The sequence below is a fragment of the Bemisia tabaci genome, chromosome 4, assembly GCF_918797505.1.
Source record: "Bemisia tabaci chromosome 4, PGI_BMITA_v3".
Taxonomy (NCBI): Eukaryota; Metazoa; Arthropoda; class Insecta; order Hemiptera; family Aleyrodidae; genus Bemisia; species Bemisia tabaci.
Genome location: NC_092796.1, coordinates 26,601,367 through 26,673,455, shown reverse-complemented (window position 1 = coordinate 26,673,455; position 72,089 = coordinate 26,601,367). Strand labels below are relative to the sequence as shown.

Genomic DNA, 72,089 nt, shown 5'->3' with positions numbered 1-72,089 from the left:
AAATTTCCACAAACTTTAAAAACGAAATGATCTCTGAGGCCCAATTCACGCTATCAAACTTTTCATCCGACATAATTGAACGAAAAGTTGGATGGAAAGTTGGAAGCAAAAAAGTTTGATTCAACTGTGATATCGTCATCGGCCTGCGGTTTGCGAAGATGCAGCTTCGGCTCATGTCCGTCGGAAGATTTCGCTCCTACTTTTCGCTCAATTTTTCATCAAATTGTCGTTTTCTCTCGTCAGTATCACACTATCCAACTTTTCATTCGACAAGTTGCATCCAAGAGTTTGGTGAAAAGTTTGATAGTGTGGATTGGGCTTAAGCAGTAGAAAAAGAAATTCCCGGTTTTTGGAATAAAACTTCCTGCTTTTTCCCTTACATTTTTCATTCCATAGCGAGTCTTGGTTATCCCGGTCCTAGACACCATGTATAAAATTTTGCATACCTGCTGCAAAGTCCTGGTCGCTGGCGCAAGAGTAGGTAGTCGAGCAGTCCGACTGGTTCGAATCCTCGTCGTAGAGGAGCAGGTCCATGCTGCTGCAGCTGCTACCGCTCCCGATGAAGCTGTGCGACTCGTATAAAAGGTGTCGTGTGTCCCCGTCCATCGTGTCCACGCAGTTGGAGGAGTACATCTCCGCTAGTCCTGCTACCATTCGACGAAAGGGATCACTCCCAAGAAAAGAAAATCACCGAAGGAGTAAACCGCAAGTCTGTTCTCCAAGTTCGGAATCGAGGACTCACCAATTTTATTCCTCGAATCGATCCTAAAATTGAATCTAACTTGGATGAGATGCTCAGCTTAGATCTGATCGAAGAGGTCTGTAAGAGGATTTTTGTCACCTTGTCTCAATCAAATCGGTTTCATCGGACATTCTAGTCGGGTGGTATCAACTTCAAATATGCTCCTGTAATCTTTGGATTTTCAAGGCCAAAAATGCTGAGCGAGAAATAATTGTGACACCGCAAATGTAATTTGGCTGAACGGGAAAATTAATACGGGTCAAATTTGTGTAACCTATATTGTCAGTTGTTCGTCACAAGAAAATTTTTTTTCTGGTCTTCGTACGGATGTTTTTTCTGCCTCGTACTTCTCTTTCATTTACATCGAAGGGTTTTGCAGGAAATTTGGAGATTTATCTCGGACACTTCATTTGCATGGATGAGAAATTATACTTCAAAATGCGAATACGCGAGCTAAAAATTTATATTTTCATCACGTTTTAAAACGAAGGCAAGATCCTTCGGTAGCTCAAAACAGATTTACTTTCTCAGAATTCATGGTGCAGTCGCGAAAGGGCATCCAAAGGGTTGGCAATCGTGAATAAACACGAGATTAACACTTAACACTTTGTTAAGTGGCCTTACACACTTCCGCCACACGTGTCCGGCCCGTAGCTATGATTGGTGACACGTGTCGTACACGCGACTCCATCGCCGCACGTGATCACACTAACAGAGGCATCATTTCAAAATGTTATTGTAGAGATTTGTGCACGCCCGGAGGTGTGCTTAAAAATCAGATTTTTTTTCAAACCTCTGAAAAATATCAGAGCCTGACTTAGATAAATTCCTGTTTTTCAGGTTTTTCCACGAGACGAAGTGTTATGCATTCACGATAGCACACGCGATTTTCCAGAAATGAATTAAGAGGTTCACATCCAATGGCACATATCTGATAAATTCCTTCACTGTGGTTGTTGACACGATTCTGAGTTTTCAGAACCATGAAATAAATTTACGAACGAGGCACACTATTTGGATTCACGTAAAGGCGGTCTCTGACACTGACTTGATATTTTTATCGAGAAACGGTCGTTAAAAATTCTTAATTTTTGTTGTACACTTGTTGATAAACTGTGCGATTGGCTCGGAGACAATTTTAACGGATGAATCGTTTCAGTTAGCACAATTGAGTACCCACGATGTTGATGTTACTCATAAAATCACATGGCACTGATTCGGACAGTTTTAAAAAAAATTCAAGATATTTTTTGGAAAAACGGGGGCTCAAATAATAAAATTAAATTTAATTAAAAGTCATAAAAATTAGCGTAGAAAATGTGAACTACGCATGAATTTCTGCACCGAAATTCATCTTAGATTGCACACAAGATTCAACGTCCGTTTAGCACCGGATGCTGCATATTCGCACGAAAATACACTTTTCCTCTGAGAATTTGGTAACTTAAATGCTCATGCTATAAATGGTTGCACGGTTATATTTGTGACGGTGTCTTCAATTATTCATCTGAAAATTCAGCGTTTTCACGGTATCGATGGACACTACCACGATTGCAACGAGGGTAAAAGTTGGACTGAGCTTTATTTAGGAGGGCTTGGGCTCCTATCGCTCGGCAACCCACCCTCGAGGGGCGGCGCCCGAACGGGAGGGCGGTGCCTCAGAGAACTCTCATTGGTTCGTTCCGTGGGGATTACTTTGCCTCACCTCCTTCGAGCTTCCATTTTGTGGGATGGCTCGATACTTGTTTTGTTTTTAAAAGTTTAATTTGTTATTTTCACGGTGAAGGATAGAAACGTTGAAAGTGCGAAAAAAGTTTCTGGCTCCCGTTTTAGCAACATAGTTTTGTAGTGATGCACAATATACACTGGAAAAAAACACATTGGATCTAGAGTCCAGACTATTAAAAACATCGACAAGCAAAATTACTCTTGATTCAATCAGATTTAAGCTCAAATCAAGAACCAAGCCTCTTAATTTGAACGGATTTCCTTTCGATTTAAGCTTAAATCTGATTGAATCAACAGTATTTTTTCTTGTCAATGTTGTCAAGAGTCTGGACTCTAGATCCAATGTGTTTTTTTCTCTCCAGTGTAAACAAGGTATTGAGCCCACTTGCAGCGTTGCTCGTAAGAAGTAGCGAACGAGAAACTACATTTAGACAAGATTTCAGAAAGTTGGGGGAAATGACATCATCCAGCCGACACTATGAATAATTCCGTAGACCCTCCTATGCGTCAAAATTCAGCGCCGGGCCGATCCGTGCGCGGGTGGTAACGGCTTGACCGTTCCGGTCCTCCGATGGCGGGAAAAATATAGAGATCGGACGCAGTGGCGTGGCGTGAATTGTGATGTATAGATTGTTCTGCCATTCAAACCTATGGTAAAGAATCGCTTATTAAGGTGTTCGCTGCGAACACCCTGTTTATCGATCCTTTTCCATGAGTTCAAACAGCATAACAATCGATAAATCGCAAAGCACGCCAAGCCACTGATCGGACGGCGGACTCGGCCCCCCTTGTGCCCTTGGAAAGATCGGTTATCCCGATAGTCTCGCCGGGAGATGTGCGGTTTCTCGTCATTTTCGGGCGCTTTTTTCCGGTTAGCTGGTAGTTCGGCTGCCCGAGGTGGTTATTTGCATGGAAATCGCCGCATGGGTGATGGATTTTCGGTGGAAGAGTACCTCAAAATTGTACGTGAATAAACCATATTTGCACAATAGCAAGTTCAGAGATCAACTTTGAACGAGATATGAACAAAGCGATGATCAAAGTGCGAAGCCACGGATCTCCTTTTGCGACGTTGCAGAAGCAGACTCCTGGCACACTCAACGCAATTTATTTATATTATCATAATTTTTCTTCTCCTCCGGCAGAATATTCTGTATATATTTCAAGCAATAAAGTTAGCTTCTTTCTCGTTTAAAAAAATTGAAAAAAATGAGTAAATAGAAGGCTGGAAAATATCTGCAATCCTTCGATCCCAAGATTGCAGGCTCGCGGTGTGAACACCAGTAGGCAACGAGGATATCTAACCCTACATTAACTCCTAACCGTGGTAATAACGTCTTTTACGAATAAATTCAACATTTCTGCTAATGGAAGAGAGAATAATTGGACTGCATTTTGCAATTTGGAACTATAAGTTCAGGCTCATTTGAAAAAACACTTATATGTGCATACGGAAACTAACGGCAAATACGTTGTTTTAAATCGGGCCAGACTTTATAGTTCCAAATTGCAAAATGCAGTCCAATTTACAAGGGTTAAATTGCACGCCAAATGTTACCATGACAGTCTCAGTAATATGAAAATATGGCAACATCAATCTTGACGCTAAGCTCAAGCTGTACACACTTTGAATTCAGTTCCCGAAACCAATGGACAATAAAAACATTAATAGCTAAGCTAGAAGTTGATTTCAGTAGTTTTCGTTGCGCGAGTCATGTTCTGCATGAAATGCTGTTGAAGAATCATGTATCAGAGTGCTCAAATTCTTAACTTGTTTAATGGTCCATTCAATCTAAAAAAGCGAACATAGAAAATTTGTCTAACTTTTCTCAGAAAAAATGTTTTATCGGGAGAAACGAGGCAACGTTGGACTGCTCATATGGCATCGAAACACAACATGGGCCTTTAAAGGCCTACTTTCGATGCCGCGATTATCCTTACGCGAGTTCGAATTATCGCGCCGAACACGGTGCGGTCGGTATCAAACTCATATCAGCGCCTGCAAGACTGTAAGAATACTTTACGCATTGCGCCAGACCGGTCGGCGGCACGCATATTAGCGCCTACAAGACTGCATGAATGCTTCTCGCATTGCACCAAACACGATGCGAGAGTTATTTGCGATAGCTACTCGACCGACCGTGCGCCATGAAATTGAGCTGAACAATCGATAGTTCCATATTGTATTGAATGACATGGATATCAAATCAGTCTGTTAGTGTTACATCTATATTGTTGTTTCAACTAAAATAGTACTGAGCATTTTATTGCGTATTTTTAATTAACGAAATCTTTTCTCTTATTCTGCAGGTATCTAATCCTCTTCAGTTATGGCAGGGGCAAGCTCTGATATGCGCTTAAGTCAAGAGGAAAACTCAAGTGGATCAGAGGAAGGTGATGTGCAGACTGATAGTGAATCTGATGACAACGCTACCATACAAATTGAAACAGAAGAAAGTGATAGTGTTCAAAATTAAAGCACGGATGAATCTGACCCCGGTGCATCACCTAAACACAGGAGGAGGAGAGGTAAACGGAATAAAAGTTCTAAGAAAAGGATAAGTTCTAGGGGGAAAAACTCTCACGAGAAATCTAAGAAAACAAATGCTGTCAAGTCCAATAGGCACAGGCAGGGCCGGATTTACCTATGGTGCATCGGTGCAGCTGCACAGGGCACCAGATTTTGGGTTTTTTTCCCCAAACTCTGCAAAAAATTGAGAATTGCGTCGAAAGTTCAGGAACTCTGATTCTTGATTGATTGTATAAAGGCAATGGAGACACAGAAAAGAACGGCGAGACAAGGTTGCGAGGCGGCTTGTCCCGTGTCGCGACGATTACATCTGGATTTTTAGTTTCCAACAAACGCGGAGGAATCTATCCTAACGTCTTTATAGCTCTTAAAATTTACTTGTGCGCACCCGTGTCCAACTGCACAGCGGAGCGGTCATTTTCTGCCCTGGACGCGTGCTGAATTACTTGCGCACATCACAGGAGCAAGACAGGATGGTTAATTTGGCCATCATGGTCATAGAAGCAGACATCACCATTTGTTTGAATTTCGAGGACGTTATAGAGGAATTTGCCCGGGTTAAGGCAAGGAAGAAAAAGTTCTAGCCTTCTCTTCTCCAAAGCCTCGGTGAACAATCTAGAAGGTTTCTTTTCTTTCGAACTCCACGAATTTGCTTTGTCTATTACTGTCTGACTATCTCGTAAGTTATTAACTAAACAACATTAACAATGTAAATATTGCATGTTATTACTCCATATGTGCCTGTGCATGCATATGAAATGCCTATTTTTGTCCCACCAGAATTTTCTTCTGCAAAATTACATCAGAGAACCATTAATTTATTGCGTTCCATCTTTTAAATGACCTGACCCTAGACTTTAAGGGTCAAACTTTCTCTTAGTTTCGTAGTTAACAGTAACAGGAACAGGTACCTGGTTTTGGTTTCTGCCCCAGAATCATTCACTCACTCGAAAAATTCGTATTTAGTTAGACTTAGCACGCAGTAACCAAAGAAAACCGTCGGGTTGGGAAATGCGCGGGCGGGGGGGGGGGGGGGGGGGGGGCGCGCCTCGAAAATTTCTGCACAGGGCGCCAAAAACGTAAATCCGGCCCTGGGCACAGGTATCCAATTTCGTGGGAAACCAAAAGCTGGGTTAAAATAAGTTCCAAAGGCCAAGCTTACTTTTACTGCACGGCGTGCAAACAAGATTATTCCTGTCAAGGTGGCTCCAGTATTTTAGATAGGCATGTTCTAAGTAAGAAGCACATACTAAATATTGGTGCGATTCAAAACCAACGGTCTATTTTTGAAATGCGGCAAGTAGCCCAGCAAACTTCGCAAGAAGTAGCTAGGAAAAGAGCTAAGATTGTGATTGCATTATTTATGGCAGAACATAATATGCCCTTCAATTCTGCTGATCACCTTGTCATAGCCTTACAAAAGCTGTCGCTCCAGTTGCTGAAAGCATCTCTTCTAAACCGAACTAAATGTACTAAAATGTTAACAAATGTTGTCTCCAAAGATGTAAATGAGACTCTAATTAAAATTCTCCAGGCCCAAGAATTTACCCTTTTATTACATGAATCCACAGATAGGTCAGCTGACAAGCACTTATCTCTTGTCGTTAGGTACTGTACAGAAAACCTTGATGTCATTACCCTACTGAGATGAGAGATACCTCCCATTTTTTCTATTTATTTCTATGGCACAGTTTGTTTTGGAATCTTTTGCAGCTATTTACGTACGATATTAGGAAACGAATTAAAGTGATTTGGTTGTCTTAAAATGTTTCAAACCCTGGTAAAAATTGGCGATAGGAGTTGCGTTTCAAAATACCATAGGAGTTCTTAAAGCCGACTAAAGAAGGCTATTGAAAATCATATAGCTGGCTGTAGAAAGCGGAGCAAATCATATAGCCGGGCTATACGAAGCTATAAAAAAGTATATCAGTCGGGCTATAGTTCCTATCGCCGGGCTTTACACTTTATCGGCATTGGCTATGAAAGCCCACATAAGAAATTGTGTAGAAATTCGTGTGCTTTGGAACTCAATAAGTTTGATACGGAACTACCTTAAGATTTACAAAACGCACATTATATTTTCCTTTAAAACATATTTTTATTCATCAATTAAAATGAGAATAATCCATACAGAGTGTGCAAACATTTCAAAATCATGAGTTGAAAAACGCTGACTCCGCGAGATTAAATAATAGAGCCTAACACAAAGCGGAGCAGCGACGCACTGGCGCCTACAAACCTAACAGGGATACTTCACGCATTGCGCAATGCGTGAAGTATCTCTGTTAGGTTTGTAGGCGCCAATGCGCGTTTCGCGCTCTCTGCCCGCCCGCCGCAGCGTGCCACGGCGTCTGAAGCAACTATTTCACACCAGATGTATTGCACAGTATAATAAGAAATTGAAGGCGCTCCAACATATTAAGAATTACAGGCATCCTTCAAAAGTACGGAACTTTCCTCGCAAAATAAATCAAGATACTACGGCACAAAAAGAGAGCGGTAGTCCAAAAACTAACTAAGTCCTAGTATCCGTATTTAGTAACGTTTAGCATAAACTTTATCGTCTGGCTGTTGCTTAATCGCCATCGGCTATAAAAGGCTATAAAAATTGTACAGCCAGCTACAGAAGCTATTGGAAATCTTACAGCCGGCTTTAGGTCACTTAAGTGAGCTGTCGAAGGTTTTGATGATCATTCAATTGAAAATGGCAGTGGTTTCATCGAATCTAATTGTGTCCCATGAAGAGCAGGTTTTTGAAACTTTGTATTTCAGGATTCCCTTATTCTACTTCCCTGAGGGAACCCGGTCTACTTCAATGTTGCTGAGATTGTTTTAGTTTTTTTCTCGCCGCGATAGAAGCTGGAAAGGTCAATCTATTCCTCTTGTTATGTCAAGAATATTTTTTCCTTAGGGAAAAGCAGACACTCCATATAGGTTATGCTACTCCAGGATAAATAAAACTTGAGAGAATGAAAGGAGAATGTATATTTTTTATCCAACCTTCCTTGACGTGTCAAATCTTTTATACTTTCAGCCCCCTGAAACGAAGAAACAAACCATCAAAGGGCAATGCTTCAGTGTCTGAAATTTTATTCGGCTGAAAGCAAAGACTCAAGTGTACTGTTTACTTTTCCTGACTAATTTTGTGCACCTCTTCATGTTGCAAAACTAATTTTGTTGTTTTCCTGTTGTGTTTCCAGACTCGCAGCCCCAAGCCCGACGCTACCAACCCAGCATCCACAAGCACACCCATTTTCGCAAGGAATGTAACCCAATTTAGAGCTCCTCAACTAAGGAATATTTCTACCGAGCTAGAAGAAATCAAGCCCTTTTGGGAGTTGAAGCCCGTTTGCCGTTGAAAAAACCAAAAAAAAAGCGTGCCCTTCACAATTAATAAAATCATAGTGTTAGATCAAAAGAATCGCGATAAACTACTTGAACCGGATGAAATTCAAGAACATAGAAGAGTTTTTCTTGTTAAGGATTTTGTCGTTTGGAACAAGGCAGACTCTGCGGAGCAGGTGCGAGAAAATTTATTGAAAGAGCTACCGGTTTTAGCAACATGTGACTATAACTGTTATACACTGTTATGAGGATAGAAGGCGGCAAAGTTGTTGAACCAAATCTTCCGCAAGATAGTGAAGTAGATGGAACAGTAATCCATGGATTGGTGTACCGATCAACTTTATTATATTCGACCACATCAAGATCTAGATAAAGTACGTAAAGTACGTAAAACAATTTTTCCCATCAGCTCTGATGACGAAGGAGACTTTGATAAGCCTGGCAGTCTGACAACACTGATGATAATTATGCATTGCAGGTGACACTAGTGATCAGTTTTATATTGAAGAAGAGCCCACATCGTCTATCTTGGAAAACCATGCGCAAAGCATGTCCAGCACAGTCAACTCTTCATGCAGAGGCTCAATTGAAACCCGTCCACGAACTAAAAACCTTTGTTTAAACCTGTGCTTTAAACTCACAGATGAAAGATATCGAATCGCATGATACGTTCAACCTTAAAAGTCGTCTTTGCACCCCTTAGAATCTCCAAAAGTACGGAAACACACAGCATGCGCGCTTTGTGTGTTTTAAATTCACAAGTGGAAAATCTCGAATCGCAAGATGCGTTAGACCTAATAGTTTTACTTGTGAGTTTAAAACTCACGATGCGCGCATGATGTGCGTGTACGTGCTTTTGGAGATTCTAAAGGGTGCAAACACGACTTTTAAGGTCGAACGCACCATACAATTCGCGATCTATTACCTGTGAGTTTAAAACACACAAAGCACGAAAGATGTGCGCTTACGTGCTCGTGGAGATTCTTAGGGGTGGAAACACGGCTATTCGGTCGAACGCAACATACGATTCGGGATCATTTACCTGTGCATTTAAAACTCACACAGCGCGAAAGATGAGCGTTTACGGGCTTCTATGCATTCCTGGGTGTGCAAACACGACTAATAGGTCGAGCGCATCTTGCGATTCGAGATTATCCACTTTTACGCATGATGCACGTTCGACTTAATAGTCGTGTTTGCACCCCCAGGAATCTAAAAGCCCGTAAACGCACATCTGCCGCGCTTTGTGCGTTTTAAACTTACAGGTGAAAGATCTCGAATCTCATGATGCGTTCGACCTTTAAAGTCGTGTTTGCACCCTAAGAATCTCCAAAAGCACGTAAACGCAACATCAGGCGCGCTTCGTGAGATTTAAGCTCACATGTGGAAGATCTCGAATCGCATGATGCGTTTGACCTTAAATGTCGTGTTTGCACCCTAAGAATCCCAAAAGCACGTAAACGCACATCTTCCGCCCTTTGTGAGTTTTAAAATCATAAATGAAAGATTTCCAATCGCATGATGCGTTCGACCTACACTGGAAAAAAAACTCCGGCCGTGGGAGCTGCAATTACGGGCTATATAGACATACCGTCCGTTCTGGACTCAAAGGCCGAAAATTCCGGCTGCTGGAGCCGTAGCTTCGGCCTCTGAACCCGGAGCAATTGAAGCTACGCCTCCAGCATCCGGAATTTTCGGCCTTTGAGCCGGACGGACGGTATGTCTATATAGCCGTAATTGCGGCTCCACGCCGGAGTTTTTTTTTTTCAGTGTAATTGCCGTGTTTACCTACACCCCTAGGATTCTCGCAAAAGCATGTATAAGTGCAAATCTTCCGTCCTTGGTGAGTTTTAATCTTACAAATGAAAGATTTCGAGTCGCCTGATGCGGTCGACCTAATAGTTCAGTTTGCACCCCTAAGAATTTCCAAAAGCATGTAAGCGCACATTTTCCGCGCTTTGTGAGTTTGAATTAGACAGGTGAAAGATTTCGAATGGCACGATGCGTTCGAACCTACTAGCGAGTTCACCCCAAGGAATCTATCACAAGCACGTAAACGCACATCTTCCGCGCTTTGTGAGTTTTAAACTCACATTTGAACTACGTCACAGAAATTATCAACGAGGAATCCAGAAAAGTCCCAGAAGCGCAGGCAGGTAAGAGAGTGAAAATTTTTGTTAATTCCTCTTTGAAAACAAATCTGATGAAACAATCTTCACGGATATGGATTTCTGGAGGAGGTCTGCAGGAATTTCTAGGAGAGGTCGGGTCCGCAGTGAAAGAGTGCGTCAGATAATGGGAGTCGCAAATGACATCATATTCGACGTCATGACCAGACAGCTTGTCTGGTATGGTCATGTCAGTAGAATGACGGACGAGTGCCTGCGAATGAAGTTTTTTAATCGGGTTCTTCCTGGGAGGAGACGAAGTGGATGCGCAGTGAAAGGGTGGCGACAGGGGGTTTTAGAAGAAATGAGGGTTGCCAACTCCCTGAAGGGCTTTGGAAAGATAAGGAACTTCGGCGGCTAGGGGTCGCAGAGCGCCAGAGAGCGCTATAAAAGCGGCTTTATACATACGTACAAAACAAATCTATTTGTTGCTAAAAAAAAAATAGATACATGAAAATATTGTCAGAAATATTTCATCTTTTTCACTAATTTTGACCTCCCAATCATATGAAATTAAAACAATTTTCGTTTCCGTGTGCTGATATGAAAGCTGCTACGTCAGCAAGCTGATGAAAAAGAAAGAAAAAAATATTCCGTCTACTTTAAGTGAAAACTGAAAAGCAGCTTGATCTTCTCCAATGTATAATTAATAATCGAAGTCACAAGTCTTGATCATTTAGCATTAAATGCTCTTTTATCATTATTTTACAGTATTTTTGTTTACATACTTTTCTGGCCAGTAGTATGAGCTAACAATTGGTGACTGCCTGAGGTGTATTTTAACTATTAACCATTTTGTCTTTCTTGCTATCAGGGGTCTCACAAGAAGAAGATCAAGCGAGCACAAATCAACCACAAAAAAAAAGCCTACACCAGCATATTGGAAGCGTTTTGATGAAAAACTGAAAACAAAGGTCTAACCAACGCGCAACGTGAAGTCTTTAGCAATTCTGGAGGTGCAACGCTACTTGGCAGAACCAATAATGAATAGAGATGACCCTGAAAGCGACCCTTGTCGTTGGTGCCGAGCGACACAAATGTTTGTAGCCGGCATTAAATATTTGCAAAGAGCTTAGATTTCCAGATTTTACTGGTTGTGACCCTACTGTTAGGTTTGTTAAGTTATTTAATAATCCATTTGATATTTTTAATTCTAAATGTATTAAGCAGAGAAATTTTAAGAAACCTCTCAATAAATCAAATTATGAGGAGGTCAAACAATTCTGCGACGAGGTAATTAAATATATAAACGGTTTGAAGACCCTAGATGGAACCCCTTTGTTGCAGACAGGATACAAGACAAGCTTCAAGGCTTCGTCATTTTAATTACTGATTTATTTGAGCTGTGCAATGATTTATGTGTTAAATCACCTAATCCTCTAAATTATGTATGCACGTATAAGTACTCTCAGGATCATATTGAACTTCTTTTTGCACTGATATGAATGAGAGGTGGTTTTAATGCTAACCCAAGTTGTCGGCAGTTCACTGGTGCTTTTAAAAAAATGTTTGTGCACTTAGAACAGAAGCCCTCTGGCCAAGGAAATTGCATACCTCTACAAGGAAATTCTCGCCTTGCTGTTTCAAATAAACCCCATATCGCGATTAATATTTCAACTAATACTCGAGATGAATATGATAACCCCAATAGTTTCAAGGATGACCTGATATTTGATGAAGCAGACCTCAAAAATACCTTAGATTTCAACAGTTTATCTCTAATCAAGAAAACTGTTAACACGTACATGGATGGTTTTATTGTTAGGTTTCTCTCCAAATCTTTGAAATGTTTTGAGTGCTTGTTCACGTTAAAGGACTACCCTGCCACCCAAAACTGTGCATTAATTCAAAAGAAGGACAAAGGTAGCTCGATTATTTCATCCTTGCATGTTGTAAAACTCATAAAGGATGCGGAGGTTGTATTTCAACAGTGTGTCACAACTCATTCTGGAAAAATTATTACCAAGCTTCACTCCTGAAAAATTGGTGGCAGAGATGCTCCAACAAATCATTGAAAATGGCATTTACAGTACGTGGGCTGTTTCCATCAGTTGATGACCACATTCATGATATTGAAACCATTATTGATCATAAATATTTACTATGTAAAGTAATAGCATTGAAAAACCCGCAATGCAGGGTCAAACATTTTTGTAAGCAAATAGTTGATAAATCGAATACCTAATTCCAGCAGTAGGCTACACTGGTTGGCTATTTTTAAAGGCTTCTAATTGGATTTTGCTTATTTTTTATCATGCCTCTAATCGAAAGATGGACAGTTATCATTTCAGCTTCTTTTTGCTATTATTTTACTTAAACCAAAGATTGTGCCTTTTTTTCTGCAGAAGGAAGCATTATGTGTTCACTTCTAACGTTCTCATGGTGTCCTCCGTGACGGGCAATGGGTGCCCGGCCAAAAAGAGCCAACTGGATAAAGAGCCGCCAAAACATAAACTGCCGGAAAAAGGCCTACAGTTAGTGAAAGATATTTTTTGTTTCTTCTCATCCACACCCTCCAGATTTTACCGAGTAATCAATGTCTTCAATTTTAAAATTTGAAAGTGAATGCATAAGTTTCATGTTGACTGGTCGGAAACTCTTTTGAATGGCTTTTATTTCTTTTCTTTACCTGCTGTCGTCCAGGGTAACTTCGTGCATTAGGGTACAACTTTGTGCAAGCAGTAATTTCACTTTATTTAGCTTATTTATTATTCTTCTTTTGTGGAGGTAGGGCCAATCTAATATTTGTCCCTTGAATCCCATATCCTTAGGAACCTCTGGTGTACAACAGTTGGCATCAATGATGTGTTTTGTATTTGTTTACGGTACCTAATATCAGAGTGTTTCTTGCCAATAAGCTGTATGCTGTTTTTTTTTAACTATAGGAATGCTCAAGTAAATGTCATGGTAAGGTGGATATTTTATTCTTCTGCGATCCACAAACTCTTAAAAATACATCTGTGCATTGGAATTACTTTGTTTTTCAAAATTAATCTTGAAAAACAAAGTTTTCTGAGAGGAAGTTCAAAACTTGAATCGGTCAGGCTAACTTTGTGGAGGTTTAGGAGTTGCTTGGAAAGCAATGAATGAACCCTATATGTTGTAGAACCAAATGAAGTGTTTGAGTTTGAGGACGCCATTGGTGTTACAAAGTCCTCATTTGGAGCCCCCTCCACTTCTGCAGAGACAGCTAACACGGATGCGGCATCTGCTTCCCTCCGCTTCCACCGAAACAACAGCCTCTGCTGCTACAACCAAGGATATTAAAAAGATCTCTTGTTCAGCTACTTAAGTAGATTTATTTATGTACTTATTATTATTAAGTATTTCCAAGTGCTTACTTTTACTTAGTCTTATATTTTGTAGCTTCTTCGTGTAATTCTGATAGACGGAAATTCACCGAGCGTTTTGGCGGAGTCCCATCGATTTCCACAAATCCTGGACCATGAGGCCTGGTTTCGGAAGGATGCAACATCTTTTTGATGGGAGCCGGAGCCTTCATCGCTGAAGTTTTGTGTCACTTTAATATTCTAGCAAATTATTTGAATACTTATAATCATTTCATTTCCAGGAGCCTTGTCGAACAACAAGACAAAAAGTGAACAAAGTCAATGCAATTGTCAAGAGCAAGAAATCTCCCTAAGTCAAGCGCCTCAAGAAACATCCGTCCGAAATCAGGTTGTATGGAGCTAACAGTGGTTATACACCGATGCAAAATTAGGCAAATGCCTGGGTGAGATTCGATCCGGAAAGATTAAAATTGGTGCAGCTGCCAAGAAGTACGGCATCCACCGCAATTCACTCCGAAATAAACTGCAAGGAAAACATCCTGGTAAGGTCGGACGACCCTTTGTTTTTGCCCATGATGTCGAAAAATCCTTTGTCGATCATGCGCATGTCCTGTGCGACATGGGTATACCAATTGCCACCCACGATCTCCGGGACATTGCAAAAAGCTACTTTGATATAGCCAAAGTATTACTGTATCTCAGTTTCCAGAGAACCGTCCCGGCTGGGACTGGGCCAAGAGTCGTCCTCTCCTTCGGTTCAAAGATTTGATTTCCAACAAAATTGCAAATCGAATCACTACTGCTCGAGCCAAAGTAAATGAAGAAAGTTTGATTGACTTCTTCAATAACTCTGAAGTAGAAGCAAAGGATGTTCCTCCGAAGAATTAATGGAGCTACGATGACAGCGGCCTACACAATGAGAGAAACTTGTCGTTCGCAGGGAGGTGCGCGCAACCTTGAGGTAATTCTCAACACAAGCAAGGCATATATTTTCAGGGTTATTTGATCGAAATAGAACTAGTTTTTTCCTGTTTTTTAAAGAAAAATAAAATAAAAATCCAGAAGCTGCATTATTATTGGTTTCCCGACCTACGCAAACCTGATTCTTTCTGTAGAAATGTTTTCAATGTTCATATTCTTTTACCGCGTACTTCCCCCAAGTAGCAAGGATACCTATAGATGGACATAAAATCGTAGGAATGTTGCTATATTATATTTGCCATGCGCATTGCCTACTCCCTAATTCGAGGGCGCGGAAATTATTGCTACATTGTTGCTATGATGTAGCAATAAATTCCGATTATTGGTTGTGTCACCTGTTGCCAATCTGCTAATTGCAAGGCGCAAAAATTATCGCAATAATCTTGCTATTAAGTATGATGAAAAACTCCCGCGTGTTCCTTTCCGTAACTTGTTTTCAAATCTCTAGCATGAATGCAGGAATGTATCGCAACAATTTGATGAAACAACCATTTTTCCTCAATTTAGTCTTCTCGAAATAGCTCAAACTCGATAAATCTGAAACTTTAAAAATTTCAATGCTTTTTTAAAAGGTTTGAATTTCCAGTCAATCAAAATAAATATCGTCTATGCTTTTAACCAAGTTCTGGGAAATTTAATTTTACTTCTTTTATGCCTTTCTTTCCTCCTTTTATTTCGTTTCTGTTTTTGTTACTTTTAATTCTTTGAATTTTTTATTTCATGCAAATGCGCCGGTAAGGGTTTCGTTTCATATCGGATTAAATTCGTGTCGAAACAGGATCGAAAGCATCTTAAAATCTTCATTTTGACCCTGTAAAAATTCGAATAACATGAAATTTTCATCCTGGACTTACTTATATTACGTGTTACGCGCCACAATAAGTGCTGAATAGATTTGCTTCTTCAAAAATTTAAATGGAGACCCTTTTTTTCTGAAATTTTTGGCACCCGGAATCCCCCCCCCCCCCCGGCGCAAACTCCTCAAAAAACACTGGGTCCAAATTCCCTTTGGGGCCAATTTTCAGTCAAAAGTTTATTCAAAGTTGAGCGTTTTAAAGCGCTCTGACGGCTAAGCAGTTTAACCCGAATTTAACCCCGCGATGTAAATACGGCCCATGTAGAGCTGGAGCCTGCGGGAAATCATATTTCGCGCGCTAAGTCAAAGTTCGGCGCATCCGCGCCCATTGGCTCTCGTGGCTCGATCACATGATGATCACGTGGTTCTTCTTCCCACTTCCTACTTCCCTTGCTCCACTGCTCGTATCAGTCGTATCTCGTCGTCGCCATCTTGAATCTTGAACCCCATGGTTGGCCGGCTTGGCCGTTTTATACTTGCAGTGCAGTTACCTGTTGAAACCAACATCATGATCGGCGGATTTTCACCGTGACTCGGCACTCGGATTTTGAATTCTTGACTTCGTAAGCAAGTTCGTTTTACTTTCATCATGTCTCGGCGTAACTATACAAGAGCTGATAGTTTTGATAAATTATCTCGTCAAGCGAGGAAGAGGAGGCTTCAGCATGATTCCTCGTCGGACTATTCGTCTCACAATGATTCGGATGATTCCTCCCCAGACGATTCTAATGCAGGTTCGGAAGATGAGGCAGATGCCTCCTTTTCCGGTGTTCGTGGAGAAAGTAGAGATGATCCTCTGTCAGCTGAACCTTCTCCAGATCTTCCTTTATCGTCTCCCTCTTCTCTTCTGGATAATCCTGAAAATGAACCCCATGCTCAACCTAATCTCTCACCCTCTCTTAACTCATCCTCAGAGGGCTCTGCTAGCACGTCCTCTAGTGATTGGGATGAAAATTCTGACTTTCATATTTCATCTTCAGGAAGTTCTATTTCTGATGATGACATTATACCGTGGGATCAAGATGCAGATGATGAGGATGATGTTATTGCCGTTGAGCGAACAGTTAGCGATTGGGCTATTGCATACGATGTACCAAATTCAGCCACTTCTGATTTGTTGCGGAGACTCCGAGAGACCCATCCTTCTTGTTTTGCCTCATTACACATTGATGCCCGCACAATTTTAGGCACACCTAAGACAGAGAATGCAGATACTTGAGTTATTCAGACACTCTACTTAGTCACCGTAACCTAAATCTCTGTGATTGATAAGATATTTTTTTAAGTTTGTTCATTTGAGATTTTTGTTCCTGTTCTTTTTAATCATCAAGACTAAGTCGTTTTGGGACTTGGTTACTGGAAAGGAGGTGAAACCCGAAAGCGGAAATGGGGAAAAAAAGAAATCCCTAGAAGAGTTCAACAAAAAGGATGCAAGGGCTCAAGAACTCATCGCTACACGCATGGAGCAGAACACGCTTTCTCATATTCTCACCTGAGAGAGTGCTCAATGCTCATGACATGTGGTCTAAACTGGAAACTGTCTTTGAAAGGCAATCGCAGGTTAGCATTCACTTGCTGCAACAGCAGTTTTTCAATGCTGAATTTGAAGGCAGCCTAATGAAATTTGTTTCCACTATCGAACATTTAACCTCCAAAATTAAACAGCAAAATGTTTTCCTGAAACCATGGTCATCACAATGATTTTGTTGTCCCCTTGCTGCCAAATAGTCCTTGAGTTTGAGGGAGGGTGTTGACATTATGCAACCTCACTTGGCAACATCGCAACATTCTTTCAGCCAATTTTGGCGTCTCTCTAATTGCTAGCGAACCATGCTCTTACTTACTGTTTGCCTGTGCGTTCATGTACTTAGCTTCTTATATAAATACGCTCAAATGCAACCCTTGTAGTTCTCCCTTCATTTTCACTGCCCCTAAATCATTCAACACTACCTATACAGGGGTTTCATTTACATACCCTACAGTCACAAGGGTAATCGTCTTTTTTTACCAGGGTAGCTGTTAAACACAAGCCTAATTACTGTTAAATATAAAATCAAAATACCGGAATAATCAGAAAGCGCGAAATTTTCTTGAACAATCTAGGCTACCTCTACGTCGGGTCACTTGATGAATCAGTCCTGCACTCCTCACAGCATATCATCGACCTCGTGTCTATATTTGAACTATTTGAGGGACTTGGAGGACAAGACGCATAATAGGTGCAGTTTTTGCTACTTCGAGAAGTACGTGATTGAAGTTTCGAATTTACATGGACCCTTCAGGCGGAAAGAGAGTTCAAACTGACTTTTTGATACTTTAAAATTGAAACTTGGGTGCGAATCTTTCACAGAATATGCATTAAGACTAGTTTTACTTGAAATCATTAATACCTAAATTTTGTCAGAGACTGCACTTACGCGCCTCGTCCTCCAAGCCCCTTATTTCGTCGCCCCTCTGACATAAGGGCGTACCTCAATTTCCATGTGAGCTTTGTTTTGCGTATAAAGCCTTACTTTTTGGGGCTCATACGAAAATCGAGATACGCCCTTACGCTAGAGGAGCGACGATTTGAGGACTGTTGAGTCTCAGACTCCAAACATGTTTAAAATTCTGCGCATGGCTTCTTCTAACGCTACATGAGATAGCGTTATTTCTACCTTCTCGCGTGAGGAGATGGGATTCCATCCCCCGATGCTAGCTCTTTGTTGAAGATGGAGTATTTTGAGCATAGTATAACTAATAGCATGTTTATGGTATTTATAATGAGCTAGAAGTTTTTGCAGTTCCTAATTGCATAATGAAGTCCAACTGCAAAACGGCAGGAACCGGAGGGAGCGTTCTGCTGCGCAGGAAGTGTCGTAAACGCTCACATAATCCGATGAGACGTGACTCAAGTCTGCAATATTGCCTACCCTCTGATTTGAAGGCTTTTTGTGAGCGACGGTTATCTCTACCGTAGTTTGCGTGTCCGCTGGCCGCGATGCCACGCTTAACATTTGAAATACTTCCGTGTCTATACGCTTAAATTTTTAGCATACTCCGTTGGGAAAAAGGGATGGGGGTATGGTTTTAAAAAAAAAAGTTCTTATGAAGCATTATTTATCTTCTACCCTATATACATAGAGCCTCGATTGTCTTAATAAAGTGCCTGGCAGCAGTCTAAGATGTCCATTCTTTATCTTTTTTTTAAAAGAGCTGATATATTACTTGATACTAACCTTTGAAAGAACTAAATACTAGAAACTGAACTACTCAGCACTTTAGCCTTCAATTAAATTCCTCAATTAAAAGCCACTCAAGACAATTTTTAGCCGCTCAAAATTTGAAGTGACATTTCTTGGGGAAAAATAGAGGAGAAATTCTCAAAAAACCGTCAGGGATGGTAATATACCTGGATCTGCCGGTAGTTTACAAGATTGCCCACACAAGCTCACATACTTTAAGGATGACAGTGATCTGTGTTTAGTGCCTCGCGTCATAGATGAAGACCTGGTTCATTTTTTAAGCCCCTCTATGGCGTATTTCTTGTGTCCAAGTAACAACTGTCCACGCACATCATGCGCGCATCGTGAGTTTTAAATTCACAAGTGGAAGATCTCGAATCCCATGATGCGTTCGACCTAATAGCCGTGTTTGCACCCCTTAGAATCTCCAAAAGCACGTATGCGCACATCTTCCGCGCTTTGTGAGTTTTAAACTAACAGGTGAAAGATCTCGAATCGCATGATGCTTTCAACCTTAAAAGTCGAGATTGCACCCCTTAGAATCTCCAAAAATTAACGCCGTATAAGGCGCGGTTCGTGAGGTTTAAACTCACAAGTGGAAGATCTCGAATCGCATGATGCGTTCGACCTAATAGTCCTTTTTGCCCCCTTAGAATATCCAAAAGCACGTAAGCACACATCTCCCGCGCTTTGTGTGTTTTAAACTCACAGGTGAAAGATCACGAATTGCACAATACGTTCGACCGAATGGCCGAGTTTCCACCACTAAGAATCTCCAAAAGCACGTAAGCACACATCTTACGCGCTTTGTGTGTTTTAAACTCACAAGTGGAAGATCTCGAATCGCATGATGCGTTCGACCTGAAAAGTCGTGTTTGCACCCTAGGAATCTCCAAAAGCACGTAAACGCACATCTTCCGCGCTTTGTGTGTTTTAAACTCACAGGTGAAAGATCTCGAATCGCATGATGCGTTCGACCTAACAGTCATGATTGCACCCCTAAGAATCTCCAAAGCACGTAAGCACATATCTTCCGCGCTTGTGTGTAGTGTTTAAACTCACAATGTGAAGATCTCGAATCGACATGATGCGCTTTCGACCGAAATAAGTGCTGTGTTTGCACCCCTAAGAATCTACAAAAGCACGTAAGCACACATCTTCCTCGCTTTGTGTGTTTTAAACTCACAAGTGAAGGATCTCGAATTGCATGATGCGTTCGACCGAACAGGCGTGTTTGCACCCCTAAAAATCTCCAAAAGCACGTAAGCGCACATCTTCCGCGGTTTGTGTGTTTTAAACTCACGGGTGAAAGATCTCGAATTGCATGATGCGTCGACCTAATAGTCGTGCTTGCACCCTAGAATCTCGAAAAGCACGTAAGCACACATCTTCCGCATTTTGTGAGTTTTAATCTCACAGTTGAAAGTATCGAATCGATGATGCTTTCAACCTTAAAGTCTTGTTTACATCCCTTAGATCCTCCAAAAGCACGTTACCGAATATCAGGCGCGGTTCATGAGGTTTAAACTCACCAGTGGAAGATCTCGATTTGCATGATGCGTTCGACCTAACAGTCGTGTTTGCACCCCTTAGAATCTCCAAGAGAACGTAAGCACACATCTTCCGCGCTTTGTGTGTTTTAAACTCACAGGTGAAAGATCTCGAATTGCATGATGCGTTCGACCTGATAGTCGTGCTTGCAACCCTAAGAATCTCGAAAAGCACGTAAGCACACATCTTCCGCGTTTTGTGAGTTTTAATCTCACAGGTGAAAGATCTCGAATCGAATGATGCTTTCAACCTTAAAAGTCTTGTTTCCACCCCTAAAAATCTCCAAAAGTCTCCAAATGTAGAATCACACAGGTGAAGGATCTCGAATTGCATGATGCGTTCGACCTAACAGGCTTGCTTGCACCCTAGTTACAGGGGTGGTCGTCTTTTTTTTACCATGGTAGCTGTCATACACAAGCCTGATTACTGTATAATATAAAATCAAATCTACCGGAATAATCAGAAAGCGCGAAATTTTCCTGAGAAATCTTGCCTGCCTCTGCTTTCGTGGGTCACTTGATGAATCAGTCCTGCACTCCTCACAGCGTATCATCGACCTCGTGTCTGTATTCGAACTATTAGATGGGCTTGGAGGACAAGACGCATCATAGGTGCAGTTCTTGCTATTTCGAGAAGTACGCGTTTGAAGTTTCGAATTTACATGGACCCTTCAGGCGGAAAGAAAGTTCAAACTGACTATTTGATGCTTGAAAATTGGAACTTGGGTGCGAATCTTTCACAGAATATGCATTAAGACTTGTTTTACTTGAAATAAATAATATTTCCATTTTGTCAAAAACTGCACTTACGCGCCTCGTCCTCCAAGTCCCTCATTTCGTCGCCCTCTCTGGCTTAAGGGTGTACCTCAATTTGCACGTGAGCTTTGTTTTGCGTATGAATCCATACTTTTTGGGGCTCATGCGAAAATCGAGATACGCCCTAACGCCAGACGATCGACGATTTGAGGACTGTTGAGTCGCAGACTCCAAACGTGTTTGACATTCTGCACATGGGTTCTTCTGGCGCTAAATAAAATAGCGCTATTTCCTCATCCTTGCGTGAGGAGATGGGATTTCACCCCGCTACTTGTTCTTTGTTGAAGTTGGGGTACTTTAAGCTTTGTGACTAATGATATATTTATAGTATCTGTAATGAGCTAGAAGTTTTTGCAGTTCCTAATTGCAAAATGAAGTCCAACTGCAAAACGGCAAGAATCGGAGGGAGCGTTCTGTCGCGCAGGAAGTGTCGTAAACACTCACATATCCGATGAGACGTGACTCAAGTCTGCAATATTGCCTACCCTCTGATTTGAAGGCTTTTTGTGAGTGACGGTTATTTCCAACGTAGTTTGTCCGTCTGCTGGCCGCGATGCCACGATTGAAATTTGAAATACTCCCGTGTTTTTACGCTGAAATTTGTAGCATAATCCATTGGAAATCCATGGTTTTTTTTTTAAAGAAAAATTGTTAGTAGTGTGTGTCTAGAAACAATATAATAAGAAAAAACTCATTAGCATTTAGACGGACATCTTCCTCCCCCTTCTTTAATGAAAAGCTATCCAAATAGAAATCTTTATAAAATCGTCAATGAAGCATTTAAATAAAATGTTACTGGTTCAAAAGCGAAAGGTAGGAATGTAAATCCTCCAAAAACATAATAGAAAATCCAGAAATGTATCTCTGCTTGTTTAAAGTCGTGCCTTAAAAACTAGAAACAGGTCGAAGGATAAAATTACTCTGAATAAAATTGTGTATGAATGATGAAGGAAATAAATCAACCATAACTTTAACCTTGCATTGAAAACTTAAAGCACTTCAATATTCACAGCTTTTCGAACTTTAAAGAATCTACTTCTGTTAAGACGCATTTAGAGTGTGTAAAATTTACAGAAAATATGATGGATAATTGATCATTTTATGAATATCAACCGCGAACTATTTTACGTTAATCTCAAAAGTGGTATGTTTGAACTGAGCTAGGTTAAAATTTTAAAAATCATTAAAATTGAATTATTCATATCGCTAATGCTCTCGCCTCTCCTGCTGTAATGGAAAGTATAAGGGTGTATGACTGTATGCCTCTAAAAAGAACGTATTCGTACATGAAAAATTAAGCAATTCTAGGAATAAAAAATCTCTGGATCCGTGTGATGAGGAAGAACATGATTATGCCACATTTATGATACAAAATAGTGTCCACTCCCTCTTACTAGAAGTTAGCTAAGTTCTGCGTTTTCCGGACGATAGAATAGAACCTAACAGCATTCCAACATGAAAAAGTTTTACTCGTAAATTATATTTTCACCGGAGAGCATGTGGGATTGCAAAATTAGTGATCTTGTGATCCTAGTATTGCAAGCACGCGGTGTGTACTGTTTGGTAGTTCCGGGTATACCGTCTGTATTGGGGTAGGTTCGACACAAAGAAATAATGCTTTTTCAACAACTTGAACGCGCACCGTGGTATATGCGCAATGCATGCAGTATCCTGCAGACTTGTGAGGCGTCAAGCGCTCGCCGTGCTGTAAGCGCAATGCATGAAGTATCCTGCGGTCTTGTAAGGCGCCAATACATATCCTAGAATCAGTATGGCTCCACACGGTGGTACATAGTGGTGAACGATGCCAGTCAATTTACATGCGGCAGCGCGCCTTCATTTTCGTCTGATACTGTGCAACACATCTGTGGCGGAATAGTTGCTCAGAGCGCCTTTCACAGTTTTGCTTCGCCTTGATTGAGAAGAATGACGATTACCTGAAATTACACCCTGGCGCGTGCAGTCACACAATTTCTAATCACCGACGGTGAAGACATTCATGCTTCAATATGCGGCGTTGCAAATTTTCCGTTGCCTATTCCATGTGGGACCTATTTCATGTAGTTACAATTGTCTACTAAGTATCATTGTGGTTAAAATTGTTTTGTTTGTCTACTTATAAGTGGTGCCTCGATGATCGTTCTGCGAAACCGAAAGGCCTTGAAATCTATTGTAACCACTAACTGTGTGAGTAATAAATTTATAAATTATGTATGTACTCAATGATTGTGTATCAGTATCACAGCATATTGGCCCTCCTCCTATTATTTTTACACGTATATTATTCTCTGTGGAGTTCCAGATTTGAATATCGATTTTTGACATCTTACAGCCGATTCTGTGGCGCACATTCAAATTTTTAACTCTAAGGCGTTGCTAATCTTTCTGCAAAATACCTGCTTAATGAAAGCTTCTCTATTATTCTAATGGTTTGAAGATTCAAATATGCCATTCAAGAGGTCAATAATAGCAGCGCAGGTGCAATAATGTCCCTGGGATTCTTCAAATTCCAATATCACACCGAGATGGCCAAGAATGTTCATAAATGAGCGTTTTTCCGCAAAATATGAGTAAATATTTGTATGTGCTAAAACTGAGTCAAATATGTGCTTTTAACGACGGGTCGTAACAGCTGTAGTAGTGGATCACTCTGGATAATTTGATTCCAAATAACATAGGCGGATCCATGGGGGCGCATACCCGCTACGCCCCCCCCCCCTTAAATAGAAAAAAGGAGGGAGAAAAGGGAAGAAATAAAGAAGGAAGGAAGGAGGAAATAAGAAGGAAGGACACTAGTGTCTGCTTATTATGCATGACGAAATACCCTCAAACTGCATACTAAATGTTTTAAAATTTCGAAAATTTTCTGGGAACCCCCCCCCCCTTACGCCCCCCGTCGAAATTTCTAAATCCGCCTACGTTTCATAGCTTGGCTGCTCTTTTAGACCCTAAAAGCTCCACGACCTAACCTTAAAATTACCGCAATGTCCGTACTCATCCTACATAGCTACTCTAATCTCAACTTTACCTGAGATAACACCGGGACGGAAGCGCCGGTAGTGTTTACTTTGGTCCAGTTGAACAAAGCTCAACCCTCGCACCCACGGCGGCGTCGGGCCGGGGGCGGCGGGGAGGGGGGGGGCGCCGGCCGGGGGGCGCGCGGGGGGCGGGGGCTGCGCAATGCCTGACCTATATCGTCGGATCATTATCCGAGGCGTGCGCATTCGCATCGGTCGCGTGTGCCGCTCGTCCGCGTTCGTTCGCGCGCCCGACCTTGCGGATCAGCTGAGCTTCCCGACCCGGTCGATACGATAAATTGTGGCTGTGAGTGCGTGGTCAGTTCCCCGACGAGAAACTCCCGCCGCCGTCGTCGTCCGCCAACCTCACGACACAACCTCACTCGACTCAACCCTCAACCGCGGTAGACGCCTTTACGCGATACATATCTATGCTGTGATACGCTTTAACCTAGCTCGTAACTTCGGCCCCCCTTTTTAGACTGTCTTAATTCGCAATTTAAACAAAGGGTGAGATTGAAAGTAAATCTATGATTGCATAGTGAGTGATAGAGTGGGTGATATGAATGGGTTTCCTCGGAAGTGAGTGGTACCACACAGATAAATACAGACTTACGAATAGGGCGGTTCGATAGTTCCTACAGGAGGGTGATTAGCTGTTCGAGTTTATTTACTGGTATGCGTACACTTTATATACCTATGTATTTGGTTCCCTTCCAAATATAACAAACTTCAAAGTTCCCTGTACAGATGCTCTTGCGTACATAAACAGATCTTGCGCAAATATCCGACTTTAAAACAAACAACTCACACCTCACATTTCGTTGATCTCTTAATCGAACTTGTCGCGTTGGATTTACGCCAGCAAATTTTGACGTTGGAAATTGTGATTTTCCCCTATCAAATTTTGTTTGATGCAATTTTTCAGTTTAGAGGCGCTAAAAATGTTCAAATAACTGATACCAGTTCGATGATATCGATCTCTAGTAGTATCGTAAGAATAATACGTCTTTGCTCCTCTGAAAGTCCGACTTTTCAAAACTCACTCGATACGTGTATTATCATGCACAGTAGATTTTAAGTTGTTCTCGCTTCCACAAACCGGCAAGTTTTTTTTTTTTTTTTTTTTTTTTTTTTTTTTTTTTTTTTTTAAATTACTGTTTGCTTCCCTGACCCCAGAATCATATTAGCTTATTTTACGAGGTTAGGTATAGTTTTCACTGATTCTGTTTTTCAACTATTCTACAGCTCATGCCGGTGTTTTTCGGCCGCACCGTCGTTCCACACCACGAATCGTAAATCGTAAATCAGCATCGTTCCTCGACTTCGGGCCAATGATCAGTCTCCACCGACCCGATCAGACTGATCGAAGTGACCGCAAACTGACCGCCCGTTCGAGCTTGAAAAGGACTTCGAAAAGTATTTGTATACACTCGTTCGATCATTCGTAACTCCTCGGATTTCATGGAGAGGTTGCGTCGACCCCTTGGTGTTCTGTGTGCCTCTTGGATAGCTCTGAAACCCACGGATCGGTTTTGATGTGTCGTGCGTGCTCGAGTCTGCACATCGTCAGCGAACCCAGTGACCGTCCGAGTTGACTGTAGAGAGACCATGGCACAAGAGAAAACGGATGCGGCGCTCCTGGACGCGGAACGTGGGGAGCAGGATCGGAGCTTGGACTTCAACGCCATCAAGTTGGAAATCGCCAACGGCGGCAAGAAAGCCGGTGAGTAAAAAAATCATAAGACACATATCGCACATACGTGGTTTCGCACGTTAGCCATCTATATCGGAAAAAGCGACGGTGTAAGTCGGCAATCGCATAACTCGGTTCGCGACGTCGCACAGAAGATCGAGTCAATAGGAGAGGTCGAACAATATTGGGAAACTTCAAACGCTTTAACTCCGTTTATACAAAACTTCGAAGTTCTAAAAGTGGTTCCATTGGTTTCCTCGTGAAATTTCCATTTAAAAGCACCCCTTAAAATATAAAATGTAACGAATTAAACATCAAAATTTGCGATCTACTGCGATTCAACGATCTACTGTGCGTCGGAGACTTCCTGTCATACTTTACTTTAAGTGTAACGGAAAACTTCTCAACGGCAATTCTTTAAAACTGCCGAGATTTTTCTTCTCTGTGCGAGGAAAAGTCTGCATAAACTTCACGGAAAGATTTCAATTAGTTCTCCTTTAAAAAAAAATAACAAAATGACGGAGATTTTCAGACACCGCAAACGAGATACGTGATTGCGGACTTACGCCGTCGAAATGCAAAATTTGGGTTGATTTGGGTTGATTCTTGTTATTAAATTCGAACGACTTGGATATTTTGGAGGGAATCCTCAGCTTACAGACATTACCATGAAGATTTAGAATTGCATTTGATTCTTGAATCCGAGTAGATATATCAACTCTATAAAATGTGAACATAAAATTCTTTAAGCGAATTCTAAGTGGAATGATTCTAGAACACGCGCTGAGAACATGTCCACACTATAGTAGTTGGAATTTTCAAAACTGCAAATGTCACGAGCCTGCTTAAGATCCAGCGCTATTAATATTCGAATCGAATTTTGTATGGTCTACGGAATTTTTTCGCTGATACGCCCACAACTAAACCTGGGAAAAAACTTATTGAGGTCTGAAGGTATGGCTGATCTCTTGGGAAAAATTAACGCCCTTCTTTCCCTATCCACACCGAACGAGGTTAATCACTGATCTCTCAAATATTTATTCACAGCCGTGTCTGATGGAGGAGGGTCCTGGGTACCCATCGCCAGATTCTTTGCAAATACGGATGAGATCAAGTTTAATCAAAGCAAGAGAGTCCAAAAAAAGAAGCATGAAATTTCAATTCATCTGCATTTCATTAATTCCTCAGTAAATTCTTAAAAAGTCATGGCTAATTAATGCAGAACTAATAGGTCGTTGGACCCTAGATCCTTTGTCTTAATTCTTATCTCCGAGAATATATGTGCAGAATCGGCTAGAAGAATAGTTTTTTCAAACAGTTACGTCACAGGAAAACTTAAAAACATTGCTTTTTCGTTGCAAAACCAAAATGTTCGCTCAAAAAGATTCACAGATATATACAACGATTTCTTAAAGTAACATAGCGCGATTGCTGAAATCGCGACCTCTGATCGCAACACTGCAAATCTTCAAGCATGCTTCATTTTTTAGGAAAAGTTTGACCGCCAACATTCCCCTTGAAAATTTCATCACTCATTCAAGTTACTTGAAAGAATTTTTAAGGAGATATTTTGGTTCGTATTTTTTGAGAAAATAAAGATACGATCAAAAATTTTGAAACGTACCAATAAAGATGCTTCCTTTTCATTTTTACCATGGTTTTTATTGAGATTATTTTCTTCAAAAACATTATACTGCCAAATCTACGCGACTTTGCCAATCCGACAGTGCTCGTTAGCGGTGTTTCAAAATCTCCGCTCTCATTTGGTTTTTACGAAGGAGCACCAATCAACATTAAGTATCCATTGAAATTGTCACGGGATTTTCTTCGCATAGAGAATAAAAATTACGGAAGTTTTCAGGAACTGCCGTTGCGTAGTTTTCCATCTAAAAAAATAAAGTTTGCCAAAAAGTCCGTGACGTCGCAAACCGAGACACGAACTCTTGAAGTTTCATCATCGAATGGGTAGGTATCGTCATGTGGGTGCCGCTTTATACCTTCGATTTACTTCGAGAAAATACTCTTGATAATATATCGATGGCTGAAGTTTAAGTCGATATATCTTCATAGCAATGTTTCAAAATTTTCGATCATACGGTGTTATTTTTTAAAGAGAAATAACCAAAATAGCTCCTTAAAAAATTCTGTGAAAATTTTTGGATAAGTAGAATGGAAGTTCATAGAAAAGGTTAAGCGAGTATGTCGGTTACTTTTCTTTTGAGGAAATTCACAAATATTTGCAATAATGCAATCGGAGGTCGCAACTTTGCCCATCGATATGTTACTCTAATAAACCGTGTAATGTTCCTGTGAATCTTTCTGAACGAACATTTTGCTTTCGACAGGCAGGCGACTTATTCCCCAACAAAGTCGATCCCACTAGATTGAATGGTGTCCAAAACTATTGAAAACAATTCGACAAAGCGGCTTATTTGCATTCTCGGCCCATTGAAATGTTCATTTTGTCATTTTCCTTACGAGAGAACGTAACTAAATTGCTATGTTGCCACATTTCCCATCGCAAATTTCATTTCTACTAGGAGAGCCTTCGGCAATTTTAACTGGAAATTTTACTGATGTTTCTTCCGCTCACATGCAAAAATCAGACAAAGTTGGACGATAATTGCACAAGTTTATTCCTGTATAACTTTAATTCGTTCGAATCAATTTTGCAACCTTGGAATAGAGTTACATTACTTCTTTCGGGAAACGGCAATTTGCCTGTTAACGTGGACGCTTACTGCCGTGCTAAGGAAGGACGCCGTATGAACCTTCAGGCGTTGCCAAATTTCCTTCGATATAACGCGAATTTCCTGATGAATTTATGAATATTTTCCTCTCAATTTTTCAGATAATTTAGTTCGAAGTTTTAACTGAAGATTCTGAGAATTTAAAGGAAAAATATTCATAGCTTTCCTAAAAAATAAACATTTTATCGAAGGAAATTCGGCAACTCTCAAATGTTCATACGGCGTTCTTCCTTAGCTCGGCAGTAGTGCGACGGTAGTTGGAACCGGCAATGTTGCCATTCATCTCCTCCCTGCTAGGAAACGGTATTTATAGGTGTTGTTTATTCGATTCCCCCCTTTAAAAATGAGGTCTGTTTGACACCCTAAAACTGGGACAAACAATTCTTTGTCCACATTCCTGCTTTAAGCGGAAGGCGATCACCGCATCAATAACTTTACCGTCGACCTACTTTTACTTCGCGATGCGATACCGGAGAGAAGGGTGCATAGCGTAGGAGCATATCGGACTGTAAATCCGGAAAATTCTGCATTTTCCGAGCAAAAAGTCCCGGTGTGGCGACTGCTGAATTATTACCCAAAGCTCGAGGGAAAAGCTCGTCTCTTGGATTAAAACCGCATAAATTTTGTCCGCATCGCAATTTGTCTGCGAGGTTCCCGAATGATAATAGCATTTGCGTGCACTGCACCGAGAGAAATGAGGCAAGGTCAAAGTCATTTGCATTTTAGTAGGGTAAAAGCAAAACACGTTTTACGCACCATGCTTGGTGTTCAAATGTTCAATCCGGAACGCTCTGTTCTAGACATTTTGCAAGCTACGTCTCAGCAACTCAGCTACGGTCGATACGCCGCGACGTGGGGAGGTCCGACAAAGCCTTACGCATTTTGATGTGTTTAAATAAATTTCAAGTTAAACTGTTAAAAATTGAGGGGTGAAATTCGGTGTCGGAGTCTATATTAAGTAGCACCCAACAACCCCGAGCGACACAAGTGCGAAGTGAAATTAGCACCATACAAGCCTGTGACACTCCGCAAAAAGGGTACTTTCCAGTGGCGTGCTTTGCGATAAATCGACTGATCGGCCATTTAAACCGTTGGAAAAGGATCGGTAAACACGGTGTTCGCAGCGGACACCTTAATAATCGATTCTTTAACATTAGTTTAAATGGCATAACAATCGATAAATCGCAATTCACGCCACGCCACTGGTAGATTCCGCTCCGTAATAATGCAAGTTACTCCGTAAGGAGAATAAATTATACTCCGCATCACTCTGGGTTTTTGGACGCTACATAGACTCCGGCATAGAGTTTCACTCCAAAATGTTCATCTGAGTACGGTCGGAAAACCTCCAGTTTAGAATACTGAAACCCAAGTTTTCTTGGGGGGGGGGGGGGGGGGTAGATTTTTCTCACTAAACTTAATTTTTGAATGTGAAATTTCCGGTTTACGAGAGCTGCGTTGAAGCTCTCCAGACAACAAGCAGGAAAGAACGGAATGAACACGTAGTCTCTGTGGACTGCGGCAAATCCAGACTTCCATTCCGGGTGCGAGTCATATCGGCCAGGCCACAGCGAGGATAAGAGCGCTGCCTCGGGATTCGCAAGATTTCAAGAATTCCGTCTGGTTTACGTGACTTGCCGCGTCGAGCTGTCTGGTTGAAGAACGATATTGCTCTTCACTGTATGTACATAATGCCCATCTACGGCACGAGTCCACAATAAAAGCATAGGTACCAAGGTTCGGATAAACAGTATGTGATTTTATCACTGGTCAATTCAACAATTCAAACAATGGTTGCCTGGGACTGGTTCAGTAGGGACGGAGGGGGGATGGGTCTTAAAGCGTGGGATTACCCCTTGGGGGCTATTTGAAATAGTAAAAAAAAAAAAAAAAAAAAAAGTTTTCGTCTTTTTTCGGACGAGGGAACGTAACTCTACTTCAAGGTCGCAAAATTGACTCAAGCAATTCAATTTTTTACGAAAAAGTACCCGCGAAAATTTCGTCCAAATTTCTTGTCCATTTTTGCATGAGATCAAAAGGAAAAATCAGGAAAATCTTCGGTTAGAAACTCCTAAGATTCTTCTTGTAAAAATGCAATTTAAGAGGAGGAATTTGACAACATTGAAATATAGTTACGTTCTTTCGCGAGGAAAACGATTCGATCGCATTACATCCTGCAAATGACGGTGTTCTAACAAAATGCCTGAGACCGGACTTGTTCGAAAACAGTATTTATTAATTAGAGGCAGCGAGATAAAATTAAGTATATCGAGGGAGTAATTTCGTAAATCGGTCACGATTGACTGGGTCACAAATACCTATACACTTTTAAAAATTGAATTATTTAAAAATTGCTACCTCTGCAAAAGCGTACATTTTTGGAACTTAAGGTGGTTTTTGTGTCAGGTGATTCAAAGTTATCCTCTTGAACAATAAGTCGTCGTAGATTTACCAGTGGCGTGCTGTACTATATATCGATTGATCGGCCATTTAAACGTGTGGAAAAGGATCGCTAAGCAGGGTGTTTGCAACGAAGACCTTAATAATCGATTCTTTACCATAGCTTCAATGGAGATGTTGCATGTGTGAGGAATTTGCGATTTGACAATTGATTCGTAGGTAAAAGTTCGCGAGAAACACGATGACGCCACTGGTTTTCCCTGAAATTAACCCCCAAGCTCAAAAAAGCTCTCAAGTTGAGGCCAAAATAGAGGGGATATCCCCCGCTATTCTGAGAGTCCACCTCTACATCGAGACCCTGAGAGGCAACCCTGCTAATGTATTTGCTCCCTATCTTCGCATGAAGAGTTTGTCTTGATGTAGACGTGGACTCTCAGGATAGCGTGGGATATCCCCTCCATTTTTGCCTTAACTTGAGAGCTTTTTTTGAGCTTGGGAGTTGATTTAAAAAAAAACCAGTGGCACCATCGTGTTTCTCGCGAACTTTTACTCAAGAATCACTTGTCAAATCGCAAATTCCTTACTTATGCAACATCTTCATTGGGGGATCATCGATAATCGATCACTCACGCCTCGCCACTAGTAGAGTTACCTCAATTTTTTCCCACCATAAAAGTCACGTTTTACCTGGCTCCGTCGCATACTTTGGATTATGTTGACACACTTTTCATTGTGCTTACTATGTCCTATCGAAAATTCCGTTTGGGATTAAACACCATGATATACATGTAAGAGTTCATGTTAATTATATTTCTCACGGTGACAAATTTTCGTTCTTGGCTCGCGATCATAATCCGTCATTTTAATTGAAAATAAATATTCATTTCCGCAACACTGCCCCTCCGTATTTTTCTTTGCAAGAAGACAAGAACGGTGCACGTTTAAACGGCGATGTCTTTGAAGAGTCCTTGAATCAGAAAGAAAAAGAAAAAAAAAAAAAAAATCAGTACATTTTCCCATTTCGCGCCAATAGAAGCTGATCGCAATCGGGTGCTAGATAATTCCAATCCTTAACTCTTTCGCGAGATAGAGGTGGAGAGCGTTGTTTAAATGAAAAAAACTAATGGCAACTCGATACGCGCGCGTCGTGCGCGTGTTAACGCTTAAACGGTGTTAATTTACCCTACCCTGCCTTCTCTCCTGCATTACTGATGCACCCTGCCCTTCTCTCCACGCCCGGATCCAATTAGGCACGCTCCTGTTTCTAGAATAGCCTCAATTGTTTTCTGCCGTTTTTGAACTCGTGAACGAGCTAATAAGTACAATTTTTAAACTCTCGAGTTATCCTAGACAGAGGAGCAAATTAACGCCCAAAAATAAGGGAAACAAAAACCTACACTGGAAAAAAAGTGCTTGCGGCTTTAAGCACGACAATTCTTGAGTTTCCTACCAAGAGTTTCTTTTCTTTATCTCGATTCAAGCTGAATTCTCTAGGAACAGGAAAAAAGTCGTTGGAATGGGCGGAGAGGTAACTTGAACCAAAAACCATCATTTTTGAGTTGAGAAAATATTTATTGACGGCAAACTTTAAGAATTTGTTTCTAAGGTACGACTTCAGAGGTTTAATTCACTTCAGTCCTTATTGCATACGAATGCATGAAAAAACGTGGCAAACTGAGTAACGTTGATTCGATTCGCGAAAAGCAAAGTTCAATCTCTCCTGGTTCCTTGGCGATGGAAAACAGAGCCTTTGCTTGTAAAACGTGGATGTTGAGGAAGAGCCTTATTAAGATTAAAAGCCGGCGCGGCGGGGCGCACAAGCACAACGCTCCACATTTCGGCGCGGACAAGGAAGGCCGGGGCGCCCGGGCGCCTTCAATTGTTCTTTATGCAACACGCACATCCATGGAACACGAATAGTTGCATTCAGGCGCTGTGATGAATGTTGTCTCTTTTCGCGCGTTTAATGATTGACTGAGGTCAACTGAAAACAATTCTACGGTATGCGAAGGTGAAATTACCAAATCACTTATAGCGATTTTCGATGTTGCAAATTTTGCGTGATTATAGAGCTGCTTACTTCATATTTCAGCGAAAACCAAAAACTTATCGCAATATCTCCCTGGCACCATTCAATAAGATTCGATATAAGATTCAATAGACGCTTTAATTCAGAAACCGATTCCAATCAAATTGGACCGTTTGATGACTGTCAGTCACAATAAAATGTTCTCTTTAATTAAAATGGAGTGCCTTTATTCATAATTGTTCGCCAGACGGAACATTTCCGCTAAGCTTTCATCCGAAAATAATGCGAAGTACCGATTTGGAGACTGATGACTCCCGACACATTTCCTCTCGTTTGGATGGACACTGTGATCATCAATTGAAGCCTAATTTGCAATAACTCGCCCCACAAAGTGCTCAACCAGCCAATCTTTTATCATCATTAGGCGAATTTTTAGCTTAATAAGCTACTCGCCAACCGTCATTGCGCAAAAAATAGCACTGACCTCCGAATTTGAATTTTGTTCCACTCGATTTTACCACGCAAAAAAGCGCACTGTCCCTCGCCCACCGCGGTTGTTCCGACTCAGATGACCAGCGGGCTGATTATTGAAATTGATAGACAAAGTTATAGACAAAGAAGATATAGGAGGTATGGAGCGATCCTATTGGTCGAAATGTGTGGTTCTTACAGACTAAGGGAGAAAAGTATGGACTAACTGTCGGGTTTCTCGTCGTGGGTTGCCGTTAGTTAGTCTATTACCCGCTGCCTTTGTCCATTGCAACTACCAACTTCCACCAATAGGTTCCCTCCATATCCCTTTTGTCATCTTTGTCTATAGCTTTGTCTATCATTTCAATAATCGGTCCGCTGTTCCGGAAAGTCACAGTTACACGTCTACCTAGGTTACCAACGTCGCGCTCGTCCAGGTAGCTGTGTTACGCGCATAGGTTAAGTAGGTGTGTGCACCTAAGCTGAAAGCTACCAGCAGACCGATTATTGAAATTGATAGACAAAGCTATGGCAAAGAAGACATGAGGGATATGGAGGGATCCTATCGGTGGAAGCGGATGTTTGCAATGAACAAAGGAGGTGCGCAATAAACAAACTAACGGCATCCCGCGAGAGACCGCGTACTTCCCTAGTCTATAGGAATCACCCATTTCGACGGATAGGATCCTTCCATCCTCTCTAGGTCTTCTTTGTCTATCACTTTGTCTATTCATTTCAATAATCAGCCTGCTGGACGATTGAAATTGGCAACCGAAGCGTTTAACTTCTCGGTGCAGCGGGCAGATTGTTGAAATTTATAGACAAAGAAGACAAAAGGGATAATCTATTGGTGGAAGGAGGTGGTTGAAATGGACAAAGAAAGTAGGTAATAGACTAACTAACGGCATCCCTCGAGAGATCCATTAGATAGTCCATAATTTTCTCCCTTAGTCTGTAAGAACCACCCATTTCAACAACCAATGGGATCGCTCCATACTCCTTATGTCTTCTTTGTCTATCAATTTCAATAATCAGCCCGCGGGTCACCTGAATTTTGAATACCGCAGTCGGCGAGAGGCAATGCGCTTTTTCTTAGCGTGAGATTGCCATTGACAAGTTTGAATGAAATGGAACCACTGAAAAGCGCGAAGGTTCTGGGGGGCTGGGGATGGGTCTTGCGTAGCAGCCAGTGAGACCTTCACGCACTCCGTACACGAGGAGCTATCGAATAGATTAAGACCCAGATTTCGTGTGTATTGAGCCCCGTTGTTGGGGAATCTTATAGAAATGGAAGCCCGGGTGACTAGCGAGACTGACACGCTGTCTATCTCGTCAAGACTCGGGAGTCGGTTTACGCGCTGTTTACAGAGGAGGCGAATCGATGGCAAATTACGTCAATAGCACGGAATCCAACGGGCGGGCGCCCGTACCACACCGCAGCGACGGGATTGTTTCGAGGCTCACTCAAGTGTGACTCCAACCGCGTGAGTTCAATGAGTCGTAAATATTTTCATTAACGGAGCCGCGCGAGCAAGTGCGATTTTGCTCAGTGCTCGTTACGAGCACCGTGTTAACAAACACGTCGCTTTAAAAACATCCAAAATTAAAGGAGGTAGTTAAGTCAATGGGTCGATTTGGACCGAATTCCAAGGAATCGCACCACACTAGAAGAAAAACACATTGGATCTAGAGTCCAGACTCTTGGAAACATTGACAAGAAAAAATACTCTTGATTTAATCAGATTTAAAGCTTAAATCAAAAGAAAATCCGCTCAAATTAAGAGGCTTGGTTCTTGATTAAAGCAAAAATTCGATTGAATCAAGACAATTTTTTCTTGTTAATGTTTTTAAGAGTCTGGACTCTAGATCCAATGTGTTTTTTTTCCAGTGCAATGGAGAATTTGCAAGGGTCTGAAATTTTATGAATTTCGTGTTAAAGTAGAATCTACTGAGTGAACTGTCACGAAGACACCCTTGATTCAGAGATTGAGTAATTATCAGAGGAGATATGGACAAAATAATCGATTCTGCTAAAATACGTGTGTTTAAATGGGAAATGCCGCTAGATGACGTCACTAAGTGAAACATTTTCTCACTTTTAAATCTATTTTTAAAGCATTTCCCATGTCAGAAGAAAATTGTAAAAAATACTGCGCAATCAACACTTAGAGCACTCTCGGATGAGGCGATAAAAAATTTGAGTGCAAATTCTCCATTCGTATTTTACTAAAAAAAAATGATTTTAGAGTAATTTAGAATTTGCACGCAAGAGGTACAGCCAACTGAGTATAAATTCAGAGGGAAAATCCACTCGAGAATTACGTTTGGCACATCAGAAAAGTCTGAAATACCTCAGAGCGCGATCTGCGTAGTTTGCAACACGAATGAACAACAAAGGAAAGAATTTAACATACTTCTGGAAAGGTTGTCCATACTTTAACGTGGTGATCGCCGTCGTTGTGGTCATCTGTTTACGGAGCAGAATGAAATTTCACGGAGCAAAATTTCATTTTTCTATGGGCTGAAAATTTCGCAGAATTTTCAGAGGCCGACAATGTGACACGCAGCGCGAAACCGAGAGTTAGACCTCATGAAACACAGCCTGAACGTCGTCTTATAGGGACATTGAAAGAGAGAGTATTTTACATACTCGAACATTACATACATTATATAATGTATTGCGAACTGAAATTTGAATCTATTTTGCTATACCGTGTACAATTTCGTGATAATCACACATTTCCAGCACTAGCAACACAAATGCGGCCAAAATGGCAGCAAAGTGACCATTAAATTCTAATTTCTTACTTTTTCTCTGGGGTGAGTTGCGCATTGCTGTCTTTATTTCGGTGGGAGAGGCCACGGTGGGTCTGAGAAGGCGATCGCGAGACCGTATGTTAATTAGCGTTAACGATTCGTTTGCGAGTGTGAAAAGAAAACATAATTAGAAAGTGTCTGGGCATCAACAATATGAAAATAAATTGGTTGTTGGAGAGCCATGAAGTAATGACGCATGAATAGCGGCTGCCATCAATATACGAATGATACGAGCAGTGGCAATTTTGCAAGTTGACAATAATGTTTTTCTTCTATTTAAACACAATAAAAATATCGATAGTGGACAGAGAGACAGTTTGCCTCAACTGTAATAATTGATTGTCTTATATAAACTTAAACAGAGGAAGAACTATGTTCCAGTAGATACGAGACTATTATGCTCTAAATATCATCGTCAAATCTCAAGTCAGAGGGAAATCTAAAATCAAGACGGTTCAGGCCAATGATATTTTAGGTGCATTTTCGGAAAATCGTTTGTGTCTTGGGCTCATAGGACCTTGCTGTTTGCAATCAATACTGAATGACCAATTGGATTACAATTTGCAATAAGGAACCATTATTTCTGGCCCATTTTAGAAACAACATGCATGCCATTGGTTTCCTTATGCAGATATGTGCTTTAATGGAAGAGCCAGAGATAGTAGTTCCTTATTGCAAAATGTAATCCAATTAACTCCTTCACACGTTGTATCAAATTGTGTATATATTACGTAGTGTATTAGTGTGTGCGTGGGCGGAATAGAAACTTATTGTGGGGGAGGGGGCCAGAGGAACACCTCGGCTAAGGGACATGGAAAAACACCTCGTTTAGGGAAATCTATGGAAATCCCTCAGCTCCGAAATTTTTGAGCTGCTTTTACCGATAAATTAAATTAATCGAAGTAATAGTTCCAAGGTGAAAAATTTGTCACGCACATATTCAGCGAAATCCGTCACATTCCTTAGGAGGGGCCAAGTGGGTTTTTTGGAGGGATAGCCCCCCCTCCCACCCCACCTCATACTAATTCCTATGTGTGTGCTATATCTTGATTTGTGTGCAAATGTATTGTAACATACAAGATGGAATTTTATAGCTTCAGTGCATAAAATTAATTTTCCACTACTTCAGTTCAGTTCAAATTTGTTTCAATTTGAAACTCCAATTTTTCCCGGCGATTTTTGCCCCTTTGATTAATGGAACAGGCCAATAAAAGACGAGTAACATAGCGGGAATTCGAAGTATCATTGGAAACATATTCCTGCTCTTCTTTCCTGCAGGTAAATTTACTTGAAAACTACTGTAAGTAGTAAAATCGAAATAGCTTGATGATGCGACTGCTGAAAATTAATAAAGATTTCACGGCGAAAATAAAGGAGAGGAGTGAGGAGTTTAACGCAACTTGAGGAAAGCGAAGGAAGAGCATGAGGATGAGGAAGAAAAAGAATGTGGGAGACGTGCATTCCATAAAGTAGGTGTGATAGCGTTTTCTCCATGCGTTTTTCTCAAAGAAAAATAAGAACCCGACCCGCATTGAATACTGAAGGTGTCTATTTGCAATGCGCAGTCCATAATAAATAGGGAAAAATATATACATATAACGTAAATCGAAGTTGAACGAATGATTGTTACGGAATGATCTGTATGGTAACATTGAAAAGTATCCATTCGGCCTCTATCGCTTCGTCCGCAACGATGGTCATAGAAAAGGATCGCCATTCACCATGTCAGTTGATATCAAAGCGAGGCTGCCAACTGAAGGAGAGGACAAATACATGTATCTATACAAGTATGGATATAAATTGATCTACAGTCCATAGAGCAGTACAGCCTAAAAGCCCGCGGAAGTTCTGCATCTAAGTCCAGTTTCAGCTATCGCACTCTTTGATGAAGCCAAATTCGAAGTAACTCAACTTTGTTAGAGGCTGATCAGACATCCGATGAACAAAACTGCATTATGATTTGGGCACGGGTAAAATCTAAATAGGTATTGCAAAACTATTTTAGTTGACTTAAATTGTGTAAAAGTATTACTTTCGGCAGTCAAGATTATGTTTTGCCTCATTACGACTAATGTAGGCACTTAAACTTTGCAAGATTAACTAGTTTAATTACATTTTTTGTCTTTCCTCTTTCCGCTCTTCACTCGCATTCTCATTAATGATGCTTTACAGCAAAATTAGATTTTAAATACTTCGATTTTGAAAACTATTCACAGATTTACTTGAATAATTTTATTCTCAGCGAGAAAGTCGTTGAAACTTTCAAGTCACAATTCTTCGATGGAAAAGTTTCCTGAGTTTCCTCTTATGAGACACAGAAGATCGCTTTCCCCTAAATTGGGCAGAGGTGTTAATATATATTTTTTCTCAGGGTGACGATGATCATATAGGAGAAAATATTTGACGGTACATTTAACAACCATGTACGAAACCGGACCACTAGAAATGCAAATCACGACGCAGTGTAAGTTCAGGGTGATTACGCCACGCGTCGCGTAATCTTCGTCCAAGTGCAAGTGCAACGATTGCATTACGTGCACTTATGGAGGCACCGTCGCCAAATCGCATGCAAACTCCCATTCTGCTATGCTAGGGAAAAACGCCGTATAAACCTTCAGATGTTGCCAAATTTCCTTTCATAAAGTACGAATTTTCCAGGGAATCTGTACATAGTTTTCCTCAAGATTTTCAGGAAATTGTATTCGCGATCAGATCTGACTTATCTGAAAATTTCGAGAGAAAATATTCATGAGTCTCCTCAAAAATTAACATTATATCAATATCGGAAGAAATTTGGCAACTCTAGAATGTTCACGTAGCGTTTTTTCTCAGTACGGCAGCATGGAATAAGTCAATATGCGGAAAATTTGAGTTTTAGCACTAGATGAGGCAATGGTGTTGGTGTTCTGGTTTGCTTTTTTACTCGGAGCTAGACGTAATGGAAAAGAATTAAGTTTTCAGGCCGTATTGCTCTATTTAAAATTCGTAGTTCACTATTTCACGTATGTGCAGAAAATTTCTCATTTTCAAAGGAACTTACCGAGTCCCATTTTTAAGCTGTTTTTTCTCCTTTTGACATTAGTTTGGATATTCTGAGAGCATCAAAGTAAATATCAAGAGAAGATAATTTCTTTTTTTTTCAAACTTAACTCTGTCCTTACCAGTATAATTATGAAAATAAATCGGGCATTGAATACCTACCGGTGCTTTTGTTGGTAAGAAAATTATTAAGTTCCTTTAAAGAGAAATAATCACCACCCCGTCCCCCCAAAAAATAAAATAAAAGTACTTGTGCACAATTAATCCTGGGTCACCATAAAAGACCCATAAACGCAAGAGAAGTCTAGAAGTTAAAAAAATGTCCTTTCATTTCAAATTCCTTGAGATATCTTAGTCACGGTTTAAAGAGCGTTCAACCAACTGTGGGCTGTTTTTTCTTCAGTAAGGATTTTCTTAGGATCCGATGGTTTACTCAGTAAATTTATTTTTTCAATTTACTCGCACCATGTGATATACATGTTGCGGTCTAGTAAAATCATCATGGGCTTAGATTCTTCAAATCTCATCTATTTTGCCTGTGCAATGATTTTTTACGGTTTGCTGGTACTGAGAGCAAGATTTTTTAGTTACTCTCGGATTCCAGACACTTAAATGAAACAATAGCATGCCGTCACTGTCATTGGATTACAAAGTTGCTACTTGGCAGTGAAAAACAATACAATTTTTCATTCAGTCTAATGGCTCACAACACAATTTACCCACTCGAGGTTTCAACAGCGCACATTTAGTTTCCGTGCGACGTAGCAATCGCGGTCGCTGATTGACTGGCTGTGACGTTTGTCGGCGCTTATCACCAGTCTTAAATGATGATTCATTTATTTATACTGTTTTTTTCTCTCGGTTTTCCTCTCTCCCTCTGGGTGAAGAAATTGAGGCATGGGTGATTGGGTGTTCAAGGTCGCATAATGATTCCCCTTATCTATTCATGAACCGTTAAATGTCACATTTATATTGACATTGAACTACCAGTCTGCACAGACTTGCCTGGATTGCCAAGTTGAATGCGTGCGGGATGCAAACCTTGGACGTAATTTTGGGGAGCAGGGAGCGAAGAGCCATCCTCCATTGACGCAGAGTACCTCTTCAGTAATTCAGTAGACACTATCTGACAAACTATCGAAAGAGAGTGCGTCACATTGATCATTACGAAATCTCGAGCACGTAGATTGGCAAAAAATTTCAGGAGTACTTATGTACTACATACAAAACTAAATTTCACGGATGAACTTGACCTAAAATTTCGATTTTCAACTTTCCAGACTCTGACGTAAATGACTTAATGACACTAACGTAAAACGATTTTTTTAAGTTTCCAAGTTCCACCATTCATGAATCTTGTTTTGCCGGGTGTCAAAATAGGCGTTTCCATAGTGAGTCATCAATTTTGAGCGGGAATGAGGGTTCTTTGATAATCAATGGTCGAATTTTACACTGTTCGATTTCTTGCCGCCTTTTTTTAAATTTCCTTTTTCATTTTTCTCTCTTATTTTTGAAGTTCCCAAAAATGAACGATATTTCTCTGATTCTGCGTTAAAGGTACAGACTATTTCCTCTGCAAAATGAAAACCTCAACAGCTTCAAAAGGGAGTTCGTAGGCATCTCTCCGGCTTTGAAGTTTAGAAGAGGTTCCGGGGCCTCTCGGAGCTCTTCTCACAGAAAAGTTCATTCAAATACAATTTCAAAGATGAAAGATATTACTTCAGCTTATTGCACAAAGTCAAATTACTAGTGGCTAGCGAATAGCCCCCCCCCCCCCCGCCCCGCCCCGCCCCCCTTCCTGCAATTCCGCCTACGGTCATAAAGGCAAAGGCTCATCAGTATATATTTTCGAAGATGCACGGGTTTCGAGTGTCCAAGTTTTAGAATTTTCGTTTGCGATTTATATTAATCTCCTAACTTTACCAATCCCCGCGGTCACCTCCTCAAAATGTTCCGACCAGTGGCGTAGCGTGCCTTGCGATAAATCGATTTATCTGCCATTTAAACCTATGGAAAAGGATCGATAAACAGGGTGTTCGCAGCGAACACATTGATAATGAATCCTTTACCAGAGCTTCAAATGGGAAAGTATCGAAAATCGATCATTCTCGCTTCGCCACCGGTTCTGACTTTCGATATCTATCGTTTCCGATTATCTGCACCACCTTTGAATTCCATCAACTCAATACACTGGAGAAAAAATAAACTCGTGCGTGGGACCCGAAGTTTAGGTTCATATGGATCTCTGAAGTTTTCAGATTGTGTAGGCATTGGCTCTTAATCACTATAGGGGGTGGGGTCGTGGGGAGTGGGTGGTGGTGTCGGGTTTGTGGATTGGGGGGGGGTGGGTAGGGGTTGTGGGTGAGGGTGGGTTTTGGTTGTGGGGGGAGGGGGGGTGGGTACGTTATGTGGTGGTCTTTGGGTTGGGTCGTTTTTGTAATGGGTTTGTTGGTCGGTACATTGGTTTGTGAGGGGTTGTGGTGTTCTGTTTATGGAAACTTACTCATAGTTCCTGCGGTTCGTTAACATACCACATAAACGAATCATAACTAATACTTCCTGACTTAAACAACTTCAATAGCTCCCCTCCTACCAACTTCTTATCTCCCCTCCTACCCAACCTCAGACAATCTCCCCCTTATGCCTAAAGCCTCATATATTAATCAACCTCACCACGTGTCATCTAGACCATACTAGTACTCTGCATCTCCATGACATACCCCAATCCTCTCACTCCTACATCCCACCCCAAACTTTACCCGCCTCACTCTAAAAATAATAAACACCTATGACCTCATCTACTCAACGCAAAATATGTACATTGTTCCCCCAAAATCGTCCCCTCAAATACCCTACAGTTATGCTGTATCCATAAAATTAATTACACCCCTACACCTAACATCACACAAGCAAATGTGCCAACTCTCCCTATTCTCCAGGCTCACCTTCAACTATCCCACTCTTCTCATCTAACAGCAAGTGACTACAGTATGAGGAGATATACTTTTTCATTCCCCGACTCGCGGCGTGTGCTATTTATTTACCTTTGTGTTATAAATCGTGTCTTCTACTTTTGTTATCCGAGCAAACTTTCTCGCTATGACGGATCCGGTCCACATCCTCTCTTTTCCTGGCCCTTTCCTTTTTCATTTTTTTTGCTCGATGCTGTTATGTAGCCCTACTCAATCTACACCCCGCCGGGCGCACCACTTCCCCGGGGTAATATCACTGTCTTGAATTCTTTGTTATCTTTACCACTTGTACTATCACGGTTTATTTCCTTACCCATATTACCCACGCTTTTACTTCGCACCTTGTAACCCTTCCATCTTCTACTGGCTGACCACTAGTCATTTACTCATATTAACTACCCCTATTCCCATATTTAATCACTTATATTTTGCCCTCCTGTATCAGGGATTCCGAACAATTGAAAATGTAATGACAACTCAATATCCCCTACTCCCCCCCTTCACGATTACCTCTGCAGCAGCAATTTTTATTCTGTCTCTTTATATAATCTAAATTCCCCGTATTCTTTACTTTCTTTATCATCTCCACCCTATCCCTAGACTCTATCGCGTGCCCTCCTCCTCTCTCCTCTCCTGCTTCCCTTAACTGACACTATCCTTAAAAATCACAACTAACTACCACTCCCGCCCTCCTAAACCCCCCCCTGTCCTCCCCATTTCCAAGGTTGCACCCACCCACCACATCATCTAATTACACACCTCAAATGTATTCCAACCTATCGACCCTAATCTTCCCGTCTTTGCTGTCACACGCTGATTTTATACTATATCAATCGGAGGGTCGGTCATGTAATTTTATTGAATGTTTATGGCATATTCACGATGAATACCCTAAACCTTTCAATCAAATCCCCTACCCCCAATCACCTCTCCCCCCTTCATCCCCCCCAAATTTTCCCCACCCCTAAATACAGACGCTCTTCTAACATCTCAAAACCCCCTAACCCCCGAAAGAATTGACTTCGCGGTTCACACCTCAATCCACTTCTCCGCCATATCTTTCTTCTTCTTCCCATTTAACATAATCTACCGTTTCGCTTCGCTTGCTACTATTAGTGACTTTTTCCTATAACCTCCTTTAAACCCTTTCTTCTCCCAGTGCCCATTTTCTCTCAATTCATTATAGAATTACCCTATTTAAAAATATCCATATCCCCCAATACATATCGAATTAGTTCGTAACAAATGAAACATATATTCTTGTGTTGTGTCTAGGCCTTTTGTCAACAACTCTTATCGAAACTTCCCAAAAGCCTCCCACCCCCAAAACACAAACCTTCCGAAAGTTCAAAACCAAACTACCCCGGACACCACACTCACACAAACCCAGGGGTGCATTTCCTATGATAACACCCCAACCACCCCATACCAATCTCCTCAAAATACATAAACCCTTCCACTCAAACCCGCCCGCGCTAGGTTTAAGATCACGTCTCCTCTCCAATCTCCTAGTATCCACTCGCCAAAAACCCCTTATTCTCATTTCCGCAATTTAACAAACCACGCAATCTCCCCAGAATTTTCCAACCAATATCGTCTGTTTTCCAATCACGCTTATGACCCCCCCTTCATACAGATCAGTGACGCACGGGGGTTCATAACACAATTCCCAAGACTCCTTTACAGTTACAAAACAATCCAGACGTGCTCCACATCAAGCATATACTGTCCAATACCCCCCCTCCCACCCATGCTCTAATTCCACCCCCACAACAGCACTCTAAATCACACAATTCACATCCACCCCCAACATCCCATAACTACCCACCCGTCCCCCTTTTCCAACATACACCTTCTCCGGCATACCCTCCAACCATTCCCTCAACACTTTTATTTTGTTCATAAATTCTCCCATACCCTTCCTCACCTCCCCCCCCTCCCCCCCTCTCGCGTCTTTCCCCAACGCACTTACTCCTATTCTTCTCTACTCACTCTCCTACAAAGCGAACTCACATTCCCCCACCTTTACTAAAACCCAAACACTCGCCCCTGTTCTTTCCCCAACCCCCTTTCCCACTTTTAACTATTCTTGTTCTCTAAAACGTTCTCCCTGCTCCCGAGACATAAAATCACACCACAAACACGACAAAATACCTAAACATGCACTCACAATCTAAACACACAAACCAATTTCTATTCACTCAAATAATCACCATATTCCCCGCTACTCTATTATGCCCTTCCTATCATGTTTATTTCCATTTGTTGAAAACCTAACCCAAAACACAACCGCACCACCACCACACGCTTCCTCCTCATCTCCCCTTTTTCTCTCCTATTTCCCCCCTTTTTTCACTTCCTCACATCTCATAACCTAACCATTCCCCTCCCCTCACTGCCAGTTCTCCCACAAACAGTGTCCAAACACGTCCCAAAATCCTACCTTTCCAACCCCACATACTCATTCTCCCAAAAACATTCCCCTCACCACACTGGCCCATTGAAACCTATCCTCAATGCCTACCTTAGTATCCATAAGAAACCACACACTCTTACTTTATCACCTCTCACTAATTAACAATGTTTTTATGCCTCCCCATTCCCTACCCCACACAACCTTCTCCCCTCAAATTCTCCATGCCGAAAATTTTTCCTTCCCTCCAGAACCCCACAGAAAATTCCCCCGAACTAACCTGATTTCTCCCTTACGTCACAACCACCTTCACCGACAACCTCCCCATACACCCCTGCAATTCCACCCTCTATTCCATCAAATGTTCCCCACCTGAAACCCACCTCAAACCGCACCATAAACAACCTCAGTGGTGTTATCTCCACTTCTAACACAACACCCAATTGTTGGATCTAGAGTCCATACTCTTGAAAACTTTGGCAAGAAAAAATACTCTTGATTCAATCAGATTTAAGCTTAAATCAAAAGGAAATCCGCTCAAATTAAGAGGCTCGGTTCTTGATTTGAGCAAAAATCTGATTGAATCAGGAGTATTTTTTCTTTTCGATGTTTTTAAGAGTCTGGACTCTAGATCCAATGTGTTTTTTTTCCAGTGTATATTGTGCCAGAATAGTTCTCAGTGTTTCCCTCTCTTTTCCATGATTAGTTTGCGAAATGCGAGTTGAAGACGAGCTGCGTAGAGATACTTGAAAAGTGCGATCTTGAGCGAAATGCGTGAGGAAAGAGACAATCGCGCCAAGACTCTCGCGGTAAACAAATAAAACTCTCGTTCATTTAGTGCAATTACTTTGCTGCGCCACTTCTAGCCTTTGTTGACGGAAATCCAATCGTGGCTCGCGATGGGAATTTTTTGCACCGCTTCACTGATTCTGAGCTCATTTTCCAATTGAACAACGGAGCACTCCTGGCAGTCGGTGCTGATATGTTATTAGCGTCAGCAAATTACGCGATCATACGATTAGATGTCATACGAAGAAAAAGTATCGAGACTCAGGCGCAGTTGGAAAATTTTCCTAGTGGGATGGGGAGCTCCGCGTAATCGTAACTCTGTTACGACTCAAGTTCCAGTGAGAGGAGTAAGGGTTGAGACAGTCTGTCTTACACTGGGAAGAAAAAAAAACAAAAAAAAAAACCATTGGATCTAGAGTCCAGACTCTTGAAAACATTGACAAGAAAAAATACTCTTGATTCAATCAGATTTAAGCTTAAATCAAAAGGAAATCCGCTCAAATTAAGAGGCTTGGTTCTTGATGTAAGCTTAAATTTGATTGAATCATGAGTATTTTATCTTGTCGATGTTTTTAGGAGTCTGGACTCTAGATTCAATAAGTTTTTTTTTCCAGTGTAGGCAATCATAAGAATCAACTTTTACTTAAAGTTCAAATTTTAGTTTTCCCACGTAAGAAATTGAATTTCGTGTTAAGAAACGACGATACAAAGAGAGAAAAAAATCGCATTGCTATTGAATGTACCAAACAACCAACAAAACAATTAACTCTTACGCTAATGATAATGCATAGTGTCAACGTGACAAAGCACATTTACATGCAAATACACATTCTGTTCTTGATTTAGCCCGTTTTTTTTTATATAAATTTCAAATTCTGAGGTGTCACCGGGCCTGAGGTGCAAATTTTTAATAAGGGAGGCACTGTGCTCATTTCAGTCAATGTTTATTCTGGAGAATTCTCATTCTCGTTGAGACTGGAAAGGTAATGCGGTATTCACTCGTAGTTCTCAGAGCAACCTCACATGTACGTACATGACAATGTCAAAGCGAGACCAATAATTATTTCCCTAACTAATTCAATGAGAGCTTTCGTCTCTTTCTGTCGCTCTGTCAGCGAAGGAGTGAAGTTTGTTCAGTTGCATGCGACCCCATGTTTTTATCCGCCTCTTCTTTTTTCCTGGAGAGCACTTCTATTGAGAAGCGAAGGAAATGTTCTCATTCAGCGAAACTAGTTAAAGGCTCACTAAAGGACACTCTCTCGTCAAGAGCTTTTTCGTTGAGGGGGCCGTGTCAGAGGGTTGGATCGATCAGCTCTTTTTTACGCGATTAACGTCGGAAAAGTGTCGGAGGTGCCTTAATTGCTTGCAGGTCAAGGTCTCTCCGTTATTTAGCCTGTGTATTGTAGTTTTCGGGAATGGTGACATCATAGCTGGTACTGATGACACGAACAGTTCAGTTGTGCTAGTCACAGAATCGTGTTTTGATGCTTGATTCTTACAGATCAGCTGAAAATAATAAGATTTGTCCAGGCAGCAACTTTCTACACGTGTTTTTGGAAGAAGGGTGGGGGAAGGAGGTTGAAACTGATTTCAAAAATTTGGGAAAAGTCTAATTTATTGAACGAAGTTCCTACGGAAGGTTATGGTTGAGTCATGTTAAAGAACACTGGAAAAAAAAACACATTGGATCCAGAGTCCAGACTCTTGAAAACATTGACAAGAAAAAATACTCTTGATTCAATCGGATTTTTGCTTAAATCAAAACGAAATCCGCTTAAATTGAGAGGCTTGGTTCTTGATTTAAGCTAGATTCTGATTGGATCAAGAGTACTTTTTCTTGTCGACGTTTTTAATAGTCTGGACTCTATGTGTGTCTATTTTCCAATGAACTTGTCGTATAGCTGATATTTTCCATTTCTTAATTCCAGTTGACGATTCATTCTAAAATGTAATTAGGATGTATCCCTGCATATTGCACATTATGCGCTGTTCCGGCAGGAAAATGTGACCTCAAGCTGATTTTCTATGGTTCTATTTTTTTTCATGAGAGGGTCAGTAGAGAATAAGAACGAGGGCGCTCGCTTCTGAGTCCATTGATAAACTGATTTCTATAGAACTGCAAGTAAAATGAATGGCTATGCGTACCTGATTATTCCACAAGTTATCGCGATTATTTCTAGGGTTTTTATATTCATAAAAAATGCACCTATATCGCCTAGCAGATAACTTTGTAAATGTGCGATGCCGAACTGGGTCAAATAACAGGGATTGAAGAATGCGTTTGTCCTGAGCCACATGCTGCCGTGCTGAGGAAAAACGACGTATGAGCATGTGAATGTTGCCAAATTTCTTCTCAAATAATATTAAATTTTGAGAACGGTTCTGAATATTTCCCCTTGAAATTTCCAGACTTAAAAGATAATTTTACGAACGAAATCCGCTGGAAAATCTGAGAAGAAATACCCACAAATTTTCCTGAAACTTCGTGATTTTTCTAAGGAAATTTGGCAACGCCTAATGGCTCATGCGACGTTCTTTCTTAGCACGGCTGTGCATCGTTAATGGAGCCTCACACGTAAAAACGGCGTGTTTACGTTCAAAGACATTCCGCATCCTTTATTTTTAATTCATTCGCACAGAGCTGCACTGGAATGCAGGTCATACGATTCGTTCGCCTTTTCTCCGTGACGGAGCTTCGGGGTGTTTCTTGAGCGTGCTGTTTCGGTTCAGTTTAGCTGGAATGTTCCAGGGCGGAAAAGTTTCATCGCATCGGTCCGGAACTTTCCTCAGAATAACACTCACGAGACTCGCCGACTCGGGCATTTTTTCACACTGATAAGCGCATTTTGTGGGTGATAAGTTATGCACGGTTAATTTAGAATCTGCGGCGAATGAGAATTAAATTCGTGCCTAAAAGCTTCGTTCTACCGGGAGTTTCAGGGTTACTCCAAACTAGTGGCGATTCTTGAAAGTTGGCAACACTGTTTTTTTTCCATTAAATGTATGCAAAACAATCGATACTTGGAGAGGCAGCTTGCCTAACTTAAAATCGACATTTTTAATGGACTTAAATAGAGCATAGACAGTGTTCCAAATGGGCAAAATCGCCACTGATCTAAGCTAGACTGCTGGAACGTGTTATATGAGAATAAGATAAGAATCCACTTAAGTTGACCTAAAAGGGTACCGCGTCCAAACCCCCGTATTTTAAGGAATATTATCAAATTTTCTAAATTTTGTTGACGATTATGGGCTCGATTATCTCCCCTCCCTTCTCTTTTGTACCCCCTGAAATCTTCCCTTCACTTGAGATTCCCTATTAAAAATTGGCAGTAGAATATGTGTTCCAAAATACCACAGACCTAGCCGGCTGTAAGATTTCCAATAGCTTCTATAGCCGGCATCACAATTTCTTATAGCCTTTTATAGCCGATGGCGATTAAGCAACAGCCTGGCGATAAAGTATATGCTAAACGTTACTAATTACAAATGCTAGGACTCAGTGAGTTTTTGGACCACCGCTCTCTTTTTGGGCCATAGTATCTTGATTTATTTTGCGAGGAAAGCTCCGTACTTTTAAAAGATGCCTGCCATTCTTAATATGTTGGAGCGCCTTCAATTTCGATACTGTGCAATACCTCTGGTGTGAAATAGTTGCTTCAAGCGCCGTGGTACACTGCGGCGCGGCGGGCGGGCAGCCAGCGTGGAACGCGCATATTGGCGCCTACAAACCTAACAGGGATACTTCGCGCATTGCGCAACGCGTGAAGTATCCCTGTTAGGTTTGTAGGTGCCAGTGCGCCGCCGCTCCGCTTTGTGTTAGGCTCTAATATTTAATCCCGTGGAGTCAGCGTTTTTCAACTCATGACTTTCAGATGTTTGCACACTCTGTATGGATTTAGCCTTTTATAGGCGATGGCGAAAAAGAAAGACCAGGCGATAAAATGTAAAGCCCGGCGATAGGAACTATAGCCCGGCTGTATAATTTTTTATCGCTTCGTGTAGCCCCGCCGTATGATTTTTTCCTTTTTCTACAGCTAGCTATATGATTTTCTATCGCCTTCTTCAGTCGGCTATAAGAACTCCTATGGTATTTTGAAACGCAGCTCCTATCGCCAATTTTCACCAGGGTTTCGATACTCCATGGTTGAGTTCATGCGCTTAAAATATAAGGGATGACCGTTTTCCTAGTTGGGCCTAATTGTTGCATAAATGAGGGGGGGGGGGGGCTGGCGGGCGGGGGTTGTAGCTCCGACAAGATCTTTAGGAGAAAACATTACCCGGGAAACATGTATATTAGTAACCCGAGGAACACACTCCCTCAGTCTGGAGATTGAAGCCTGGCCTGTATAATCCGTAGCAAATATGTAGGCTGGAAGTGCTTGAAGTTTTGTTTCATAAAGAAGGAACGTTAACTTTCTTTCTTAAAAGGAAAAATTGATTAAAAAAGGGTAACAGAGAAAGAAAAATGTACGAAAGATCCATAAACGAAAACACAAGAGAAAAAACATTGGGGGGTGGATTGCCATTCATTGAACCGACAGATTATCTTCATTGAATATTAATAAAAACGTCTTCTTTGCTCATAAGGTGCGTAAAAAATACAACGAACTAACCATATACATTCAAGTGCCAAAGATACAAATTTTTAGGAGCAGCCCGAGACGATGATAACAGTGGAAACAACAAAGATGAAAAAAAACGGGAAACAAGGCTAAAAATACACAATTATGAAACCCGAGACGTTTCGACTCAACACTGAGTCATTTTCAGTCGGAAACAATAAAAAATTTTTAAAAGAAAAACGCTAAAAACCTGAGCTCTACATGGTGGGGCCGGGATCTGAGAGAAAAAAAAAAAAAAAAAAAAGAAAATTGATAACAAACAAGACACATCGATGCCAGCACCAGTAACCGAAAATGACCGATACGCTAGTTCACGATCCACACACAGATGGCAGCACTAACCAGTGAAACAATTAAGTTCAAGGAAAAGCCAATAGGTGCCGCTGGGGCGTCAACCTAAACCTGACTTTTTAAAAAGTGAGTGGTATATTGCACTAACAAGGGGAACTTCCCAAGCTGCCGCCTCCGATCGGGCTGAAAAAATTCATACGAACTCTTTGGATGAATTTATTTGACCCGTATTTTTTTGTTTTTTCCAACGCCCCCTAGAAACCCCCCAAAAAAATTCCGGAAAGTCTTGCTTTGAGCGCTCGAGTGTATATACGTAGTATAGCAACCAGTTCATGTAAGTCGGCGGTAGTCCTACGGTAGCGCGCTTGACCGGTGTCACAGCGGTCCCGGGTTCGAATCCCGGGCGCCGCGCCTATTTTTTACGACCGAATTTTATATTCTCACACATTTTCACATCGAATCCCATTTAATACAGTGGAACTTAAAACATCAATTAATTTACAACCATCATCAAACACAAATTGATCTACGATCAATAACTTCTTCAATTTGAAGTATAGATTTTTTTTTGGGAGGGGGGGGGGGATACGCGCGCGATTATCTCGCCAATCACTGTACTTTTACATTAGCCGACGACCCGCTCCGCCCCCTCACATCAACATATTTCTCCCGAGATAATCGCGCGCGTATCTCCCCCCCCCCCCTCCCAAAAAAAATCTATACTTCAAATTGAAGAAGTTATTGATCGTAGATCAATTTGTGTTTGATGATGGTTGTAAATTAATTGATGTTTTAAGTTCCACTGTATTAAATGGGATTCGATGTGAAAATGTGTGAGAATATAAAATTCGGTCGTAAAAAATAGGCGCGGCGCCCGGGATTCGAACCCGGGACCGCTGTGACACCGGTCAAGCGCGCTACCGTAGAGCCACCGCCGACTGATAAGAAATGGTTGCTATACTACGTATATACACTCGAGCGCTCAAAGCAAGACTTTCCGGAATTTTTTTGGGGGGTTTCTAGGGGGCGTTGGAAAAAACAAAAAAATACGGGTCAAATAAATTCATCCAAAGAGTTCGTATGAATTTTTTCAGCCCGATCGGAGGCGGCAGCTTGGGAAGTTCCCCTTGTAAGCCCGCTGATGTCAGTGCGGTTATTACACACAGAATCCCCATGTTTGAGGATTTCGATCATTTCCAGGACCAGTCTGGGAAACAACTTCTCTTCCTTACATAAAATTACCACCTTATCAAAATCGAACCGGTGACCAAATTCTGTTTGGTGCCTCTTGAGTGCTGTTAACTCACTATTGTCATATTTATGACCACCAAGCCTCTTCCTTAGAAGTTGCTTGGTCTGACCGATGTAACTGATGTCGCAATTTCCACAAGGAATTTTATAGACCAAACCCGATTCCTGCAGAATCGGATTTTTAGCCTTCACCCTAGACATCAGGAACTCAAGATTGTTGTATTTGGTGTTAACCACATGGTACCCGAACAATTTTAAAATCGATGACAAATTTTCCGAAAGGAAGGGAACGTATGGAAGGCATACAATTTTGTCGAGATCCCGTTCTTTGGTAGTTTTATCCTGCCCCCCTCTCTTATTAAAACTACTAAGTACCTGGCGGAAAATCTTTGCTATCAAATTGGGTGGATAACAATTTTCAACCAACAGATTCTTTCCAATCTGGATCATCTCATGCCGATATGAAACATGAGAGAGACCAATTATGCGCCGTGCTAAATTAGATGCAACGTTTTTCTTTACATTCATGGGTTGAACAGATAAAAAATTAACATAACGACCAGACGCCGTTGGTTTCTGATACCACTTACATCTAATCTCGCTATTCACCCTTATTAAAGTCATATCCAAAAAATTGAGGCAGTTGTTATTCTCAATTTCAAGGGTAAATTTTATGGCGGGATTTAAACTGTTGAAAAATTCAAGAATAGCATGCGTATCTTCTTTTTTTACACAAGAAAAAATATCATCGACATACCGCTTGTACATGCGGATTTCGATGGGAGATAAACTCAAAGCAGTACTTTCGATGCGCTCCATGGATATGTTAGCCATGACAGCCGAAAGGCTACCTTACGGTAGCCTTACGGGTTTCATAATTGTGTATTTTTAGCCTTGTTTCCCGTTTTTTTTTCATCTTTGTTGTTCCACTGTTCAAGTGCCAAGAGATATTTGAGCCCTTGCCAATAATAATTACTAGATTCGATAATTCTAAATTCATGTTACTAAAAAAAGGAACGATAAAACGTATTAAGTTACATAAACCCCTAAAAACAATTCTTTTTTTTTTTTTTATGGGTCAGACCGAAAGACAACAGCGTGGAGGAATTGAAAATTTTCTGTTCAGTTATTCCGTTAATTGTAGATGAAATCGCTTAGGATAATGTGCGATAAAGAGGAGATATAACTCTAGCTCTCTGAAAGCGCAATTGCAAAACCAATAAAATCAATGAGCTCCCAATGAATATGGCGATTGGCAACCTAGTAACCTTCCGGATGGCGCCGCTTCTTTATCGGAAGTTTGCTTCAACCTTGAGCAACTATTTTAACACTCCGGAGATCGAATTGCATAGCCGACGATATGAAGGAACTTTCAGGGAATCGGGCTATTTGTAAGCTGATAATTTTATTAAGAGTGCTGTGCAGTTACCCGGAGTCCGCTTCAATCTCGAGGATACTGTCTCAACTTTCCGGAGATCCAATTCTAAATCCGAAACCGATGGAACGGGGCAGGAACTTGGAGTAAATGCGAGGAATCTGCAAACTAGCAACTCTTATTAAGGACACTACCCTGCCACCGAAGATGTCCTTCGGTGCCGAGCGTCTATTTTAACTCCCGGCAATCTCATTGAGCAGTGCGATTGTCTCCAGGAAAAGAGATTTGGTCCAAGATTTTAGAAAACCAAATTGCTTACATGAAAGGACAAAGGAGCCTGCATATAGGAATCCAACAATTAAAATAAATAGTTAATTTTCACGAACCACGATCACTTCGTGCATTGCGGTAGGCATGCAGGCCATCCGGCGAAATTTGGCTGCTGAAGTTTCTCTCTTCCTTAGGACTCGATGTAAACAATTAACTGAAAGTCGAATATTTTCATTCTAACGCTTTTAATCCAGGGGTAGCGGTACTTCATTTGGAAAAACCAAGGAGGTGCCTATTTAAACTAAAACTCACTCGTCCCTTGGTCTTACCCCAAGATACACTCTACTACAGGTATGGACAAATGAAATTTTAGAGAGTCGTCGAAACGTGTACATTTGACAGCGTCCAATAGTGCGACTGCGGCGTCATATTGAAAACTTATTAACTTTCTGTTCTGAGGGTGGGTTTCGTCAATTTCGTGTTATTTTTTCGTGTTCTTAGTTAAGTTTTTCGTTATTTTGAGTTTTATCAGTTTTTTAAATTAATCTGATAGCTTGTTAAAGCTACCAGATCTGCAAGAACCTCATTTTGAACAGCGCGGCAAAGACGGTACCGTCTTTGCCGCGCAGTTGGTTGTACGTTACAAACAACCAACGTCAATCCTTACCTAGTGGAGGACATGATACTACTACTTCAGCGGCAAAAAAAAAATTGCGCAAAATAGAGAGTGTGAAAAGTTAAGTCGTAGAATTTTTTTTAAACGATTCCTATTCAATTACAGCGCCAGGGGCCAGAGATTGTGTCACACTTAAAAAGTCAAAAAGCAAACTACGACTTGTGACGTCACTTGATGGCCTATATTCTCAGCGCTACCACTTCGGCACCTCGTTTGTCCATACAAATCACGTAACGCATTTTTTCGGCAGTTTTGACCCTCCCTCCCCCCTTCCACCTGTAACGGGGAAATTTTTCCCCCGTTTTTTAAGTTTAAGTTTATAGATAGTCGAAAAAAAAAAAAAAAAAAAAAAAAAAAAAAAAAAACCAGGGATAGGTCCCGAGCGAGCACGCTTAGCATCGCCGCGTCTGCGCCGGCGAGCCAAGGAAGAAATTAGCTGATGCTCGGCGTCGCGTCGCGTCGGTTCGAGCACCGCGACGCACTAGTAGGGAGCGCTGCGGCAACTCTGTCAATTTTGGGATATTTTCCAATATTTTGAAAATAAAAAAAAATTGCATTTAAATTTAAATTGTATAGATCGATAAAGGGAGTCAAGGCAAAGCCAGCTATGTAAATTTTATATTCTTAATGATATCTTGTATGCTCACAAAATCGAACGGAACTCGAGCACTTGTTTTTTTTTTGAAATCTAAAAACGGTGGCATCCCGGCCGAGCCCGGTGTCAGCTCCATAACAATTGCCAAATCGACCGACGGATAACTCGAATTACGTCCGACTGGTAGATTCTGAGCCTCAGCCGACGATCCCAGGTGCTCAAACGCAAAGGGGGTCCAACTGGCTTAGTTGCAATGTTGTGAACGAATTAGCAAAGCTTGTGTGCGATTCCGCCGGGCTGTATCGTTTCATCGACAGCACGTTATTCATAGTACTCACAGACCCCAAGTTAGCTGATCGAATTTTTAAATGGGCGGAGAACGTGAGAGTTTCTTCGGGCATACGACGATATTTCCTCCCTATTTGCGTAGACGACCACTGGTCTCTCCTCCATGTAGATGAGTCAAAGTCAACAGGTTCCCATGTCACAAGTCTGAGTCAGACTGGCAACCTGTGATTCATCCGCACATTCTTGAGATTCCTTGCTAATTGTAACACAAGACAAGGGAAAAATCAGTGAGATTACTGGAGAAGATCTTGGTGAAATAACTTCCAAGCAATGTAGTGCTATTACTTTATCCTACGTTTTTCCTAAATTGTTTCCCTTATGCATGTTCCCCCTCAAAGTCTTATGTTTTCCCTGATTCATGTTTCCCTCTCATAAGTATGTTTTCCTTATTCCATGTACCCGCCAGAGAGGGAGTTCAGTTGTAGTAATTGAAAATAATGTAGTGTTGAAAGTAATGTTATAAAGTAAAAAGATGAAAAAAAAAAATTGTAAAGTTAGTAATTTTCGTTGGTGACTCATAAGGACTTATAAAGGAGAGCTTTGTTTTCCCATATCGAGGTTGATATCTCTCTCGCAGCCCTCACTTACAAGATTACTCCGGACAACAGCCTGGCCGAACTGACAGACAGAGTACATAAGAATGAACTGGTATCTCAACTGTTCCCATTTAGGGTCAGTACGTCATTGATTAGAACATTCAGGAGAGAAAGAACCGCTTCTATTTCATTCCTCTTGACTATTCCAGCTTTAGAAATAGCAGGAGAGCCCCCTTTGACCAGGCATAACGCCATGAACAAGGCAATGTCATGCAAAGAGAGATTTTACACGGCAAACAGCATTCACTTCACCAACCACACAATCCCAGATTACACAGTGGGATTAGCTAGAACCAGCACCTCAGAATATGCGGATTAGCTAGAACCAGCACTTCAGAATATGCGTCTCTGACCGTCAACTTCAACGACATCGTGGCGTCCTGTCCCAATAAAGTATTCAATGGAAAGCAAGCTTACTTGAACCTGTATGACGGAATGCTCCCAATGCAGCCTAAGCGTCCTAAGCCAACTTTAAGCATCTACGAGTCAACGGGAGAGTTAAGCTTAATAAGAACCCCTGTTGGAAAAGCCATAGACATTGCTGCTATGCTCTCAGATTACCTGGACAAAGTGGGAGCTGATGGGAAAATCATCTCGAATTTGTTTCTGATGTCGTGGGGATTTGACAAAACGATCTGCAGACCTATCGTTGGGGCTTCCATAGGTGGAGACGTCAACGTTAAGAGATTGAATCCTAAGACTGCACACAGGATACATGTAATCTCGTGCTTTAAGAACACAACATCTGCTGTCAGCGTTGATGGTGCAAACCTGCAAAGATGGATGGACAAACATTCTTCGATGATTGATTTCATGTCGGTTGTCACTGCTGCGCGGGCAATAGGGTTAGTCGAGCTGGCATGCTCAGACAACTTCCATCGTGTGCAAAGAAAGAAGATCAACTATGCCATGCTTCCAGACTATCTGATTCGGACTAATCCCATTTTGTTCAGAATTTTGGACAATAACCTTTTTCAACTGATGATAGAGAAGCTGGCTGCTAATGTCACAGCTCACACCATGCTTAACTGAAGACATATATGCCCAATTCGTAGACGTAGAATAGATGCTGAAGACGAAGAAATGATAACGATCCAATACAAAGAAGGGGTCATCAACACAGACACGGTTGGGACTTAATTGGTGTATGTGCCTGGATATCTTGCCAATTCAGCTCTAGCCGGTGCCTCGACTGGGATGGTGACTAGTGTTCAAAAGGAGAAGCCTAAGGCAATCATAGATGAATCAAAGATGAAGTATCCTACGACGGCAGCGACGATATACAACAAATACAGAAAGACATCAAAGCCAGCCCATGCAGCCATTCTTTTTGCAATGGACACTGTCCTTGACATCACGGGAAAAAACCCGAATTTGACTGTCTTATCGGAAAAGTGGCGAGATGTCGCAGACAACTTCAGAGACGAGTTCCCGTTATGGCGAAGCTATGCCGCAAGCATCCAAGGCTTGTTGAGAAGATACATACCAAGGATACCACAGAAAACCTTCGAGGCTCTGTTCGGCGACCTCCCTTGTCTTATAAGAAGTGACATAATGAGTCTGGAGTTGTCCGATGATGAGTCTGCTCAGATCTTCATTCCTTTCCTATACTGCTCTGCACACGGAAGACTCAGGACACCAGACGGGTACACCCTCACATCAGCAATGGGTTTGAAGTACATTGCGCGTTGCTGGCATTTAGCCCATGAAACAAGAAAGCACAGGCCTGGATTCGGGAATCACAAAAACAATAGGACCGTATTTGCTGACATATATCAATCTCTCGAAATCTCAGCTCTCGCAGAGTTAACACAAGCTAACATGTGCCATGCAATATTTTCGTCGCTGGCTGCTACAGCTGAGAAATACTAAGTTTCCCTTATTGGGTTATGAAGTTGCACTTAACGATGCAATCGAGGCTTTTCTGAAAGGTCATGACAGCTCAAGGCTTATGAGGCATTACATGGCCATCCTCAACAGGATTCCAGTCCCAATTCTGGGGATGTAGCCAGGAAAGAACTTGAGGGTCTTCTGAGAGATGTAATCAGTTAACACCCTGAAAGCGTTTCATGACCAGGAAGACGTTGAAGAACTGTACACAGGTGACCCGGATGCATCTGGAGCTTGGGATTTGGGCAACATGCTAAACACATTCTTCGAAATACAAGTGGGTGACGCAGCTCCTGACGGTGCAGAATTGATGGATGATGAATACGATGAGGAGGTAGTTATTGCAACTGCTGCATTTCTAGAATTCGGCATTCACATTGCAGAGGCAGTTTTCAATGAGGAAGAGCCGTGTGAGATGGTTGACAGACCGTCTAGAGACGAAGTTGAGGAGTTTTTGTCATATTTGGAAGAAATTGGAGAGCAGAGAGAACTCACCGAAAGCGCCCCGATGGATGAGGCTGGATTACCTCAAAGATGAGTAAGGATTGTGTTCCACAAGCTGTGCATGTATTTTAAAATTTAAAAAAAAATTGTAAAGTTAGTAATTTTCGTTGGTGACTTATAAAGGTCCCTCCGATTGATAAGTAAATAAGCCACTTTATGAAGAACTTAGAAAATAAGTATGAAGGTTAGGAAGAATCAAACTATGTCTATATGGCTATTAAAGCCATAAATTCCTAAATTATCCTTGAGTCTTGATCCCTACTCTTCCTACCCCGTTTTCCTAAATTTCGAAGGGGAGGAGATCTGTAACGGGGAAATTTTTCCTCCGTTTTTTAAGTTTAAGTTTATAATAGTCGAAAAAAAAGCGAGGAATAAGTCCCAAGCGAGCACGCTTAGCATCGCCGCGCCTGCGCCGGCGAGCCAAGGAAGAAATCATCTGACGCTCGGCGTCGGTCCGAGCACCGCGACGCACCAATAGGGAGCGCTGCGGCAACTCTGTCAATTTTGGGATATTTTCCGGTATTCTTAAAATAAAATAAAAAATTGCATTTAAATTTAAATAGTATAGATCGATAAAGGGAGTCAAGGCAAAGCCAGTTATGTAAATTTTATATTTTTAATGATATCTTTGTATGCTCACAAAATTGAACGGAACTCGTTCACTTAGTTTTTTTTAAATCTAAAAACGGTGGCATCCCAGCCGAGCCTGGTGTCAGCTATTCCGATCCAGCAGATTCTTAACGAGTGATCAAGTACGTCGATCGAGGCGAGCTTGCATTTTTCCTCTTACCTATCGATTCTTGCTTGTCGTGTCTGCGGTTGGAGCAAATAGGCGGTACGGTGGATAAGGCTTTACCGAAGATTTGCTCCAGCTTTGGACCTCTTAGGTTTCGGTTGCGTGGGACGTGGTGCCCGAGCTGAGGAGCATTACCCCTGCAAACGTCATGTAAGAGTAGAGGCCTTTCCTCGGTGTGGAAAGCGTGGAGCGAGGTGCGCGAGCTGAGCTGCATGTCTCTGCGAGCTGAGCTGCATGTCTCTGCGAGCTCTCCTGAGAAAAGTAAAAGTAGTAGACCTTAGATTTTGTTGGTGGTGATCTTAGAGATGCAGTTTATTTTTCATACTTTCCGAACCACTTCCCCTCGAGTTTCGATCAGAATGTCTGTAGAATTTTAAGAATGAATTATATATGTGGATATTATTGACAAATCTCAATTTAAATTAAATAAATACTTGTAAGTTGGAAAACACGCTTTCAACCTTTGACGCAAGTAGTGAATAAGTAGTGATGCGCGAGCTGAGCAGCATCAGACGGATCTCTGCTAAATTCCCTTTCCCCTTCGAGTTAAAATTGTTCTCTCTCTAATTTCGATTTCACTCTCTATTCTTTTTTCTACGGCGCACAGTGGGACGAAATGGGTAAAACCTCGGACATGGGGTGTTCTCATGTTTTGCATAAAGATGTGATGGAATGTGTTCCTAAGGATCCATATTATATGAATCTAGTGTTGGTTTGATGATTTTTTCAAATGCTTTTGCTCCCTGGACTCCTGAAGTTGACATTTTCTGTAACGGCCGATTTTGCTCTGTTTTCTAAGGTCGGTTTCCATACCTGCCTCTTCGAGTGACGATAATTGACACAAATATGAATGCTTGGATCTTATTCTAGAGTGTATGAAGAACATATTTCACTATTAAAAAGTTAAATTTACTCAATTGTATACGTTGTAATGTCTGATCAAAGATGACCCTTCCGAAAATAAGAAAATAAATGTTTGAATAGACTTTTAAAAATTTCGCCGCATTTCGCCGTCCAATCATGCATAAGGCGTGTTCCAGTGATCCCCCAGGATGAGGAATCCGTCGTATTTGGCTGCCGCCAGCTGCCGCTTTGAGAGTTACATCGATTTTTGTCCGAAAAAGTGAGGGCGGAATTCGCTGTTTCTCTACATCTTACTTGATTATCTTGGCGTCTTAATACACTCAGTCGGATTTTCATTTTAAAACTTGATGTACTTACAGTATTTTCATCGTAGAATTCAATTTTGACCTTACTTTTGCCCATTTTTTGGCCAAAATTCATCATTTGATAGGTTCGCGAACTCGCGATCGAGGCGGGGAAACAGAGCTGTTTTTGCTTTTATCTTATATGATTGTTTGGCATTTTAAGGAGAAAATAAAAATGTTGAATGTTCTATCAATACCTTTGAATGAATTATTCATCATAGAAGGGGTTACATCCCCTGACCACTTCGCAGCCCAACCTCCCGAAGCGCTTGGCGCTTCAGGCGTGGTATATATAAAATCCTTTACAAAGCGTTGGAAGTGTCCCAGCTGATTCTGAGATATCGTGATTCGTGATATGAGATGGACCGATTTACCGTGCAATTTAATCTCGTTGTTAGTGTTGATCTTTAATTTTCCGTGTTTCGTGTTGTTCCGTGTTCCGTGTTTTCTGTTTGTTTAGATATAATTCCTCAAATAAGAAGAAATCAAAAGTTCTCGATCCTTAGGACATCCACCGCGAGCTTTTGATTTCAGATCTTCATGAAGATAGCGGTGTCGATCTTGATGAAAGAGGGTACTACCACAATTAATCGGGGTATTACCACAATGAATTGGGGTATCACCACAATTAATTGGAATTGTCCATATCATCCAACAGTTGGGACTAAACCCCTATCTCTTTTTTTCAGTGTAGAAGGTAACGATAATACCATATTTTTTTCATAATCGATATAGAAATATGAGCATTCATTACATTGAGAGATCACATAGTATCGATAAAAATTGCTTCCTCAATGAAAATATCACAGGAAATCAATAGTTGCAACATGAATTGTCAATCGGAACAGATAAAATCTCTGCGTAAATTTTCTTTGTGCATTCCGATCGATTATTGAATAAATCCTTCAAAAGCACGTATGCATGAGAAAAAAATAACAAAATTAAGCTCAAAAAATTGGTTCTAAGATGAAAGTATGATCGTGCATCAACGATTTCAACACGTATTTTTTACCAGAACGAGTTATTCTATCTTCGAGTAACTTTTCTTTTCACATTTCTACCTGAAGTTTAAAAAAAAAAAAAAAAAAAAAAAAAAAACCAAAGTAGTGTAATTACGTTAACATACAAACAATTCTAATGTCAAAAATGAATTCTACGTTCAAAATACCATGATTGCACCAAATTTCAACACGAAATTCCGACAAGAATGAGTAAAATTTATCTTTGAGCAACTTATCTTTTTATGTTTCCGCTGAAAGTTTGAAAACCCACAAAAATCGTGCGTTTGCGTTAACATATCAAGAAAAGTAAGGTCAGAAATGAATTCTACGATCAAAATACCACAAGCCTGCGAAGTTTCAACACGAAATGTCCACAGGAACGAGTGAAATTTATCTTTGAGTAACTTATGTTTTCACGTGTCTACTGAAAGTTAAAAAGAACCCCCAAAATTATGTGTTTCCGTCAATAAATCAAGTAAAGTAAGGTCAAAAATGAATTCTACGATCAAAATACCATAAGATGCCCAAGTTTCATCACGAAATGCCCATTGGAACGAGTGGAATAGTCGAAACAAGTTGGGGAGCAAGGCGATGACCGGGCATTTCCTATGCTTCGCTCCACCGTGCGGCGCCCGAATCCAGGCATCCCACTGCCAGTTTATCCGGCACCTCGAGTAACGTTGGTAGATCTTACCAGAGGACGTATGTGCCTCTGATGACCTGAACCTGTTTCGAAGAGAAGGGGGATTTGCCTCGTTACACCCCCTGCCGCTCGTCGTATTAGGCGTTCGAATTTACCTAGTTCGATTTACCTATTAGTCTCCTCAATGGGTTGCACTCCTTGCAAGCAACAGGCATTGAGTTAATTATGAAAATTAAGTAATTATCAAATCAAAATTAAACATCTGTTATACATTGAAGAAGTGAATAGTTTAATGTGTTTCTTTCCGTTTTGTTTCAGGCCCTTTAGCCAGTTATTTATCAAGCAAATATTCTTACCGCGCTGTGGCCCTACTCGGAGGACTGATAGCTTCATTAGGGATAATTCTGAGCTCTTTTGCAACGACCGTCACTCATCTTGTTCTATGGTAAAGCATAATCTATACTTAGTAAATATTCGAAAGATACAAAGTGGATGATTAACATTAAATAGTTCCGTTATGTTTTACGGATGGGGAAAAGTTTTTTTTTTTTTTTTTTTTTTTTTTTTTTTTTTTTTTTTTACTACTTCAAATACCACACAAGTGGTAATCCTTGCGCTGATTTTTATTTTAACAACATGCTTATTTTACTGAAAATGCCTTCACCGGGCAATCCTGGAATTGGGTGGGATGCACATGAGAAGAACAGGAAAAGAAGGAAATAATCCACACCAGGTGTATCCCTAATTAGCGAACTTTTAATTTTGAAAGACTGAACTTCCGAGACATCTCACCACAAACAAAACAAGGGATATCGATAGGGCCTTTTTTGGGCCAAACCTGAATTCCCTCAAATCTATACTTTTTGGCTAATTGAATCTATATTTTACGGAATGCATCATGATTTTGTCATTTTTGGTCTCTTTTCCGGGTCTGATATTGGCTTTAACATCGATCTGGAAGCCTATCTCGGCGAATAATTCAAGGTTTGCCAAAATCGAATTTGTTGTCGAATTGATCGAATGGCAAAAAATCCGCATTTTTCACCAAAATCGGTCTTAAAACTCATAAGTAGGTCTGTGCTGGACCTGCAAAAAAAGAGACTGGGAATAACGACATTATGATGCATTTCGTGGAATATAGAACTTCAATGAGCAAAAAATTGCTGAGTTAAGGCAATTCAAGGTAGGCCCAAAAATGGTCCTCATCCATTGCCTTCCTTTGGGGCAGACCCTGATGTGCCTTGTCTTCTCTTCATCTTGAGTTCTTGTATAAGCAGATACTGTCGTGTAAACTTGAAAAACCTCTATTTTTCAAGAGGTGAAATTTGCAATAAGTTCATTTTTACCAAGTATTTGTCCTCATTTTTTTTCTTTTAAAGCAAATCTACCGATATTTTTCGAGGAACTTAAGAAAAAAATTAGTTCGGCGTTAAAAATCATGCAAAAGCAGGGCCGGATATAGGGGGTGGCCACATGGGCCGCGGCCCGTGGCGGCAAATTTTACAATTTTTTTAAATGTAGGTATAAAAAAAATCCGGATTCAGAAAAAAAATTACAAACGAAAAAAGGCGACAACATCTCTCATTTCCTGAGAGTATAGTAATTTCTAATTTTGTCATCTCTCGGTGATACAAGGAACAGCACCTTTAATTAGTCAAGTTAAAAGAGAAATCAAACACCCAATTTGGCCTGGAACGGCGCGGCCCAGTGAGCAATGATGACGAGGACTTGAAATGAAAAGGAGAAGCCCTCGGCACGGTGGTCGGCATGTAACATTGTAACACATATGTATTAGCGCCTACACAACTGCATGAATACTTCACGCATTGCGCCAAACACAGTGCGGTCAGCGCGGCACGGCGACGGCGGAAGTTAGGATTATTAAACCACATTAATGTTTGTTCTTTCATAATTTTTTCGTTTATTTCTTATAAATGAAAGGCCTTGTCCACACAGAGATAGGTTAACGCAACTTAATTTTCGCGCAAAGTTCCGTGAACTTTTGCTAGTAGCGTAGACAGGACTTTCGCAAAAAATGTGTCCAACACGAGTAAACGCGTCTTGTGCACCCCTCCCCCTGTTGGTTTTCATTGATGTTTCCAAACGAATGAGAAGGGGGCGGCAAAATACAAGCGGCCCATGAGCGGCAAGTAGGTAAATCCGGCCCTGTGAAAAAGTTCACAAAATAAAATCGACTTAGTCTAATTTTTTAGGAGAGGTTAAGCACTGTTCATCACTGACATTAATTTCAGCGAGAGGGCCTTACGCTGTCCTTATTACGACGCGAGCCTTTTGATTTTCTGAAAGCACACGAGTGTTAAAAGTCGCGTTGAAATACAAAATAATTATGATTTGGTCTAGAACTGCACAGGGGTAAAACACGAGATAAAGAATGGCCCGTTGCATGGAAACCTTCCAACGTGGGTTCATTCGTCGCAGGTGCAGGGTCAACTACCGAAATCGAATCGGATTCGCTGGATACCTATTGACTTCGTAGAGTCATTGACATGCATCTATTGAACATATGTCATGATGCGGGGAGGGTGGCTTCGCATGACGCAAATACATTGGCGGAGCCAGCAAATTGGCAACATTGTCTTTTCACCATTTAAACCTATGGAACTGTATCGGTTTTTGAAGGGGCCAGGTGCTCCGACAAGAATCGATTATTTAGCATAGGTTTAAATGGAGGAAATTCGGTGTTGCCAAAGTGCTGGATCCGCTTCTGCGCAAATAGTCGTAAGATTCCAATATCGAAAGTACCAAGACCGTTTGATAAGCATTAAGAGAGGTTTGACCAAGTGTGAAGCATATGCACTGCCAGAGCGCAAAACCACGTAACTACATTGCGATGTTCCAAAATTTTCGCATTTTTCATGTTTCTGAGCTAAACAGGCAATTTTTAGAGCATAAGGTTTGGACGGAATATTCTCCTGGCAGGCCGGGAAGTCTGCAACGCCGTAAACACAGATACGACGTTTTCCACTTCGGACATCGATATGTACAAGCAGTTGCATTTCAACTTCTGCAATGGACCACTAGATACGGTACGAATTTCAGCACTTTGATACATGTTTCTTAACCGAAATTGTACGTAAAACAGGATGCACACAACGAAAATTACCGAAATTAACTCCTTACGAAGATATTTAATGATTCTTGATGCGTGAATTCAAACCACCCGCTCATGAAAACTCAATGCTCTACGTGATTCACATCGCGCGCTAAACGTTATCATGACAGTCTCTGCGATATAAAAATCTGGCAACCTCAATCTTGACGCTTTGGCTCAGTTATTGCAAATTGCTAATAGTTTGAACAACACATGGTGGGAAATGAACATTGCTCGATTGCGAAGCTTGCTGAAACCGTTTTAGTGGGCGATTTGACTCATGTAGAGCTTTGAGTTTCTTGTGAGCGGGCAGTTCAAATTCCTCGTAACCAATGTGAAAAAAAACGTTAATATCTTCGTTAGGAATTGGTTTCAGTAATTTTCGTTGTGTGAATCGTGTTTTACGTGAAATTCTGGTTAAGAGGCATTTATCAGATCGCTTAAATTCGTACCTTGTCTCGTGGTCCATTGGAGAAAATGAATGAAATGTTGATGAGATCGAACATAACACAGCTCGAATAAGATTAGTTACGCGAGGATCATAACTATAAGTATCGGATTAAGATAGAAATATTTGCGAGGATTTCATTTAGGACACTTAAGGCTAATCTAGACTGCTCAGCAGTAAATAGAGCGAGGACCAAAGAAAAAGTTATTGTCAAATAAAAATTGATGTAAAATAACACTGTAGGATATAAAAGTAGGTACTTATATAACGACTAAACTGAATCCGTGAAGTAGCCAAATAATCGGCCGTTTGACAACATGTGTAAATCAAAGCACTTCAAACGCTGCCACTCCAAAATGAAGTTTCTGCAAAAGTATCCGGGATTTGCGATTTAACTCATCATCGTTGCGTAATATTTTGCGAGAGAGATAAATATGGCTCAGATTTTCTTTTAGATCAACTTCCAAGCTCTTGAAAAGCTCTCTAATTGTGAGTTGAAATCATAACAGGGGTGCGAGAGCTCACTCCCAGATTCATTAAGCAATGAGAGTTCTGAACTTATTGGTTAAGACAGGAAAAAACACTGAAAATTATATACTGTACGTAGATTGCCGAAGTGTGAAACCACAGATCTCCATTGCGGCGTTTCGAAATTTCCGCCCCTGTTTTATTTTTTCGAAGAGGAACAAGCAAACTAAATAGACTGAAATCAATACAGAATATTCTGACGACACGGAGGAAAAATCAGAGGAGTTTTCAAGAAATTGAGTGGACTAGTTTTCCACGGAAAAAATAAAGTATGACAGGAAGTCTGGAACGTTGCAAACAATGATAAGTGGTTTTGCACTTTGGCTATCAAAATGAGCCTGACTGATCCTTGAAATTGCTCAATAAGAGACAATCGTAAGGACTCTCACGTACTCAACCGATTGAGAAAATTGCGATGTCTCACAAAAGGGGGTTAGGTGGCTGTATGCATTGTGCGACTGCATGACAGCTTGCATTGATTTTTAATTTTGGTTTTCAGTTTTGGAGTGATGCTTGGAGCAGGCGCAGGATTGTCGTTCCCACCCGGAATTTTCATCACGACTTCTTACTTCGTTAAATATCGTGGTTTCGCCAACGGCATTGCTATATCCGGCAGTGCCCTCGGATCTATGTTCCTACCCGCATTTATTGGATACCTGCTTAATAATTATGGATATCGGTAAGTTTACGGTTTCAGATCTCAGTAATTTGCTTTAAGTGGAACTGAAGTCCCGATTATTGTCGATAAAGCACTAGCGTAGGGACAGATTAAAGTACTCCATTTCATGCTCTGTCTTCACAACTTTTTTCGGAAAATACTCCGAACAACGGAGGTCCGGAAATCCAATTCTCAAGAAATTATTGTAAAATCATAAGAGGAACGCGTAATGCATAACGCAATACGCGAGGAGTTCGACCGCGAAGCGGTTCGGATGCGTAAACGGTCGATGTGAGAAATTACCGCTAACTCGATCTAAATCAGAGCCGTGGAAGATGGTTGACGTTATCCATCACTGGTATTGGCTAGGAAGTTTTTCTTAGCGACCTAGTTTGTTTACGACAGGAACAACTAATGAGCAAAATTTTAGGCACTTATTACTAAATGAAAGTTGAACACATATCGATCAATCAATGTCATCAAGTACACCCACTAAGTCAATTTTACATCCATTGGTCATCAACACAGTTTTGATGAAGTTCACGCACTTTTAGAAAGCGGCAGGACCCACCTCCTGGATTCTTGCATTTACTTTAAATGCTAAAATGATGTCACGCGTTCTTCTGTCGCAGTCTAAGAGAGCGTGAACTTAACATGTAGAAGTGAATGGTACATAGTTAGGATAGAGAATGGTTCTTTATGGGGGAGGGGGTGTAAAAGGTAGAGAATGCAGAAGGGGGAGCCAAGGCAAAGAAACAATGGTAAATAACCATCTACATGACTTCTGGCTTCTACCTGGGTGACTCATCCATTCGTGGCGGCGACTTCAATTCCAAGCATCGTAACTGGAATTCCCACAAAAATAATCGACGAGGAACCATATTAAAGTCGGTGCTTGATTCCCTAAAAATCAATACATTTAATGGAACAGATCCAACGTACTGGCCTGGCGCTTTGGCCCCTGATATGTTATGTTTTTTTAAAGCAAAGGATTGGGGAAACATTATGCACTCCCCGAGGACACCACAGATCGACCCTCGGATCATTCATTAGTTGTCTTATACGTATCAATGAACTACATTTTCAATCAAAAAATCCATAAACTCTACAATAAATCGACGAATTGGGACGTATTCCGAGCGGAATTCGACTCGAAAATATCGCTGAAAAAACTTGTCTCGATAGAAGAAATCGATAATCAAATAGCTCATATAAATCAATGTATTGTTGAATCACTCACCAACTCCACCTCCTCTCCGATCGTGGTCCGATCACCAGCTAATGTCCCACTCCAGATCTGAGAACATGAAGAAAATTAAAATGGAGTTCGTAATTAGAAGACAGGGAGAACTATACTTGTACGTATTTCTGCTAAACGGAACCAGAGACAGGTGGAAAAGAAGGGGTGTGCTCTTTAGTTGAGGGCCTTGAGAATGAATGAGAATTATAAAGTGCCAGTTACGTCAGCGGCGACGTGGTCACCCGTGGGCGTCTATAACTCATGAGCCACGTCCACAATGCTCTTGACACATGCCCACGGCCCATGAGTGCCGCATACAGTTGGCGCTTAGTAGTTCTGTTTTGGTACCTACAATGTAAAATTCAGCTTTTCTAGTTCCTCAAAGGGAATCACGCCCACTTTTACATTGTTTCTTTTGCAGCTTCCTGGAGCACACCCCAACCCCATATTTCCCACTCGTCTGTACACTGGGGAAAAAAGTCGCTTGGATCTAGAGTCCAGACTCTTGAAATCATTGGCAAGAAAAAATACTATTGATTCAATCGGATTTTTGCTTGAATCAAAAGGAAATCCGCTTAAATCAAGAAGCTTGGCTCTTTAATTCAAGGAAAAATCTGATTGAATCAAGAGTATTCTTCTCTTGTCAATGTTATTAAGAGTCTGGACTCTAGATCCAAGCGACTTTTTTTTCCAGTGTAATTCCGTTTAGCAGCAATACGTTGACTTGTTCATTATGTTCACCATTTTTTTCGCAATTTAAGTGCTCCTTTTTTTCTGTTTCACAGAGGCGCTGTCTTGATCATAGGAGGTCTCACCCTGAACGTGCTGGTGGGCGCCATGTTCTACCACCCCGTGGAGATGCACATGAAGAAGGTCTACGTGGATAAATCCAAACGGAAAGAGGAGGAGAAAGACTCGAAGGCGGAGCAGCAACCCTCCAACGACACGACGGACACGAAGCTCGAGACCATCACCGACCAGAGCAGCTCCAACGGCTCGATCAGCGCCCTCGTCAAAGAACTGAACCTCTCGCCTCCCACCGAGATCATCAGCAACGGGCTGGAGCAGTCCAAGTCCGACTACCTGCTCAGCAAAGACCGGGGAAGAACCTCCCCCTCATCCCCGCCGACGCCATCGCCTCCCCGCGGAAGATCAGCGTCCGCTCCGGGGTCTACGACGGCCTCCCCATCCAGAAATTCGGGAGCACCGGCCAGGTCTTCCGCAAGATCTCAGTCAACTCCAAGAACCCCTCGGTCGTCTACTACGTGCCGAGCTCTCGCGGCAAGCGGAAGATCAGCACCGTCTCGTCCTCGTCGCTCCAGTACGTGAGCACAGCCTTCCACGGGAGCACGCTGGTCGGCCTGAACCCCGAGTACTCCTCCAAGTCGAAGAGGAGCCAAGGCTGGACCGTGCTGGACTGCTGCAAGCCGAAGAAACCGGCGCCGACCAAGCCCCCGGCCAAGAAGAAGACGTCGACCCTGAAGGACGACTACTTGGCGCTCCTGCGCGACCCCATCTTCATCATCATCCTCATCTCGAACGGCTCCAACGCCATCGGGTACACCAACTTCACCCTCCTGCTGCCCAAGTACGCGGTGGACTTGGGCTACAGCAAGTCCCACGCCGCCTACCTCTTGTCTGTGATAGCCGCCTTGGATCTGATCGGTCGCGTCGGCGGGGCCGCCCTCTCCGACTGGCTCAAGGTGAGCCGGATCGTGTACTTCACCGGCGGACTCCTCGTCTCTGGCATTTCCTTGTTCATCCTCCCGCTCATCCCGAGCTACGAGGCGATGGCCTTCGTCTGCGCCATCTTCGGCCTCGCCTCCGGCACCTACGTCGGGATCACGGCTGTGGTCATGGTCGATCTCCTCGGGCTGGAGCGACTCTCGCGATCCTACGGGATAACCCTCTTCGTCAACGGCGTGCTCCAGCTCTTCGGGACGCCCATTTGCAATGTGTTCTACGAGTACTTGGACTCGAACAAGATCCTTTTCCACGTTCTCGGGCTTTCTCTCATCTTCGGAGCGTCGGCGTGGCTCTACTACCCTTTCGTCAAACCCAAGCAGACTGATGACTGAACTGTATCCCAAGACTTTACAACGCTAGCTACGTTGTATGACTATTGACTTTATTTGTGTATATTTTGTTGTTGAATTTTTGTGAATAGATCATAGAAATATATTTTTCTACGTGATTGAATACGGCGTTGTTTTTTCCCTGTCACCCGAGATGAAAAATATGAAAGTAGGAAGTCGTACTTGAATACTGTGTTGATTGCTTCATGGCTTTCGAGTAACAAAGGATATTTTATTATTTATTCTTACATAGTTAAGTTGCTTTTTCAAATACTTTGAATAGATACCAGTAACCGTAATTGCAGGCCAGGAGCCCTATTTTCGTTCTAATGTGTGGGATTGAACCCTAAAATCTCATGGAATCAAGCCATCACTGGAAATAAAAACACATTGTATCTAGAGTCCAGACTCTTAAAAACATCGACAAGAAAAAATACTCTTGATTTAATCAGATTTAAGCTAAGATCAAGAACCAAACCTCTTAATTTGAGCGGATTTCCTTTTGCTTTAAGCTTAAATCTGATTGAATCAAGAGTCCTTTTTTTTGTCAATGTTTTCAAGAGTCTGGACTATAGATCCAATGTGTTTTTTTCCAGTGATGGTATACCAAACTCGAATTCTATAGAACAATAACGGAACATTTTTGGCTTATTGTTCCGTATTTATTGCCACCAAAAAAACAGGAACTGGATTATCTATTTGCCCCTTATTGAAAATTGCATCAATAATAGTGTTAGTGAAAGCACTGGTCGTGCTTCAGTGGAAATAGTCATGCTAGTCACTCTCCTGAAAATTTCCAGTAGTCAGTAGTAACATTTCCGCCATAATCTTTTGATCGCAAGGCAAAATTAACCTTAGCAAAACAAAATTTTTATGTAAATGCAGAAAAACGTAGCAATGGTCATGATTCAAAAGTTTTAAAGTTTGAAGAGGGTCAATGTTATTTTCAAGTTTCACTACTTGTCCGATGCTTTGAAAAGCGAAATAGGCAAATTTTTCCACCTGTATCCTCCATGACGGCCCATTCAGACTGGGTGAACCACAAGGATCAAATGGTTTTGAAGTCATAAACACAGACACAAACGAACTGAAACGTATCTAAAATTTCTCGCATTTTGGTCCAATCACAATGTAATCAATAGTGCTTGTTCATTAAAATAGTACCATTAATGTTTTTTTAACTCCTCTCCCGAATCTGAACGACACCTTATTGGCAGCATAGAGCGGAGCATTGCGAGGTCACGCCTCGCGCCATCGCGCCTTCGATTTTTGCAGATGCCGCACGGACATCCATCAAGCACGAATAGTTGTATCTCTGCGCCGTCATCAACGCGCGTCCTTTCCCCTGCTCTATTTCCATGTTATTTTGGCTCCGTTTATTTTATTTGGATTGCATTTCGTAAAAAGGAACCACAAGCATTCCAATGTCGCTAAGATTTGCAAATAGAAACTGATCATCTGAAAAAGTTTTATCATTACTCCCTATAAATTATGAATTCAAGACGAAAATCACCTTTGTAAATTTAATTTTTTTCATGATTTCTGTAAATTTTTGCAAGGAATTTAAGTTTTTCAATCTTAGCAACATTGGAATGCTCTTGGTTCTTTTTTGCAAAATGCAATCCATTTGTAGTGGTGTACCATATCCATTTGTACTCTACACCTTGCACTCTCTGAGATTGGAAACTTTCACGTGACCTTAGATTTCCTAAAAACGTGTCTGCCTTGCTTTGAAAAAACTTATTGTTCCACAACCTTCCGTTGCCTGGGCAATTAATAACTGTGGATTTACCCAGGTACCCTGGCGCAACTATGTGAACCAAGTCTAAGTCTTAATCTCGGCGAAAGACAAAGAAAAGGAAAGACCTCTCGCTGGATTGCACCACCTTTTTACGACATTGTTTGCGAGACATGTCTCCTTGCAGAATTTGCTGAAATTTTGAGATTAATCAAAAGCTCCTACAAACAAAATGGACCGATTGCAACTTTGCGGCGTGCTTGAACACTTATAAAAATCAACAGAAATACAAAGGTATGGCGGGAGAATTAAACAGCATGTAACGAATTATGACAGTTCCGTTGAAATATTTTTCAAACAGTTTTGAGGAAAAAGGGAAAACACATGGAACAGCAATCTTAAAACTTGAAAAGGTATTTACATTCATATGCCCTGTCTTTTATTTCTGCATTAGGCACTAAACGATTAGGCCAGGTTTGTACTATAGGCGGATCCAGCCGAAACATTACAGGTCTGCGAAACACACTCTATTAAGCTGTCGGCTGTCGCATGTTGTAAACGCTCGCCTTCAATTACTAGAGAGGCAATATAAGTTACA

At 41.3% G+C, this 72,089-nt stretch overlaps 2 protein-coding genes across 2 annotated transcripts in view; one reads left to right on the top strand and one right to left on the bottom strand.

Moving 5' to 3' along the window:
* Positions 1 to 2,359, bottom strand: part of Fer1 (48 related 1) — a 13,299-nt gene extending 10,940 nt beyond the window's left edge. Inside the window, exon 1 of the mRNA XM_019062086.2 lies at positions 447 to 2,359. Within this exon, the coding sequence (XP_018917631.2) occupies positions 447 to 654 (208 nt within the window). The 5' untranslated portion in view covers positions 655 to 2,359. The remainder of the gene's footprint in view (positions 1 to 446) is intronic.
* A 22,066-nt stretch (positions 2,360 to 24,425) lies between these two features.
* LOC109044555 (solute carrier family 16 member hermes) lies at positions 24,426 to 69,877 on the top strand. The gene is given in 6 exon segments (XM_072299583.1): positions 24,426 to 24,923; positions 25,496 to 25,973; positions 62,011 to 62,137; positions 66,280 to 66,459; positions 68,464 to 68,938; positions 68,941 to 69,877. Coding segments are annotated over 5 exon segments (1,713 nt in total). The 5' UTR covers positions 24,426 to 24,923; positions 25,496 to 25,858; the 3' UTR covers positions 69,757 to 69,877.
* Positions 69,878 to 72,089: the final 2,212 nt, after the last annotated feature.